Below are 68,557 nucleotides of genomic sequence, written 5' to 3' on the forward strand. Positions count from 1 at the left end.
GCTGTAGTTTCCTCTCAGAAATTGTAATCTATCGCCACCTGCTGGTCCCTCTGTCTGCGTGTCTGGAAGAGCAGGAATCAGGTTTAAGATTGACCCAAGATTTGTCCAGATACAAATCACTGTGTCCTCCTTGATTAATTTCTTTAATATTAGAATATTTTCATCTTTTGAATACCAAGGAGGAATGAACCACAAGACTGTAATTTCCGGAGTCCTCTCCAGCGCTCGGGCTGAAATCCTGACTCACCCCACCACCCTTTTAACCCTTTCTTGCCTCTCAGGAGCGAGTATGGTGTGATCTGTTGAGGTAGGGGTGTCGATTTAGCGATGGTCCCCAAAGAAAGTCCAGAATAATTTGAGAACTATCTTTAAAGTACACAAACACACCGAACAGGCTTTAGCCTCGACTTAAGAAAAGCCGAGTGCGAGGTTAACAACGCTTTCCACAGCCCTCGTCTCAGAGACAGACGTTTAAACGGTGAGCACTGCCATTTTTCCCCCCTTTTTTGGTCATAAATTAGGTACTTAAAATAGACCTTAAAGAGCCAGCTGAAATGAACCAACGCCGGGGTCCAAATTACCTTTCCTGGAAGCTAAAAACGCCAAATGCGTCAAAAAAAAAAAAAAAGTGACATTTCTTATTTACTCACCTTGACGTGGACCATATTTTACGCATAAAAATCTCCCCCGCAGCCTGTACGGGCCCCCTTCCACGCCTTACTCTCCTCCCACCCATTCCCTTTTTTCTTTCTCTGAAAGGCTCGGCTCCAAATCCAATTGGAGTATCTTTAAACATCCCTGGGAAAGGGCATTGTGGGCGGAGGGTCATGTTCCCAAGTCCCAGCCGTCGCTGACCTAAAGGAAGGTTGTTCTGGGTGGACAGGATCCAGTAGCTGGGGCTGCAGGCTCGGAAACCCCTAACACCCGGGAGGGACCGGAGGGCTAGTGCTCGCCCACTCCTTCCGCCTCTGGGCTCCGCGTTCCCATTTCTTCAAAGCTCTAAACCTTACATCAAACGCAAACGAAACAGCTGGGCGGACACCACTCCTTTCCGGACCACCCCTTACCACCGGTTCGAGTCCCTGTAGAGGATATCTATTTTCCACCCCCATTGTCCACGGCATCTCCTCCCCACACACCCAGGAGTAATAACAGATAAAAAGAATAGTGAAAACCAAACAAAAATATGAATTCCAAATGTTCTAAAGAGACAAAAGACAACCACAACCACCCTCACTACAAATTCTTACCGAGAAGGAGAGGACGAAATAGTCTATTCTCCCAGCCCCCACTCCAACACGGGAAAAACACAGCAGTTACAGTCGGGGGGGGGGGCGGGCTGGGTGTGTGGGGCGGGTTGGCTGAGAACTGGTGAGTGAGACCGACTAAGGGGAGGCATAAGGGACAGGACGGCGGGTGCTGTCCTTGGTACTGACAAAGCCTTGCCCTGTCTTCCAACTCAGTGTGCTGGAACTGGCTTAGTTTTTAACATCTCGCTGAGCCCAAGAGTCTAGATTGGAATGGGAGAGAATTGGAAATTAAACCAAAACCGTAAGTCCCCAAGTCTGTTACTTTCCCTGACTAACTGGAATGTTAACTCCACTAGTGCAGAGATAATATAACTTGCTGGAACAGTGTAAAACTCCCTGAGAACAGAGCCTGTCACATAGTAAGTGATTAATAAATATTCGTTTAATTACTTAATTTCTAATATTTAGTTAAACATTTTTAAATTAAGGATGAGACTTCACTCCCTCCCCCTCCATAAAGGAGAAAGGGAGGGATGTTCTCACAGTTGGACGAACTCAACTTTCATTTGTAATACCTGCTTTTTGTAGATTTCTTTTACCAACGGGATCATTTTCTCGGCTAAAACGTTGGGGTGAACATTTTGGACACAGGGGTCAGAAGAGGGAGTGGCTGGAAATTTCTCAGTCTCAAGCTACAGGTGAAAGTAAACGAATCTTCCTTTCCGGGGAATCTCAGGTCTTGGGAGAGGGTTGAAGAGACAGCGAGGAGGCATCATTCTGGAACAACGGACCCTGAGGGGCATCGGGATTTGTTGCCTCCTCCCGCCAGTCTCCTTGCTCCTTGCGTCTTCTATGATTTAGCACGGGCACTGGGCTCTCTGATTGGTGCAACCATCTCATTTAGGGAGGCTTGAGGAGGGGGCGTGGGTGGAATTCTGAGCCTTATTTCGGAGTAAACAGCACATTTCAAGCCTAGCGGTACAAGGTTTTGAAGGGATCTTTCCTTCTCGTGGAGTGGGCACGCCCACTTTGCCCAGCCTGGAGCTGTGGCGCCCAGAGCTGCTGTGACTACCCGCCCGGCCGTTCAGGATGCTTCTGTGTCCTTAAAAAGTGCCGAGCTTTTATTGTGAGGTGGAGAGAGGACGACAGTATTTTCTTTAGGATCAAGGGCAACGCGGTTATTTCAAACCTCAGAGCGCGAGTCCTCTTACTAATGGGACTGTATCTTCTCTGCGCGGAATCTTCTATCTTATTAGGGAATTTTCTGTTATTAGTAAGATTTTCTGCATCCCCTCAGTGCCGTGGTGAAAGGAGATAAGACATTCAGAAAGAAGGGACCGGCTTCGGTTGGACCAGCAAGGCCGCAGACGTGTCCATAAATAACCCCTGCCTGCTGCATCACAACAGGGGGAAAATCACTGGGAAACGACTGAAGGAATCACTGGTTACACGTTATCACCCAGCACACACAAAGATCAACTTTTTTTTCCCCCTAAAGAAAAAGAAACAGAGGAAAGAGGAGAACATTAGCGAGGAGGCTGGCTAAGGGATGGCTTGAAGAGGCGGGAGAGTAAGAGTCCAGACAGCCCTTCCAGGTGTTAGCTCCGGCGGGGAGACAAGACCCCGCCCGCACGGGGCCTCGCGGTCTCTGGGTGCCTGGCGCCCCCTGGTGGAAATTTTCCGGTGAACGCCTTCTTATTGTGAGGGGCTTTTCCCAACGCGGCAATTCCTTAAATATGATTAAATAACGCAAAGGGAGAATCCTTAAAAAGAGCAAAATCGTCGGGAGAGCGAGGAGAGAGGGCAGGGCGGGAAAGGACGGTCCGCTGCCCACCCTCACCCCCGCCCCCTGGGGCCGCCTCTGTGCTCGGGTTTCCCGTTGGTTTGGAGCAGCACTCGTGCGTGTTATTAACCTTCAGCTGTGATCAATCAGGAGGACTTCTTCCCCCATTACCTCGGGGACCGAAGCTAGCGGGGAGTGCATAGTGGGCGGGAAACAGGACCTTTTCTCTGCGGGCGGCAGCGGGTAGCGGTACTCTGGTGAAGTACTTTGGGCAGGCTCTGAGCTGGATGAAGAAACTGACCTGAAAGGAGATGGGGTCTCTTCCGTGCCCCCTCCTCTCGGCCTCCTCGCTTTTACAACAATCCTGGCTCAGTAGAGAGCCAGCGAGGACACAACGCCAGAGCTCGGTTTTACTCGGGAAAGAGTCGCGGGGTGGTAGATCTGGGGGAATCGCAAGGAAAGGAATTGAGGCAAAGCCACTGTTCTAGTCTTCTCGAAGATATGGGAGGGGAAGGGGGGAGAGATGAAGAAGAAGCAGTCAACGAGGCAGAACTCCTCATAGGAATTATCTTTTCCCTCGTCTTATCCGCACCCTCTATTAAAAAAAAAAAAAAGAGCACGTTGAGTACGTTCTGGATTACTCATAGGGCCTTTTTTTTCTCCGGGCCCCAAAGCGTGATCTGGATTTATAATCGCCCTTTAAAGCTCCAGAGGCGATCAGGCACCTGCAAAGGAGCCCCACCGCTCTGCCAACGAGCTGCCCCCGCGAGAAACGGCCTCGTGATTCCCCCGCGGAGCCGTCCCCGCCTCCCCACCCCGCCCCCGCCTCCCCCGAAGCCTACCAGCTGCCTCTCCCCACCGCTCTCTTCTCCTCCCGGCGCTCGCGTGCGGGACGGTGCTGGCGAGGGCCGGGCGGCAGCTGGAGGTGACGCCGGGAAGATTACGCCTGTGGCAGGGCCGGGGCCGAGCGGATCTCTGCGCGCTGCGCAGACGAGCGGCAAGAGCGCCGGCTTGCTGTTGCCTAGCCCAGGTGGGTAATCGCGCGGTCGCCTGGACTTTCCAGTGCCCGGCTTCAGCTGTTCAGCTGGGTCCTCCTCTTCACCGGCGGTTTCCTGGCCAAGCCCCACTCCCAGCGACCGCCATCTACCCTCCCTAGCAGAACGCGTCCCGCCTGCCCGACTCCCAGCTCTCCCTTGGTGCGGGGCGCAGCGACCCCCGACCTCGCCGCCATCCTACACCCACCAGGGAAATTCACGCCTAGGGATGCCCAGAGGCTGACACCCGCGCTGTAGTGGCGAGAGGATTTTCCCCATCCCTTCCCGACTGAGAGCGCCTGCCTCATCAGAGGGCTCCTGAGCAGCAGAAGCCAAAGGCGCGACTCCGAGCAGTAACCTGTTACTTCCCCAGAAGCTGCGGTCTACCGTGGTCCGAGTTACAGCAGAAGTGCGCGTGCAGGGCTAGGTGTGGGATCCCAGGGTGCGTGTGAAGGTGGTGGCAAGCAGGTGCTACTCTGCGGCGTCTTAGATCTTCCTAGATCCGCCGGCACCTCTGTCCTGGGGCCTTCGGTAGCCATCGCGCCAGCGCCGAGCGCAGTACAGCGGCGTCGCGCAGGGATCCTAGTCTGCCGCCTTCCGAGAGCAGAGGCCAAGTTCGTTTCCCCCAGTAATGATTCCCCTTTCTTGCCTCACTCAACCTCTTCGGCTTTGTACAGCGAAAAATCCGGGGACCTCAGAGAGTTGGGTGGAGAGGGAGCACAAACCCGGACCGAGCCTCGTCCTAGGCTTCCAGACAGCTCAAAACAGGGTGGGACAAGAGGGAGACAAGGTTCCGACCCGCCGCTTTCTGGATGTCTAGAGTGCAAGGTGACTGTAGTTTTTCCCCGACCAAATCCGAGAGAGAACGTAAAGATATGGACCTTTTTTTCCTCTCACCTTGCCTCACCAAAGTCCCCGGTCCTCGGAGCAGTTAGCCTCCTTCTTTCCAGGGAATTAACCAGACACAACAACGGGAACCAGACACCGAACCAGACGTGCCCGCCCCGTGCGCACTCCCCCCGCCTGCCCGCCCTCGGGCTGCTGAGAGCCCAATGGGGCTTGTCGAGGCTCGGCTGGAAAATCGCGCACTGAGCCTCCCTTGCCCTGCCAGCCCTATCCCCCGCACCCCTGCGTCCTGAACCGGCCTTGGGCTCCCCTACTCTCTGCGCTGCACTCCAGGTCACCCCGCTCAGCCGCCAGACTGGAGAGCAGCCCGGGGCTACGTTCCCCGCGCCGGAGTCCCAGAGCTCGCGCTCACGTCTCCTCCTCCCCTCGGCGCACCCCGACTCAGCTTGTTAGGTGCCCTTCCTCCCGCCTCTCTGTCCCAAGCCCAGACTTCTAAGGGGAGCGTCGGTGCCCCCGACCGCTCAGTCGCCTCCCGCGCGGGACCCCGGAAGCTCTCCCCGCACTGCTCTCGCTTCTCTTCGCAGCCTGTTCCTGCGCCCGACTCGCCGAGGACCCCGGACAGCGGAGGCCCCGGGACAACCAAGCTGATGGCGTCTTCGACCCCTTCTTCGTCCGCAACCTCCTCGAATGCGGGAGCGGACCCCAATACTACCAACCTGCGCCCCACAAGTAGGTTCTGCCCCAGTTTCCTATCAAATGGACTGCGGGGAAGATGGGGGCGCTGGGACGTGAGGAGGCTGCGCTGGTGAAAAGGGAAGGGGGAGCGCGGAGACGATGGAGGCTGGAAAGAAATGGGGCCCTGACCTGGGTCTCGGCCAGAGGTCGTTTGACTGACAGAAATGCCAGGCGATTCTGGGGCGCTGGGAAGTGGGAGCCACACAAGGTTTGAGCAGTGGCGATCCTTGGGGGCTTCGCTTTGGGGGAGACCGAGACGGGAGAGTGTTGTTTTTGTTGTGTGTGATTTCTTTGGCTTGTGGGACGACGGGGGTCAGGGCAGAGGGCGGTGTGAGGAGACTGTAGTCTCTGCGGGAATAGAGAGTTTTCTGTCTCTTGCTCTCGTTGAGCCGAGATCTGACCCCCTCCTTTACCCCTGCGCTGTGCTCGAAGTCTATAATCAGCGGAAATTGCGACGTTAATTGCAGCTTTTAGAAAACTCGGGGTCCCTAATTGCTCCAAATTTGCGTCGAGCTATTGACGATTGAGGGAGAAGCCAGGGGCGAGAAAGGTGCATAAAACGGTTTGAGACTGAGCCTCGACATTTCAGACAATTAATTACATCTCAGACAAAAAGAAAAAGAAAAAGAAAAGAAAGAAAAAGGAGCGGGCAACAACCTGAGTGGAGAGAGGTTGGGAGCCAGGAAGCGACAAGAAGCTTTGCCAGGGCGGGAGGAGAGAGCACCCTTCTCTTTTCTCCAGGGTAGGAGATCTGTCAGCAATTGACAGGTCCGCAAAAGAGAAGAAAAGGGGAGCCAGATAAAAGGAGGGAAGAGGGCTCTATGCTTCCCCACCTCTAGCTCAGTGTGCTCTTCAGCCCATTTCCAGAATCTGTCTTTAATTCAGATTTATTTCCTACCCTTCCTGTAGAAGCCTGGCAATGAAGGAATTATTTTTCTTTTTTTCCAACTTGGATTGAAATGAGTCCCCTCCCCTCAATCTATCAGCTCCAGTAGTAACAGCCCCAGATTTTCTGTATAAGAAGGGCTTAGGAATGGCAGTGTGGTTAGGAGGGCTTATTGCTATGCTTTTATGGCACTTTCTGTGGGCTTGAGAAAATGTCAATTGTTCACATCAACGAAGATGGGAGAATGTCATCCTGTGAGTCCCCTCTCCTTGGCGCTGCCACAGGATCCCCGGTCCGGAGGCCTTGTCTTAAATCCTGAGGTTGCGTTTCAGTTCCCTTTGCAGCTCCCTCTCCCCGCCCCCCAGGCGAACTACAATTACCCACACAACAAAGAGGGGCTCGGGAGAGCAGCCAGCCCTGGTGGCACTTGAGCCGGGCACTGGCTGCCGAGGTGGCCTGATCAGGCCGGGAGGAACGCGAGGCCTGCCCGCCTTTGTCTGTTGCTCTGGCCTTGATGGATTTCTTTTCCAGCTGCCGACATTTCCCATCCCCTTTTTGCCCCGAGAGGGCAGAGAGACCGCTGTGTTCACCCACCTCAGAGTCCTGCCCCCATACCACCCCACCCAGGTTAACCGCGGCAGCGCGTGGTAGAGCACAGACGCCTAACATCTGTTCTGAGAACCAATGAAGGCGCTGACCTGAGTTTGCACATGGCCTGACGCGCACGGAGGGCACCGAGGCAGAGGTCGAGGACCCTGCCTGGGAAGAGCGTGCGGCACCCGTCCCGAGAACGCCGCCGTCTGCCCTCAGCAGCCCAGCTGTATGTTGGGGACTCTAACCTGTAAGCGCACGCGGGCTCTCTACCGCTCTTGTCCTCCCTTGCAGACACCCAGCGGGCTCCGCTTTCTCACCCTTCAAGGTCTCCTGGGCGGTGGCCTTGATCAATCCACACAACCTTAATTAGCCTCTTCCTCCAGCGACCCCTTCTCCCTGCCCTACTGTAACCCCCAACTCTGAAAGGCGGTGCATTGGGTCTGAACCCCAATGCCCCAGCTGAGTAACCTTGGAAAGATCGCGTAACCTCTCTGAATCTCTATGTTCTTATTTGTAAAATGAGTCTTAGGTGAACACTCTTCTTGTTTCATAGGGTTGTTCTGTGGATTAGCTGAGATGGCGTTTAAGGGGAAAGCACTTTATTGAGTGGAAATAACTCTTTACCTGCCAGGTATTATTACAAGGGTTTTGCTTTCGCACCGATTTCCTGTCTGTGGCAGGAACTCCATCCGTGACACGCTGTCTCGCTAACGTCGGTCTATTTCTTCTCCCCGCTGGGGCTCTGTTGTGCTTCGGGTTTAATGGATGTCACTCTCCTTATCGCTGCCAACATTCGCGCGGAGCTGAAAGCTCGGACCCGGGCGGGGTGGGGGATGGGAGAGATGGGAAGCGCCTTGCTTTGAGAGATACGAAGGGAATTTCATGCTGGTCCCTCCGCACCAGCGCGCGCGGGTCCCACAGGCACCCCGGTGCTCCTTCCTGCAAGCCGAATCCCGAGGGCAGGATAGACCCATAGGAGTCTAAGAACAGTCTGGTAAAGAAGGAAAATACAACGGCTCCTAGTCTGTCATTCGGACCGGGAGGAAAGGCTCCTGATTGCCTTTGCCTTCGCCTGCTCCAGACCCGAGAAATCCGAGGGAAGGGTTAATGAGGGGCAGGTTGGGAAGAGGGGATCCCGGATGAGGACCGGAGGTGCACTATTGTTTCCCAGCTCTGGGTCCGACTGAAGAGCAGCCATGCGAGCCCGATCATCTACTCAAATACTATTTTTCACCCAATTAATTCCTGAACTCTTCCGCGACCCCATTTCATGCCAGTTTATTTTAAGCTGCCACGCGGCTGGAGACCCGCCAAGAAATTATGAGACGTTTTGGTCCCAGATGCCTCTGTGTTCCCTTTCCGGGCTGCTGTGGTCGCCCTTCGAGGTGGCAGAGCGGAGATCAGGGGACGGGGCGGGCGGATGGGTGCTGGGTAACGCGGCCTAGCCCGGTCTTTGGTACTTGATCCACCCGGATCTCGTCTCTCCAGCTCCCCCGCCGGGGTTGCTTGGAGGTCTGGGGGCCGCGTGAGTGCTTGGCCTTTCAGAGACACCATTCTAGACCTGAAAGTGGGAGCAGGAAGGGAGTGTCATGGGCACTCGAAGGGCACAAGTCTGCCCGTCGGCCCACGCATCTGGCTTCTTGCTCCTTTTAGGAAGGAGTTTTTCTCGAGGAGCACTGGCGAAAGATCTGCCTTCTCCCCAGAATACCTTTGCCCTCGACCCGGTCCCCCACGCTCCGAACCTCACTGATCGCACCTCTTTTGCTTTCTAGCGTATGACACCTGGTGCGGCGTGGCCCATGGATGCACCAGAAAGCTGGGGCTCAAGATCTGCGGTGAGTGGAAGCCCCCCTGGGGCCCAGCAGGGCGGCGCAGCTCTGGGGCTTTGAGGGTTTGGGACAGTGGGGTGCCAGAGGAAGGAGATCCCGGCTCTTGGGTTTGGCTTTCTAAAGTACCTACAGCCCGGACGCCTGGCGAGACGCCCTTATACAAGTCTTAACCTCCTCCGCCTTCCCTTGACCCGGCTGGGGGGTGCATTTTCCGCGGGAGTCCCGGGCTACCGGGAGACAGCTGGGCTTCCCTGGTCTAGGCGCGAGAACGCGAGCATAGCGCCCCCACGCGGCAGCCCCGCTCCTCTTGCCGGCTTCGGGGCCGATCCTAAGTGTGCGCTCTATCCGCGTGGGAAAGGTCTGGTTCAGACGAGCACTGGTCTGGTTTTCCTGGAGAGCAGGCCTAAGGCACGGTTTCCGCCTGAGGCGCCGGCTGGCACGTCGCCTACCCACTACCCGCCAGCATACGTGGCCTCCCCAGCTCGAGAATGTGCCCCGAGATGTCATAACGATTCAGATTTCCTTCTTTCATTCTTTGCCGGCAGCCCACAGTGGCCTGCCTGGGGGAGGTGCGACGCGCGGGCCAGAGGGTTTGCCCAGCTTGCCCTTGAAGGAGGGGGAAGGAAAAGGGGGCAGGCGGGGGCGTGGGGCCGCCAGAGGAGGAAGGGGGTGTAGGGCAGGATTTGCCGCGGAGAGGAAGACAAATAGATCTGCGAGCTGGAGAGGAAAAAGAACCGTGCTCCGGAGACGCGAGGGTCTGAAATGAAAACGCCCAAGGGATGTCATTTTTTTTAAAAGCAAAAAAGGAGATTTGTTCGAAGGGACACAGCTGAGTGGCTCCGGCTGAACAATGAGCACTTGCTTTCCTTGCTACATTTCACCGTCTAAAATCTCTAGCCTTATCGGGCCAGAAAATACGGACGTCCCGGGCAGGGGGTGGAGGGGCGGGGGAAGATTAACGAGGGGCTTATTAAAGAGCCATCAGTCAGCGGCTGCTCGCGGGAGATAGCGGCAGAGGGGTAGCGGGGCTTGCCCGCCCCCTCCCCGAGCGCCCCGCGCCAGCCGGCCGCTCCGCGTTCCCGGGCCTGCTCCTTCCAGCTTCTCTGCGCCGGGGACCGGAGGAAGGCGGCGGCCAGGGCCGGGGTCGGAGTGGACGGGAGTGGGGGGAGTGGGGGGAGTGGGGGGGGGGTGGGGGGGTGGGGGGGATTTAGCGTCTCCTGGGAACCAGACTCCCTTCCTGGCTTTGCCGAGAGGCGCCCTCGCTAGGCTTCTGGGGCTCTGTTCCCTTGATCCACGGTGAGGAATCGCTGCTCAGCTCCTCGACGCAGCCATCCCCCAGGGAGAGCCCAGCCCGCCGCAGGGCGGCCCGGGTTTGGCGCTTTCCCCGGCACGCGAGGCCCGCGGGGCTAGGCCGGGGCCGCGGCAGCGTCTGCCCGCAGCTGGCTGCAGCGGAGCTTTGTTCTATAAATAGCCCCCTCCCCCAGCCGCCATTCCCGGCTTAATGGCCCGTTTGGCGCCGGGTCCCTTCAGCGGCCACGGCGCTAGGCTTCTGCAGCCGTCATTGTCATGCGGGCGGGCAAGCAGAACTGAGCGAGCCCAAGGCGCCTGCCGCTGTCCCCGGCAGGGTGGGGTTGACTTGGGGTGAGGGCTGCCTTCCCCGCGGTGCACCCCTGCCTGGCGGGCAACCTTCGTCCGCCCCGCACTCCCTGGGCCCCGCCTCGTGCCGCGGGCCATGTCCCCCCAGGCCCCCTTCAGAGTTAGGGGAAGAAAAGATCTACTGCCTCCTCTGAAAACACGTCCTAAGTGCCCCCAAAGGGTAAACGGGCAAGAAAGAGTTGAGCTTCATTGGGTCTGGAAATAGGGGTCCCGAGTTTGCATCAACTTATTATGAGGGGGAGCTCTTGAACATCTGGGGGCTTCAATCCTCAGAGTTTCTTCCCTGTTTGTAAACACCATCCCCCCGCCCCCCCCCCCCAATTTCAGGGGTCTCCACTCATTTCAGGAAAGCCTCGACCCGTTGACAGGAGGAAGGGCTGATAGTCTGTTGAGGGGGAAATTGCCTTCCACTAAAATGCAAGATTTGGGGACCACAGATTAGGAGGCTTCACATTAGGCTTGATTCTGAAAGGAAACAAAAACACCAGGCGGATTTACTTTCCGCCCTGGACCTTGGGGGAACTCTGGCTTTCCAAAGTGCAGTCTTTGGTTTAGACCTGAATCCATCGGCTGTCCCCCTCCTCCACACATGGACATCCCAACTCCCTTCATCCCAGACATTCAGGAGCCTGGATGATGCCTTCTCCACACTCTCCAGGTTGGTTTGAGCTTTCACATTAAGACACCGATGGAATTAATTGTCCTCTTCTCACCTCCAAATCCATTGCCCTGGGTGACCACCATAAACATTTTCAGTGCCTTGCCACAATTCAATTCCCAGCCCCTCTCCTACCTCCCTTTTCTAGAAGCCAGGGAAGAAAGCTGCAAAGAAGGCTCTGGGTCTCACCAGTGGTACTCTTTGCTTGGGAGGCAGAATCCCCTGGGAAAATAATCAGGTAGAAAAAACCCAGGGTTTGCCAAGAGGTAGAGTGGGGTAGCTACAAGCATGGTGCATGACTTAAATAGAAGGAGATGCAGGGGCCCTGGGTTCTGCTAACTTCCCAGTGTGTCCTTGGTCCTCTGTCGCTTATACATGCAGAGATCCCAAACTGGCTGCCAGCCACAGCCTATGAGCTGTTTTATTTAGCCCATGCAGTGTGTATGTGCGTGTGTGCCTGTGTGTGTTTAATGATGTGTCAGTTGTGGTATAACTTTCAAACAGAGAAAGACTTCAAATATTCTGTATTTCTGGTTTCTCTTGAAATAAGAAGTTGGGGTGGGTATGGGGGAGATCTGGCAAGGTATTTTCAGCACATAAAAATCAGGAAAAAAAGTTCCTTCCTCTAGGAAGATGCAATTCCATTCTACTTCTTGCTGAGCAAGAGCAGGGGTGATGAGCTTCAGCCCCCGCCTCCCCCCTTGGCCATGTGCCCCTCTGCCACGCACAGCTCATAAACCTGCTCAAGAGAAGTGCTCCTGAGTTCCCTACACTCCTCCCTACTCACTGGGACCCCAGGCCTTTGAGTTTGGGAGCAGGGGTGAGGAGCCAGCTTCAGGATCTCCCCTCTGCCCAGAGGAGCAGTCATGACAGGGTTTGCCTCCTGTTCTCCCCTTAAAGCTAGCTGGGGTGCGACAAGCTGACCAAAGTCAGGTGCAGCTTTGGCTTCCCTCTGCTTTTCCTTTTGCCTCTTGGGAATGTTGAGTTATGCTCAACATATGCTGGGTTACCAGTCACTCGTTGTGGAAACTAGGTCCTCACAGGTGGCATGCAGAGCAGGAGAAAATACAGTCTGCTTCAGTCTCAGAGACCCGTGCTTCCAGGACCACTGGCTAGCCAGGGAAGTTGTTCAAAGCACGAACTTCAATGTCATCCACCACCTGGTCATCCTTGGAGAAGCATACATTTCTTTCCAGAGCCTCTCAGAGCCTGGAGAGACCTTGGTCATTTACCTTTTTTTGAGGGGTCCAATATTTTCGAAAACAAATACCTTCCAAGATATGGTTATTCTGATAATAATATGCATTAAGTGTTTATATTAACAAATTAATGGTTTGGAACACAAATTATAATGCAACGTAAGTATGCTTTTCAAAAGGTAAATATAGGATTTATAGGAAATACAGATTCCTAGTGCACCCCAAGCAGTGTGGTCCAGGGATGAGATGCAGATTTAAAGTTGGGTCATAATTGTTATCTCTCAATCCTATCAGGACACCTCTGGGACTGCCTGTGTCAGATTGGAAGCTAATATCCAAAGCCAGGTCATAGGTCATAGGTCCTGCCGCTCCCCAGAGGAAAGGCATTCTAAGGGGTTTCACACTAGAGACTCAAGGCTTTCCCAAGAAATGAGACAGAGCCAACCAGAGGTCACACCTGAAGAGTAGGAGTTCAGCAGGCAGGACCCCACCTCCATTAGGCCCCATGAATTTGGTCTTTTCAGCCTGGCAAATTCCATAGCTCAGTGTTCCAGGAACCAGGGAGCAGTCCTGGAGTTCAGGAGCCGAGCGCTCCTACGTGCCTCTGGCAAATGAGGGCTGGCTCCTGGTTTGGGACTCTGGGGTTTGTATGGGAAATTCAGAAAGCAGGGGGAAAGGTGAGGCCAGGATACAAGCCCCCACTTTTACCGCCAAGTGCAGAGACTCTATTACAGTGTCTTACCCCCTCCCGCTGTCCTTGGGGGCTTCAACGATAAGTTTACAAGGCACTGGGAACAATGAAAGGCCTGGTGCCTCTACCTTTCTTCCTTCCAAAAATAGACCCTGCTCCTGTGCGTGGGAGGAGTCCAATCACTGCAGCCTTCCCCCTGCATCCCTCCTTCCTCCACCCCTTGCCGCTGAATTGCAGTCCTGGGGAAGTAAAGCTGAATTCCCCAGATTAACTTGCCTCTCCTTGAACCTCCTGGGACTTTTCTCCAAGCCTGTCTTGTGATGTGCATGACTCCCCAAGGATCTTGGTATCTACAAAGACAGCTTTGGGGTCACTAAGAAGCTTAGAACTTTCTTCTTCTTTTCAGTGTGTTGCATTTTGGGCTACTTGAGGCATAATTGGAAGAGATGCTGAGAGAAGGAGTGGGTCAGCAGGTCCTGAGCCCCAGACGGAATGGGTGTAGGTACTAGGGGAAGGAGTGTGCTCCTCGTTGGCAGAGTCTCCAGCCTTTTTGCCTCAACCTGCTTCTCTGTTTGCCACCAGTGGTGTTTGTGTTGCTCACCTCAGGCAGGAGAGATTTCTACTCCTTCTGAGGAGCAGAGGTGAGGTGCTTTGTACCCCGCCCTGGGTTCCGAGTTCAGCTCTGTGGGGTTCTGGGAGGCTTTCTGGCTTTGTTACAACACTGGTTCCCATCTGCCGAACTGTTAAGTTCCTGGAGGGTAGAAGATCTGTCTCATTTATCTTCATCTGCCCCTGTCCTAGATGTTTAGCAAAGTGGTTTTCCACACTAGGTGCTCAGTAAGTATTTCCAGGATGAAATGTCACCACACATGAGGTTGTAGGCTTCCTTGTCTCTTTCCCCAACACCTTTATGCAAGGAGAGGGGGGTGGTGTGGAAACAACTTCACTTCAGGCATGGGTCAGAAAAATCACACTTACATTCAACCCTGCATGTGTTACTTGGTACCCGAGGAAAGCATCTTCCCTAACCCCCAGTGCTGGTCCTCACAGCCTCCTCCCTCTGCTGGTCCTCGCCCCCTCCTTCCTCCGGCTGCACAGCCCATAAACCCAGTGCCAGCAGAGTCCTCTCCAATTGTGTCCTTCCCCTTAAAGCCCCATCCTGGGGCTGGTTACTGGAGTGGAAGCTGTCCAATTGACTTAATTCTGAGTTCAGAGTCATGGTCAGAGAGGGGAATGGGCTTTGCTTACTGTTTTTCTCTCTTGCATGACTGGGTCTGTGCCACTGATGACACTTGGCACTGCCCCTTCCCCGCCTGAAGGCCAGCAGTGCCAAAGCCCTTATGTGTAAAATGCAGACACTCAGCTTCTTCTCAGGAAGCAAGAATGCTGCTTGAATAGTGGACCTGGCCTGGCAGCTAACCCTCCGAGCCTGGGAATTCAGTGCATTCTCTCTGACCTAGCTTCTTGTGCTCTAGGCTTCTTGCAAAGGACCAATAGCCTGGAAGAGAAGAGCCGGCTTGTGAGCGCCTTCAAGGAGAGGCAGTCCTCCAAGAACCTGCTTTCCTGTGAAAACAGTGACAGGGATGGCCGTTTCCGGCGCACGGAGACCGACTTCTCCAACCTGTTTGCTCGAGGTAGTCCCTACCTCCTACTCTCCCCACCCCCTTACTTTCCCCTCACCCCCCAACCTTCCTCTGTCCTGTCCAGTACTATCCAGTAAGTTTCTTATCTGGCTTTCTTGACTTTTTCCTGAAATTTACTTCTTTGACCAAAACTATCATTATTCATCTGAGCTGTCATGAAACTGTTTTTCTAGTATTTAAATGTAATATCCTCCTTCCTTCCATATGACCCAGGACGTCATCATTTTGGAAGCTGGATGAGGGCAGTCAGTAAAAACAGTCAACTCGGGACACTTGCAGGGACAAATATGGTTTCATAGACTCTCAGAATTCGAAGGAATCTCACATATAAGGAAAATCCAGTGATTCTCATATTAGCATTTATCTTCCAAGGTCAGCAACAATGACAAAATCATTCTGGGGGAAGCTGTGTGCCTGGGCCCAATGACCTAGTGTTGTTCTGAAACTCGTTTTCCTTTTGGAGATCTTTCATTATTACTGCTGTCCCCACAACTCTGATCTGAGGAGGAGAGCTTTCTTTCCTCATCTCTCCTGAACAGCTTGAAAATAAATCCCTTTTTGCCTCCTTCCATTAACTCCCTATAGGCCAGGCCCAAACAGTCAGTCAGACTTCATTAATCCTCAGAGATAATCCAGGGAAGCTACACAGAGCATCATGTAAAGCCAATCTGCTCTTGAGTTAGGGCCGAAAGCTTCAGTCGTTCCCCCTCTGGGTTTCCTCCCTGGTTAACCCAGCCCGACTATCTCTACCAGAGGCTGGAACCCAAAATCACCCCTGGACATCCCAAAGCCCAAGCCCAAAGGATGAGGTCGAGAGAGAGAGAGATGTGGGAGTTCCCTCTCCCACCTTTCTGAGGCCCACCTTTGAGTTCTTATTTTCTAAAGACACTACAGAGGACCACTCTGCAAGGGGGATCTCAGCCTCTACCATCAATGATCAAGTGTATTATAATGGTCAACCAGAAGGCCAGCACATGAATCAGATGTAGTGAGACACACCTGGTCGCAGGGGAGCAGGGCAGAGGCCTCCATCACACTCCTGACAGGTGCCCAGTCATTCTGAAGTAGACGATAGCTGTGACTGGCTGCTCATGGCTTCTCAAAGCTCTCCATGTGTGGGCAACCTAACTACCAGAAAGTCTGTCAACCTTCAGAAAGTGTATGCAAAACCTCTGTGTGCCGGCATATGTGTATTTTTCTGGGGAGATGGTATGTCAGATTACCCATGTGTATACATAACCTGGAGTAAATTAGGTCTGTAGAGATACCGTGCCTGGTATTTGGGATTTCTGGGCTGAGGAAACCTAGACAGGAGCCAGGCGATAACCACTTGTTGGCTCCCACCCCCCGCCCCTACTCAGATCTGCTTCCGGCTAAGAACGGGGAGGAGCAAACTGTGCAGTTCCTATTGGAAGTGGTAGACATACTCCTCAACTATGTCCGTAAGACATTTGACCGCTCCACCAAGGTGCTGGACTTCCATCACCCACACCAGCTGCTGGAAGGCATGGAGGGCTTCAACTTGGAGCTGTCGGACCACCCCGAGTCCCTGGAGCAGATCTTGGTTGACTGCAGAGACACCCTGAAGTATGGGGTCCGTACAGGTAAGGGTGAGAGCCAGAGGGACATGTGGGAGGAGCCTTGCCCTCCATCACACCCTTGCGGGTCAACTAGGGGAAACCCGCGTGGAAGGTGAAATTCAAACGGCGGTGAGGGAAGGCAGCAGTGAGTTCAGTGACCACAGAACAACCTTGGGCAGTGTCCGGGGATGGAGGGCCCAAACTGGGGAGGAGTTCATCATCATTTTTTTGTTGTAAACATACATTTAAAAAAATACAAACACCCGGGGCTGTGTCAAGTTCTGTATAAAGAGTTTTCATTCTTTGGATTTATTCACAACCTAAAAAGAGCAGAATGACCTGCCCCCTATTTCTTTTCTCTCCTCTGTTTCATGCCTGTTTCATTCTGATAAATCCTACACTTGTCTGTCCCTAACACTGGGGAGAATTGGGCCCAGTGCCTTCCCTTTCTATGTTAGTTTTCTAGGGCTGCTGCAACAAAGTACCAAACACTGGGGGACTCAAAACAACGGAAATGTATTCTCTCACAGTTCTGGAGGCTGGAATTTTGAAATTTAGGTGCACCGGGCCATACTGTCTCTGAAGACTCTTGGGGAAGGTCTGTCCTTGCCTGTCCCTGCGTCTGGTGGTTGAGGTCATTCCTTGGCTTGCACATGCATCACTCTAATCCCTGCCTTCACCTTCCCTTGGCCTCCTGTGATTGTGTCCAAAGTTTTCTCTTCCCATGAGTACACCAATCTTTGGATTAGGCCTGCTGCATTCAGTTATGGCCTCACCCTAACTTGATGACATCTGCAAAGGCCCTCTTTCCAAATAAGGTCACACTCACAGGAATCAGGGGTTAGGACTTGAACATATCTTTCTGAGGGATACAGTGCAACCCACCGCACCTTCTGCTGGCTAGGCAAAAGCGTCACATACGTATACACCATTTGCATCCTACTCCAGTTTCTGGAGTTCAGACTCTCCGAGTCATATCTTTAACAGGGGGCCCTTGAGGAAGCCCCCTTGCCTCCTTTTCATGTTACAGGAACCCTCTGTGATCAGTGGTCCTGGCCAAAGTGCTTACTTCCCAGGTGCCTCAGGTGAAGTGGCTCAGGTTCAAGGACTTTCTAGGTCTCTATCCAGCTATTTCTAAACCTAGGAGGGAAACAGTGCTTTCTTCTCACTGCTGTCTTTCCCCAGAAGCAGCCTGGCTTCCCTGAGCCCTTGGGCACACAGTGCTGCAGGAACCCGCAGGGCATGGCCAAGTTGCCCCCACAGGGGAGCCCCTGGTAGCCCCTTATTCTTTTTTCTTCTTTCTCCCTCTCCTCTGTGATTCCTTTCATGTGAATACAGATTTAAGGCTGAGACTAGGGAGCTTGGTGGTGACAGAGCTGGGTAAGACTCTCGGGTGTCAAATACAAAGTGTTGTAATGAAATAAAGAGGCTGGTCAAAGAGGCATTTTTAAATAAGGAATCCCAGACTGCTTTTGAGGTCTGCCAAGACCACGGAAATAAGTGTAGCTTCCTTGATTAACTGCAGAATGGACAAGGCTTAATTATGTTATAAGGTCTGTGTTTGATTTTTAAAGAAAAGCACGCGCATTGATTTAGTTACGGCTCACCTTGGCCTGATGGCTAACCTATTCCTGGTGGAGATCAAGTAGTATTACACAGCTAGATCAAAGAAGGGTCCCGATTCTCCCTGGATGTCATAGCTGGGCTTGCTTTAGTCCAGTGGCTTTTGTTTTGTTTTGTCAGGCCTCTCTGTGTGCACTTTCTCAAAGAGATGAGACCATGTACTTGGATCATTAAAGCTCAGAACAGTGTTGTCTTTCAAAGGAAAACACGGGGGTTTGTCATAACTAGTAGCTCCTATTGCCTACGAAACGGAAGCATCACATGGTCATGGGCGCATGGGCCCTGTAGGTCCTGCGTGGGACTCCACTTAGATAGTTAGCCTGCAGCCGATCATCCCTGCCCTTCAGCACGGCTTCTGGGAGCAGGTACTTCCATTCACAGAGTTCATGACCTCCCAGGCCCTGTGAAACCTTCTGCTGCATCTCAGGGTGTTGACCCCGGGAAAGCAGACTCTTGCTGCCCCAGGAGAACACAGCTCCTGGTTGCCGAGCCAAAATTTAGATGTAGATCAGGGCAAACCCCGCAAGGAGTTACACAAAGTGGAAGGTAGGTTGTTTTGTTTTGTTTTGTTTTTTAAGGATATTACCACTTAGCCAGAATAATGAATTGGGCTTTAATAGCGAAAACATACTGAGCAGGGCACAGTGTGTGAAGAGAGGATGATGGTATTTGGAAATTTCCAAACAAAGGAACCAGAATTGTATAGATTCTTCATGACCTGACACGGACACTGGTGAGCCCTCTGTCACAGCAGCTGAACAAACTTCCTTAGTTTTTCTTTTTTTTTTTTTTACCCTTTTTTTAATGGAAAAATTTAAACTTGTACAGAAGTAGAATAGTATAATGAACCCTATGTAGCCAACACTCAGCTTCAAGTCTTACCAGCTCCTGACAAATTGGTTTCACTTCGACCCCTCCCCCTCTTCTCTCTTATGTGGAAGCAAATCTCAGATATACTATTTCATCCATAAATATTCTTCATTCTCAAAACCTTTTTTTTTTTAAGAGGGGGCCAGGGGCAGAAGCAGAGGGAGAGAGAGAATCTCAAACACTGAGTGTGGAGCTCGCTTCAGGCTCGATCTCATGACTCTGAGATCATGATCTGAGCTGAAATCAAGAGTCGAGCCACCCAGATGCCTCTTCAAGAACTCTTTAAAAAATAAATAACCACTTGGGGCACCTGGATGGCTTAGTCAGTCAGTCAACTCTTGGCTTCGGCTCAGATCATGATCTCAGGGTCATGAGATCGAGCCTGGGGCAGGCTCAGCACTCAGTGGGGAGTCTGCTTGAGATTCTCTTTCTCTTTCTGTCTCTGCCCCTTCCCCCACCACTCATGCATGTGCTCTCTCTCTCAAATAAAAAAATATATCTTTAAAAGTAAATAAATAACCACAATATCGTTGTTAGATCAAAAAATCCAAAATTTACTATTCCTTAATATCAAATATTCAGTCAGTGCTCAAATTCCCAATGGTCTCATGAATGTTACGATTCATTTGATTCTGGATCCAAGCAAGTTTTCCACATTGTAATTGCTTAGTATCCCTTCGTAGATTTCCCCTCCATTTTTTTCCTTGAAGTTTATTTGTTGAAAAAGTTAACTTTGAACAGTAACTCTTTCTCCCCCTACCTGACTTACTAGCACCTCTATCATCTGTTATTTCATCGAATATAGCAAATTGAAATTTAAATTTAAAAGAGGTCATTTTGTTACTTGATAGAAATTCTGGTGTAAGATTTTGGGGGGCATAATGCTGTAGTTGTAAGATAAAGGCAAGGTTTGAGACAACTTCGTTTCCTTTATGTATTCAATGGACAAAGAGATACTGTTTCATGTTTATTTGAGGGCATTTTTGTCAGTCTGTCTGTCTGTCTTTGTCCATCTTTTGTCTCTGCCCTATTGAGTGGCTTTGATACATTGTCAAATAGTGTGATTCCTTTTATTTATGATAAATATATATATATATATATTTAGTCTTGTCTTGAGATGTTTATTGTTAAGGGGTGCCTGGGTGGCTCAGTCAGTTGAACGTCTGTCTTCGGCTCAGGTCATGATCCTAGGGTCCTGGGATTGAGCCCCACATTGGGCTCTTGCTCATCAGGGAGCCTGCTTCTCCCTCTCCTCCCTGCGTATGCTCTGTTTGGCTCTCTCTGTCTCTGTCTCTGTCTCTGTCTATCTCAAATAAATAAAATCTTCTAAAAATATATTTATTGTTAAAATTTTTCAAAAGGATGTTGTGTATTTTTTAACAGACAGCAACTAAATTTGTCATGTTGCAGGAGATCTCATAGATTGTGTTGGCACTGAGTGAAGTAGAATAAAGGGAACTAGTCTAAGCGATTGAGAGTAATCCACACGAATGTCTGGAATCTGGGCCCCTAATTACACTAAACTTACTGTTTATGCTTCTTTCACTTTTTTCCCTGAAGATCAGTATTATGTTTTGAGTACTCTTGAGATATAGTGATTAGTATATTCTGATATAAGAAGTCGTAGTCTGGACGTTCTAAATGAGTCTCCATTACATATGGAAGAGCAGACATTTTCGGAGAGCAGGCTCAGACCAGGACCATTCAAACAGTAGCTCTCGGACAGTCATTTCAGAGGCAAAAGTAATTTCTACTGGAAACAGAGCAGTCAGCATATCTCTCTAACACCAGTTCTCTGTCACACACCCCTAGATAATCTATTGCATTGACACCTTCGTGACAGCCTAGCCAAGCCTGCTGATGTGGGATCGAGTTTTCCTGTGAACGCCAAGTTGGCCAATACTTGGCAATAATCCTGAATTTGCTGAGAACAAAGCCCATTAAAGCATACTCTGTGTTGCAAAGGCTTTTAGAGTTATAAAATAGTAACAATTATTTTACCAACAACTTGATGCGTAAAGGAGACTATATTTGCCTCTGTTTCACAGAGGAAGTGCCGGGTCATCTCAGCAATAAATTTAGTTTAATGATCACCTGACTAGGGGCAAAAGATGCCAATGCTTGACATTATATCTGAGTGACACGGAGATCCAGAGATGGCATGCCCCCAGCATCAGCGACAGTCTGGCACTGTCTGCAGGCTTGATTTGGTCCACAGAGCCATAGGCCCTCTCTGAGAGCCTGCAGGCTCTCCTCCATCAGTTAATGTTGACCCTCTTGATCTTGAATCCTTGAAATGTTAAATTACAAGTTGAAATATTTATAGATAAAACTAGGAACACCACATCCTGATTTGTAATTTCAAAAATTATTATGACAGAGAAGTTCATCTGAAAATCAACAAATTAGATACCGGAAAGATTATTAGTGTCATGACATAGGATTTTTTTTTTTAACTTAAAAAGCATTCTGTTTCAGAAACATAAGTTTGGGGACCCTCAGTAATGCTAAAGGTTAGTATAGCGTGGGTCAACCTGCCCTTCCTTCTGTTAGACTCTTGGGATGGAGACATGATCTATATGGCCAGACTTTTGCTTTGGAGACAGCTTGAAAAATTGGGGGTTTGCCTTGATGCTTGCCTCTTATTCATCTCCCCAGGTCATCCTCGATTTTTCAACCAGCTCTCCACTGGATTGGATATCATTGGTTTAGCTGGCGAATGGCTGACATCAACTGCTAATACTAATATGTAAGTTCCACATATTATCTTCATATAAGCAACCATGATGTGTGATTATGGCTTGTTGCTTTAAAAGTCCACTTCCAATGGTTCTATAAAAATTTTATTACAATTGTGTTAGTCCTCTTTTCTCTTAAAATCTTTCGGTTTATCACAGTTCTGATTTAATAGTAAATACTCAATAAGCTATTTTTAATGAGTAATGCAATTAATAAGCGCACAGTTGTAAGAAAGAATAATTCTAGCTTTCAGAATTTAGTGTGAATTTCATGTTAAAAGATTCCATGTCTTAATGATGGATAAAGAGGTCACCTTTTGGAATATGATCTTGGTCTGTTTTCCTTCTAAGCACATTTGTCCTCATCGTTTAGGGCGTATTTCCTTCACAGTTAAAGCTGCCAGAGAGCCACAAACTAATTTGATCAACCTGATCAACCTATTGCTTACCTAAATTCTAAAACAAAATTCAGCTGGTAGTGATACATACTCCTTTCAAGGGAACTCATTGTTTTTCTGAATTTAAATTTTTTTCCATACTTGTTTGAGTCAGCAAAGCCTTCATTTATTTCCAATTTCTTACAAATTTATATGAAAGTGACTCTAAGGCCCTGGGGTACAAGTACTTCTTGGGTAGTCTTGTGATAGCCCCACAGTTTCCTCTATACACACATGCCCTATTTGGAGACAAGGACAGGTTACAAGTTGATGTAGGGTCATTATAGCCTACTGAGTACTGTCTTTTCTCTCGACACTGTGTTAATGTTTTAGCACTACCTACACACCCAGCTCATGGAACCACATTCTACTAAAGTATTCAGGGGAAAATAATCGAACAAGTTTCTGACAATAATTTTTTAAATAGCTACATAAGAATTATATGGGTTGTAGTTACTGTGGAAATACTTAGAAAATAATCATCCACTTTTTAAGTTCATGGTAAAGTAGATTTGAAAAATGAATTTAGGTGAAAGGGTGTATTGCTTAAAATGAGAAATTCCATTTGACATCAAGATTGAATGTAAGTTATTAAGGTTCCAGGTATTCTATTTTTCTTAAACAAACTGCTACCAGCCACAAAACCTGAAAAGTCACTTTAATATTATGCATTGGGTTGCCTGGGTCACACATTTGAGGAAGCATCCAACTCTTGGTGTCGACTCAGGTTGTGATCTCAGGGTCGTGAGATCAAGCCCCAAGATTCTGTCTCCCTCTCTCTCTACCGTCTACCTCCCCCTCCCGTGCTCTCCTTCCCTCTCTCAAATAAATAAATACATCTTTTTTAAAAATTATACATTGATACGTGTGTGTGCTATTTTAAAAAAAGCTATTTAATGCTGTGACTCAAAATATCTAACTTCATTCAGAAAAGTTTCCATTGGGGCATCTGGGTGGCTCAGTTGGTTAAGCATCTGCCTTTGGCTGAGGTCCTGATCCCAGGGTCCTGGAATTGAGCCTTGCCTCCTGGAATTGAACTGGTGTCCAGCTCCCTGCTCAGTGGGGTGCCTCCCTCTCCCTCTCCCTCTGCCCCCCTCCACTTGTGCTCTTTCTCTCATTCTTTCTCTCTACCTGAAATAAATACATAAAATCTTAGAAAGAAAGAAAGGAAGGAAGGAAGGAAGAAAGGAAGAAAGAAAGAAAGAAAGAAAGGTTGGTTTCTATTCCTGCTTTGTTTGCTAATTTAAAACAACAGTGACAAATTTTTAAAAAGCAAACGTGACAAGTGAAGCCTTTAGTGCTAGAAGACACAAAAGATTAAATTGATGGAAAACAAAAATGATTTTCATGCTCCCTGTTTGCTAGTCATGGTTAACTTCACGGAGTGTCTGTGTGGGAGCACTGAGGTTATGAGGAGCCAAGAGGAATTGGGGTCAAAGATGCAATTGCTTATATGGTCTCCTCTAACAAAAAAAGAACTTGCCTTTGCAACCTTCACTCTGGTATGATTTGTGAGATAAAAATATATCAGCAAGCCCAGACTCATAATGTACTAATTATAACCTGAAAAAAAGACACTGATGCTTAATTGGAACATCTCACACTAAGAAACAATTTTAAATTGGGAAGTACAACTTTTGAAAAACTTAGCTGCTTGGAAAGTAAATGAAAAAAATAGAGTGAAAGGTGTATATCCACTAAAGCCCAAGTACTCCTATTAACACAGGCTCGGAATTCACCCCACATCTGTGAGTGTGTTTTCTGTGGGATTCTCAGCTGCAATTCCCTAGTACACGTCGCCCAATCTCAAGGTAAATGAAAGGAATCCACTCTTTTGAACTGTTCCTGACCAGACATTCTCCTAAAAGGCTTTTCTTCAATCAGAGAGATCTCACAAATTCTCCTTTTGTGTGTGTTCATAAAATCAAGTCCCTTACTCTCTCTTTACCTCAGCTCAGCCATGAAACACTAAAATATGTCCCAGCCATCTGAGGTCAAGGCCAGTCCAACTAAATGGCACATAGTAATTGCAGCTGTACTGAACACAGTGGATATTTATAAAATATGACCTGATTCCCGCAGATCGATAGAGAAGGTTATTTAAAATAGTGAAATAGTTTCTGGCAGTTCTAGAGACAAGGCACCGTCTGAAGAAGTAATAACTATTATCTAGAAATTGTTCTAAGTCCGTTCCCCCGGAGCATCATGAAATGTGGAGGCACTGTCAGAAGCTGATGCAGAAATTTGCTTCCTTGGGAAAGTTCCCTCTCCGACTGTGTTGGTGTTAAAAATAAACCTGGGAAAGAATGACAAAAGGAGGAGGAGTGAATGAGCAATATACTCCTGTTGATGACCTGCACTGTTGTTGCATTTCGGTGCTCTGGTAATAGTAAGAACTACAGTCCTCAGTATAGTCTTTCAAAAAAGAATGACCCCCCTCTCCCAATTCAAGTGGCAAAGTTATAAGGGATGGGACAGCTAACAGAAAATAGAAGAACGGTGGTGTTCATGCTTTCACACCTGCCTGTGCATGTAGCTTTGAAGTCTGTTCTTCCAGGCGAGGACCCTGTGAAGACCCAAAGAGGGCCTCACAGATCTGTAGTTTCCTGTGGCATGCCCAGCTCTTCTCTTCCAAAACGGGGCTCCCGAGCACACCATGCAGGCTGAACAGCACCCAAGTGCGAACAACAGCCTTCCCTCCAGCACCTGATGACAATACATAATCTTAATGGCAAGATCTAGCACAGCCCTTTGTTATGAGGTTATGGTTTCAAGTATCCCACGCTTTATTTTCATAGAAATTACACAGGAGAAATTTTCTGTGGGAGTCATCAGTCACTTTGTACTGGTAGGCAGGTTGTTAGAGAGGAATCTGGAGCAAACGGTCTCGTTTGTCACAGAAAAGCAGCTGGGAGGTAAAAAGGCTCAGAATTCTGACTCTGAAACATACTGAGATCTTAAAGCTGATCGCTGGATTCCTTTGAGCCTCAGTTCCTTCTTCAGAAAATGGGAGATAATAATATCCATCCTACAGAGTGGCTCTGAAGACTGGTGAAGGTGCCAGTCTTAAGCGCCCAGTGTATGCAAGGAGCAGCGAACATACCTAAGAGAGGCAGCCACTGCATAGGTCACTGTCACTGTTTGCGATGGCTCCCAGCTCTTTTGTTTCTGTCTCTCATCATCTCTGGACACCAGAGGGGCTCACTAAGTTTCCCCTCAGATATGTTATCTTTTAAGGGGAAGATGGGCCATCTGCCACATCTGTAAGAAGGAGAAATCTAGGAAGAGTGTAAAGTTAGAGTCCACATAGAAAATTGTTTATTTCTCTCATTAAAGAAGTTCCCAGTTTGACAGTCACCAGGGACCCAGGTTCCTTGTGACTTTCTAATCCATATTGTAGCACGTGGCTCTCTCATATTCAGAATCACCTCATGGTGCAGACTGGCTGCTAGAGCTCTAGCCATTACTTATGTGTTCCAGAATTAGGACTGAGAGAGAGAAAGGAAGAGAGGGAGGGAGGAAGGGGAGAGAGGGAGATGGAAGAAAGAAAAAAGAGGAGAGAGGGAGGGCAAGCAGTCAAAAGGGGAACACACTCTTGCCTTCTAAGAAACATTTTCAGAAGCTCCACATAACATTTCCCATAGCATTTCTCTAGCCAGAACTTAGTCCCATGACCATACCTAAGGAGGCTAGAAAATGTAGTCTTTGAGCTAGGTGAATTGCAACCCTGAATAAATTTTAATGAAGTAGGGGAAAATTGATACTGGTTAGCAATGAGCAGACTCTGCCACAAAAGAAATAGAGTTTCTTTTTTTTTTTTTTAAGATTTTATTTATTTGACAGACAGAGATCACAAGTAGGCAGAGAGGCAGGCAGAGAGAGAACAGGAAGCAGGCTCCCCGCTGAGCAGAGAGCCTGATGTGGGACTCGATCCCAGGACCCTGAGATCATGACTGAGCCAAAGGCAGAGGCTTTAACCCACTGAGCCACCCAGGCACCTGAGAAATAGACCTTCTTAACAGTTTGCTTTAGTTTGAAGTAAATCCCACTAAGAAGTGGAACTGAACCACTGCAAAGGGGCAGATTCACTACTCTGCGCAGAACAGGGGAAGTCTCGGAACTCTCCTTTTGTGTCCCTCATGATCTTCACCATCCTGTTTTGAACGCTTACTTCCAATCCCATGTTCTTAATTTCACCCCACAGCCTTTTGCAGTTTTAGCTTCTTGTTCTCTAATTCTGAAATGGCATCTTGTACTCTGACTTTAGCATCTAACCTGCTTCTTTCGAATCCATATTTGACCTTTGATCTCTTGGCTTTATTTGCTTTTATCTGTCATTTAGGGAAGGGGTACCTAACTTGGAAACCATGCTGCAAGAGGAGAATCTCCTATAATACAAAAATGATGTCCTTATCCTCATTTTCTTCCTGGAGAGAGGGACAGTAGCTTTCCTAGGATTTCTAGTGGCTTCCATGACCCCAGTTAAGAACCACTGCTCTAGGGTAAACTTCACGCGTTGGGTATAGGCAGACTCCCTGTTGTTAACATGGTCCAGGATGGGAAGGCAAGATCAGAGAAGTGTCAGGAACAGGAAACACTATGTTAGTCCATTTATCAGGCTTGGCTGAGGATCAGAAGCCCTAGACCATTCTATCAGCTTCCAGAAGAGGATGTCAGGACTAAAGTTGTGAATCAGGATAAGCTTGGTGTTAGCTGTGGGATAACTGGTCCTTCAGGTCCCAGGAGGGACTGTCAAAAAGGATACAGCAAGGCCAAGAAACAGATGCTGGATTCATCCTAGTAAGCTTCCTCCTCAAGGTTGGGAATGATGTCTTATAACATCTTTGTCTCCTCAGTGTGTAAGATGCTACCCAGCAGAGAATAACTACTCGATATGTATTTATTGAACAAAACTGAAAGATGAGTTTAGGAACTGGGTACCTGGCACAGAAAAGGAAACTGGAACAGATGAGATCAACTGGTCTCATGATCAAACTCTCTAGACTCTTCCTTCTAATCCTGAGAGTAATGGCCATGTTCCCAGTCCTTGGGTAGAATCACTAATTCATATAAACGTGGGACCTAAATTAATTTAAATCATGAAGTGGACCAACCCCTGGCCTTCAGTGCCGTCATTTCTCCCTTCTCCATGTGGTTCCTGCCTGGCCATCTAACACTGATTTGACTCCAGCTCAGTTTTCATCTAATCCTGGATAAGGTTCTGATATTATGGTATGTGATTCCATTTGTTCCTTGACTTTTGCCAGAAAGCCTTCTCACTTGGTATCATGAAATTCCAGCACACATACCGCTGCCAGTACCTCTCCACCACGCAAACATTTTTGCCATTCCAACATTTCCAAAAACCAGTGGCACTATTGATACCACATTTGTTCAAGAATGGTTGGAAGCACATCATGAGTTTTCCTCTTGGATACACTCAACAGCACAGGCTAAACCAGGAATCCTTCTCTTCTTCTTCCTTTATCAGGCCATCAGACATGAGGGAGTGTTGGTTGCTACGGTGATGGGGCTCAGAGCAGAACCAAAGCATGATTGTGACCTCCAGAGGTGATGGTAACTGAACACATGATTTCCAAGGGTCTTCCTCCTAAATTTCAAGGGTCCTCCCAAGGAAAATGGACATATTCTTTTTGGAAACAAAATTCTTCTACCAACAGATATATCCTGAGGGTCCTCCAGGATCTCTTTGTCCTCTTTTACCACCAAGTGATTAATTTGTTGCTTCCCCCCCATGATTAAAACTTAGTAGCTTCACCTGTGTCTTATTGTACAATTGTTATCTCATCCTTGCAAATAGCTTTTCTAAATCATTAAACCAGCAAGAATTCCCATTAGTCCTCAGGATTGGCATTCAGCCAAAGCCCCCTAATCAGTGATAAAGTCTCCACATATCACTTGGTTGAGTCAATCTAGGAGTCTCTCTTTAGCAGGCATGGTCTGAGCTGAGCCCACAGGCTCTAATGCTTAAGGAGACCAAGCAAAAAGCAGAAAGACAAAGAGCCTCAGGGTCAGTAAATATCTTTTTGTTTTCTGACTTAATTTTCTATGGATGGACCTTCTCTGATTCTCTTAATCCCTATCCTTGGTACCACAATCTTGTTTCAGTGACTAGTCTACTTGACTGTGCTTCCATTCTCAATTGCTTTGAGAAGAGTATGGCTTGCTACTTCCAAATTGGTTTGTTAGAAGACAAAGAAAGCTAGCCTACCAGGATATCTGAGAGCCTACAGTTAGCTGTGGATGCCAGTTGACTATCTTCTTATTATTTATAATTGATAATTAGAAAATCATCACTTATAATTATTCTTGACAGATATTGACTTCAATGAAATATAAAAACATAACTGTCCTTGGGGATTATCAGTAGAAAAACCATGTAGATAATTATATTGAGATCTTTAAAACCTGGGTCAATATTTCCAATTAGATTCACAGTTAGATTTCAGATGTTTACATTGTTTTTAAAAGATAGATTTTGGCTCTGAGTTTTATAGATTCTACATGTATGAAACTGGTCATCAGTTTCGGTCAATGGCAAACCAATTTTAAGCAGCACTTAGAATACATTTTTTTCAATTAGTATTTGCATCATCTTAGATCTTAGAGGTGAAGGAGACCCAGGAAAGTCATTTTCTTTCCTTCTATTTCTCTGGGTGGACCACATCTAAGACATTCCATTCAGATAAAAATCTATTTTGTTGATGAGAAAGCACAGAGCAGGGACTTCCACCACCTCTCTAGGTAACCCAAGCTGGTTTCTGATATTTTAGGATTGGTGCCTTACTGCATTTCCAGGAAATAAACATTTTAGAGGCTTTGAATACACCTTTTTTTAGAACCCAAGTACAAATACTAAACCAATCATCTGTGTTCTCCAAACAAGCGGTTTGACTTCGGTATGTTCATTTTTTTCTCACCACCTATCCAGGTTTACATATGAAATTGCACCAGTATTTGTCCTCATGGAGCAAATAACACTTAAGAAGATGAGAGAGATAATTGGGTGGTCAAGTAAAGACGGTGATGGGATATTTTCTCCTGGTATGTTTCTCTTCTCTTTCCCTGACTCTCCTCAAGATTTGTAGTATAGATCCTTGAGATCCTCAAGAACACTAAACATAAAGTGAGTTCGTGGAAGACCCATGACCTTAAAAAATATATTTTTTTCAATTTTCCTGCCTTATCTTTGTCAGGGTGAAGTCTAGCAAGAATGCTATGTTCTGTGTGTATTACCTAACAAAGCCTGTGCCTCACCTATAAAAACTGACAGAGAATGTGTTCAAATCATGCTAAACAACTCTAGTCTCTAGTCTGTCAACGGCAATTTGCTTATTCTGGGGAATCAGTGAATCAACATTATCAGTTGGCTAATTGATTTCAGCCAAAATAATATATTCTACTTTGAGTTTTTAGTTTAATGTAGATACAGTAAGAATCTTTAAAACAAGGACAAAGACTCTTGGAGGTTAAGAAGCATTGTGGGATGGTGTCAGGGACAGCGTGATTATATACAAGGGGAAGAGAAGAATAAGAATGACAATTGTCGGGGCAATTCAAGTTGGCCATAAATTTACCTGTTTAACTGTCAAGGAATTGATACAAAAGTGATTAGTTTGTATTGGCCAGACATACCTAGATAGTTACCTCCATTCTCCTTGTTTAAGTAATCTTTGTGTCTAAGTAATCTCCTTGTTTAAATAATCTTTATTTAAGTAAACACAAATTTAGTTTTATTTTAATAAAATTAGAGCTCTCCCAAATGACTCAATAACTCAGTTGAGCTATTCTTTGAGGAGAGTATCCAGGCAATGTCACTGTTTCCTTCTGTAGGCTCCATTACTCTTGCTTTTCCTGTCTTTCTAATTCAGAGAATAGATTCATCTTTGTTGAGGAAATAGATGGAGCAGAAAGTGAAAGCAGATAAGTTGTAACTCACCTGTCTCTTTGCAGCCACTGCTGTTGCCACCTCTTATATTTCTGTCTAGGCTTCAGGTGGAATGGGCATTGGAGTACATGAATCACCTCCAGCCAAATTGCCTAGATGGCTCTGGTAATGAGAGTGACTACTCGTATTCCCAAGGCAAAGGGACCAAAGGGAAGTCCTGGCAATAGGGAAGCCAGCAAAATCTAACAGGATATTGTCCCTCCCCTTTCTGCCTCCGTTGCCTCTTAAGACACTAGCTTAGTCTTTATTATTAGAAACAATAATAATGGAGCTTCATACCTCCCAGTGTATCTGCTTGCTTCTAGGGGGAGCCATCTCCAACATGTACAGCATCATGGCCGCTCGCTACAAGTTCTTCCCGGAAGTTAAGACAAAGGGCATGGCAGCTGTTCCCAGACTGGTCCTCTTCACCTCAGAACACGTGAGTTGGGTGTTCTTGCTTGTGGTTTATGGTGTTTTACAAGGGCCTGTCTCATCTCTAACCCCAACCCTCTGTTTGTTGCAGAGTCACTATTCCATCAAGAAGGCTGGAGCTGCACTTGGCTTTGGAACTGACAATGTGATTTTGATAAAATGCAATGAAAGGTAGGGAGGAGAGAGTAAGCATTAGGTTCCTGACGTATTGAATGTGTTCATCTGTTAAATCTGTTTTATTGTGTTAAGCACTGACTCAATACAGTATGCCAAGCTGCTAATGGTCTGTTGAAAATATCCGATTAAATTACTTTTTGCTGCCGCTTAAGTTTTTTTCATGTGCAATCTCATTGATTCTTCATTTTAATTTCTCTTCCCTTTTAATAATTACAGGGGGAAGATAATTCCAGCTGATCTAGAGGCAAAAATTCTTGATGCCAAGCAAAAGGTATGTACTCTGTGGTGCACCTAAACTCTGGTGAATACAAATTTTTTAAAAAATGTCTTCTTTCTGCCCTAGACAATAAAAGTCTCTGATAATATGAGAGAGAATTTTAATTGTGTTTCTTAAAATTATAATCTCAGATATTTTCTTATTTCCAATTTGAGAAGATTTCACTTCAAAGCTGTGTCTATACATTGTCTTTTTTTAAAAAAAATGAGAAATTCAGCCTTAATTAAGCCACTTGTCCTATCTTTACTTTGCCAAGTGATTAGTTTGATGTACTTCAATAAATCCACTACCCAAGCATCAAGAAAATACAGCCTAATTGAGCTTTTTATTTGCTCCTTATTAGGTATAATCTCATTTTAACAAATACCATTTGAGCTTAGGCTTCTGTTTAGCAGAGTGCTTCTATGCCTTGGCAGATGGCCCATGGTACTCGGTGAATCCAGCCTCAATAAATTCTATTAAACAAAACAAAACAAAACAACCTCATAGATGAGATGTATCCACTAGGCAGTCCCAAGTAGCTATCCGGCATTTACCAACTCGTTGTTTTGGTTACATCCTCAAACCTTATTCTCTAGCTTAACTGTTTGCTGGTTAGTAGAGGAGATGGATGGAAATATCACTAGGACCAAACAAGGGGCATGGGAGGAACTAAACTTGGAAAAAAACCTAGGACTCCTAGATTCCCCCAAGCCTGTCTTTGCCCTATTACTCTACTTACTCATGTGTTTCTTATTCACATGAACATTTTACTGTGTCCACTATTCGTGAATGCTCCAGCTTCCATCGTGTTTTAAATAAGCAAACAATGCTTCAGGATCATTATTACATCAATACACTTAGAGTAACACAGCTTCTAAAATGTATAGTACCCAGACAATGTTCAGAGCTCCCATCATTCCAAACACTTAGGATTCCTCTTTCCTGCTTGCCATAGAACTTACCGCCATCGAACGTACTGTGTATTTTGCTTCTTGAATTTTGTTTGTTGCCTGTCACTCCCCACTAGGATGTTAACTCCATGAGGACAGAAGTCTCCATCTATTGCTCTCACTGCTCTATTCCTCCACAGCTCTGAAACAGGGCCTGGCACGTAAATGTCACTCAAAAACTATGTGTTGAATGAATGAGTCGATGGACCAACAGAGAATTTTCCCAGATATCATACCTGACAGCACGGCCACCTTGCTGATCTCTGTTACAGAGGAAGGCTCCTGCCGTTCTTCTACTGCATGTGGACGGGGGAGGATGGAAAGTCTCATCTGCCCATCTCTCTTCCCTTGTAGGGGTTTATTCCTCTTTATGTCAATGCCACTGCCGGCACGACGGTGTACGGAGCTTTTGACCCCATACAGGAGATTGCGGATATATGTGAGAAATACAACCTATGGCTCCACGTCGACGTAAGTGCTGTAACTCACAGAATGGCCAGCGTGTTGGGGGGTGGAAACGCTCTGCTTTACCATTTGCCGCCAGCTCCTCCCCACGCCCCAGCCGGCCCTCTGTCCCCATCCCGGTCAGCTCGCCCTCCCTGGCCTTCAGCCCGCCATTCATGACGGCACACACCACAGGCCTGGACATCTTCTAGGACTCATCCCTCGTCTGCCACTGTCTTCTGTGGTCCTCGTGAGAGTTCGGTCCCCCTCACCCTCCAGGAAGCTTTTGTCTAGACAAATGGTTACAGAGGGGAGTGTAGCTGGTTTCAGAGGGAAAAATGTATAAGCTCCAATGTGTGGAGAGTCGCGGTGAATCTAGAAACTCAGCTGCCTGCTTTCCGTCCAGCCATCTATGACACTTTTCAAAAAACCCATGCGTCTGGTACATGTAGGAAAAATAGGCCCTATAAAGAAGGTGTTATCAACTGAGAGATTTAGTCCCCAGATTTCCCAGGAACATAAATGGTACATTTTCCACCTGGGAGATTGGGTGTATTTTCTCCTTTTTCTCTCTCCATTCTCTTATGGATATAAGTTCTCACAACCGGACGGGTGGGTAATGTGCCCGACTGTTGAGACCACGACCAACAAAGGCTGTTGTGTCATGTGGTGTCCCAAGCTGTTCCATAAACAGGCATCAAGATACCCACCAAAATGTCTTGCTGTTGGGGGACCTCCAAACCCGGCAGAGCTGTTGTTTTCTGAGTTTTTCCAGGAGCCCTTAGAACTCCACCCCAGGGAGAATCAGATGGCAGGCTCCAGTCCGTTGGGTCATTTCCAGAGCCATGGTGGCTCCCTTAACACAGGACTCTGGGCCTTTGGGTCTTGGCACCAGAGGCTCAGACCCAATTTACCCATATCATTCGCACAGCCCCTGTGAGGTTAACCTGGAGGGAGTTTTGAAGAAGAGACAAATGATAATTACAACTGCCACTGGCTGAACAATCAATGTGGGTTCCTTTTGTCAAACAAACTCATGCTTGTCACCATTCACGTTCTCTCTCATAGTTTATTAGCCGTGTGGAGTGATTGGTTTGCGATTCTTCAATGTCACTGTCCCCCTCCCCCTCCTGTCTCTGTCCTCACAGGCTGCCTGGGGCGGCGGGCTGCTCATGTCCAGGAAGCACTGCCACAAACTCAGTGGCATAGAAAGGTAAGGGCCCGAGCTCAGGGCCGCCCTCTGTCCAGGCCTTTCATCTGCGGCCACCCAGGCTGCCGCCCCATCCGCGGATGGCCCCTCCCTGAGTCCCAATGTCTTACATCCATCAGACTACAGCCACCTGATCAGTAGGCAGTTACTGAGGAATTACTGTGTGCTAGGCCCTGGGAAATCAAAAATGATTCCCGGTCAGATGAGTCCTCAGTGAGTTCACCATTGAGAAAGAGAGAAAGACAAGTGAACAGTGACAACAGGATGCAGTGAACACAATGACAGACGTGATTGCTGCGTGGTCGGCTGGTCAAGAAGAGAACATAAGCCGTGCAGGGATCTTGAGGATAAAGGAGGGTATTTGCCAAGGGCACAGAAAGGGGCTTGATTCAGTACGCTCTTCTCTCTCATTAAATTTACTGCTGAGAATGGAGTAGTTCTAACTAATTTCGTTGATCTAACTCAGTTGACCGGTTGATCTAACTAATTTATTTTCTTGCTCACCATTGAAGTTCAGTGGTGAGGGGAGGGGGTCCTACTTTTTATTTTTTCTTCCCCAGGAACTGAGCCATTTCTGCACAGGCTCCCAAACTGACCCTCCGACCCCCACCACCTTGTTCCCTGTTCTTCTCAGTCACTGAGTTTACTTGGTTGGTGGTCAAAGCCTTTGGCATGTTTGGATCTTGTACCCATTGCAAGTGGCAGTCCCCTCTTCTGTCGCGTACAGTGGCTAAAGAGGCAAAGAAGATTACCCAGAGGAGCACTGAGACATCAAAGCTCATCTGGGCTTTTCCCAATTCACTCATTGATGCCAGGACTTGCCCCCTCGGCCGAGGAGAACCAGGCCCCTACTCTGCCAGCTAGAATTAGAACCATTTCTTGTGTTCACTTGCTAACCTGGCACATTTTGTGTCAGGAACAGAAGCTTCTGCTCAGAGACAATGCAGTCATAAACCAAACATGATTTTAACCTGACTCCAACAATTTGATCCAAACTCACCTCAAGTCATGTATTCATTCAGCAAATATTTAGTGGGCACCTGTCATGAGCCAGGCAGGCATGGATGTGAATACTCGGTCACCCACCTTCAGTCCAGCCATCTGTGGCACTTTTCTTTAAAAAAATGGGTATCTGGGGCGCCTGGGTGGCTCAGTGGGTTAAAGCCTCTGCCTTCGGCTTGGGTCATGATCTCAGGGTCCTGGGATCGAGACCTGCATTGGGCTCTCTGCTCAACAGGGAGCCTGCTTCCCTTCCTCTCTCTCTGCCTGCCTCTCTGTCTACTTGTGATCTCTGTCTGTCAAATAAATAAATAAAATCTTTTAAAAAAATGGGTATCTGGTACACATAGGAAAAATAAGGCTGGATCTAGAACGTATTATCAACTGGGAGATTTACCTTCCTGAAGCTTATTGTCCAGTGAGCTAGATGTTCATAAATAAGGAGATATTTAGTCTGTCTCGTAGTAAAGAAAAATGAAGCAGGGTTAGGTAACGGTGAAGACAAAGGCATGCCATTTGAAATGGGGTAGTCAAAGGCCTTTTTTTTTCTCTTAAGAGTCTATATATTTATTTGAGAGAGACAGAGAGAGAGAGCATGACACAGGGCTGGTCACAGGGAGAAACAGTCTCCCCATTGAGCAGGGAGCCCCTGCGTGGGACTCGATCCTGGGACTCCGGGATTGCCACCTGAGCTGAATGCGGTTGCTCACCAGACTGAGCCACACAGGCGCCCGGTCAGAGGCCTTCCTGAGAATGTGACATTTCAGTGGATAAAGGGATAAAGAGAGACAGGAAGTGAGGATACTTAAAAGAGTATTCCAGATGGTGGAAGGGCAAGTACAAAGGCCCTGGGGTACTGTTCTTGGCAAGTTGGAGGACCATCCAAGAGGCCAGTGTGGCTGGAGCAAAGTAGAAAGAGGTGAGAGCAAACTGAGGTGGAGAGGTGAATGGGGAGAGGGGAAAACTACACAGCAGCTTCTCTCACAGCGAGGACTCCAGCTTGAGTTTCAGTTATCTCTACTATGCCTCTTCCCTTCTGGTTCAGTTCTGGAAGGCCAGTGTCAAGGTGAATGGGACTGACTTGAGTGGGACTGACTCTTTGAAGCATAATTACGTGACCCTATGACTTAGAAGATAATATACTCAATGTAGATGAGGCAATCCAACTGTACTTTAGATTTATCAGGCATTTTCCATTTTCCACCTTTGAATCCAGGAAAACCTGAAACATTTTGCACAGATTTTTCTAACATTTTAAAGCATATATGTCTTCTAAAAGAAATTGAATCCATATCATGTCTTGTTACTTTACCTTTGGAACAGCAAAGAACCCTTCACTTCAGACCTCTAAGGCATTCAAAAAACCATTTAAAACATTTTATGAGATCTAAATAAAGTTTCTTAATGACTCAGTGAATGATAGCTATGAGAAAATTCATTAAATCCACTACCTTTTAAAGATGGCCTGACACTGAGGACTAAACATTTAGTCACCTTTTTAAAAAAAGTTCCTCACAGGTCTCTTTCACAAAGGTTATTGTACTATGTCCAAAGGGGAAAAGTACTTCAGGACTTACTTCTCCTTGAAACACAGTACTCACCCTATTACCACCTAGACACTAAATTATTCTCCATCTAACGGACCTCAGCAAGATGAAGAGGTTAAACATTCACAGCAAGGATTTAGCTCTAGGGAGAACAGAGGCAGTATAATTCAGAGCCAGTTGCTGGGTCTGGGGAAAGCCTCCTTCTCAGGTATGAAAGTGCAGAGCCCAGTGCTGGGCCAGGCTGTTGGAAAGGAGTCTGTAAACCACTGAAGATTACCCCATTTCAGTCATCGGGCTCTCGACTCGTTGGTCTCTGTGATGGCTCAGCCAGTGTGCTGCTTAACCTGTCATTGTGTCCAAACGACTGATATGGTTGCTAGGAAACCATGCTTGTTCAGCCATCATGGCAGCCTACACGGGCAACATTGTGTTCATTTAGCTCATAAATAACAGTTGCTAAGGAGTCAAAATCTAGAGTTATCCAAATGAACCCTGCTTTTAGGGGTCGCTCTTTGCACCACCTCATAAGCAGGTAGGTCAGCATCACCAGCCCGTTTTATCAATAAGAAAAGGAAAGCAGAGGGAAGCCAGGGTCTGTCGCCTAGAGGGAGGCAGGCTGGCGGAAGGGTTATGAGCACTGGCTCGCAGTCTGGCTCCTGGACTTGACTCTCTGGACTTGACTCTCAGCTCAGGCACTGCCCAGCTATTTGACTTTGGTGATGCATTTAACCCTTTCATGCCTCAGTTTCTCCATGTAAAAGAGAGGGAGTGAGAGTCCCTACATCAGAGCATTGTTGTGAGAATTAGATATTCCAGGAATACCTATGAGTCTTTTGTATGTATCTACTCATTTATCCTTTATTAACCTCTGGGAAGTGGACACTATTGTCCCCATTTCACTGATGGGAACACTGAGGCACAGGGGAGTTAGGTTCCTTGCCCAGACTTGCAAATGTCAGAGCCAGGACTCAGTAAAGCTCTTGGAATAGTAGGACACGTAAAAAACACTCTTCCTATGAGAGCTATTCTTAACAGCAATTATTGAGAAGAGCCAGTCAGCAACATAAGGCCCTGAGACTGCCCACAAAATATTAGTTTACTATTTGGTTAGCCTACCCGGGGGGCAAGGCAGCGGCAGCGCATACGACTGCAGTTGCGATGGGTGGCGTTTTCCTCAAGAGGACAGGTGGCTCCTGCTGACTCCTGCACCTTCTCCTCAGAGTGTATCATGTGCTTCTTTCAGGGCCAACTCAGTCACCTGGAACCCTCACAAGATGATGGGCGTGCTCTTGCAGTGCTCTGCCATTCTTGTCAAGGAAAAGGTCTGTACCGCCTCCAAAGGGGAGCTGGCAGCCTCGGTGTCCTTTACGAGGCGTGAGAAGGGGAAAGTGTGGTTTTGTTTGGTTTGGGTTTTGTTTTGTTTTTCGTTTTTTAACTGTATTTGACAAACACACAAGATTGCCAGCCCTGTTGAAACGACAGGGCTGTTCTTCCCTGCCCTTGTGCTTCCATGAGAGCCGGTGCGTGCCTCCTCTTGGCTTTGCCCTTTACTGCCCTTCCTACTGCTCAGCGCTCAGGGCCCTGTCAACAATGGAAACTATAAGGGCATCATTTCGTGCCCATTCCTCCATGTTTGTATGAGCAAACGTGAGAGCCATTGGGTGAGTGACCCCCTCTCACTTTAGTGAGTAGAAGTGCTCCCCGGACCATACCACAAGTTCTTTGCATGAATCTGTGGTCCCAAGAGCTGAAATAAATTAGGCAGAACAACATCTGCAAATGTCAACTTAGGACAGCAAGGAATGTTGACTAAAAAGCGTCTGGAAATAAGTTAGTTCTTGAAGTATCTAATAATAGGACCCTGCTTTCAAAAGCGTTGTTGCGCCAGTAAAATGTGGGTACACTGAGGTGTTCCAAAAATTGATCTCCAGCTTGTAGGAGCCAGAACCTGCCCAGGCTCTTTACTACATTTCTAATAGTGTCTGTTAACATTACAGGAGATCCTGGAAAAGACTAGACTTTGGGGAGGGGGTCACTTGGGGGAGGAAAATTCTTTACAACATGAGACCGTTCCATCCACTGCAGGGAGTTCATATCTCCAACCCTTGTCCACTGAACATCACAGTATGTCCCAGTCTTGGAAACAAGACGAAACACCCCACACATTTCTAAATGTCCCCTAGAGGGGATGGCGGGTCCCTTCTTGTAAGCATCGGAGACTAAAGAAATCATTTTCTAATCAGAGGGAGAAAGGGGGCAAAAGTTTTTCCAAGGGTGGTTTTCAAGAAAGATACCAGAACAAACGCAAGGCCTTATGAAGACATTAGAAGAAAGATTGCATGGGATCCCAAGTCCCTCCTTCCCCTACCAGCCCCGTTTCAAAGCCATTCCCATCTCTGACCTGCGAATACAGATGCAAGTTTGTCTTGATTTTCATGATAGGGTATACTCCAAGGATGCAACCAGATGTGTGCCGGCTACCTTTTCCAGCCAGACAAGCAGTATGATGTCTCCTATGACACCGGGGACAAGGCGATCCAGTGTGGCCGCCACGTGGACATTTTTAAGTTCTGGCTGATGTGGAAAGCAAAGGTACGAAGGAGAGAATTCAGGATGTAGGACAGAAATGCAGTGTGCACAGGCTGGGCTGGCAGAAGGGAGACAAAGATATATCACAGATAATTTAATATGTGTGTAATCAATATCTAGGTAATTGAGTTAACTGTATGTTCTTTGTTTGCAAACGAAATCACTTTATCCCTTGTGTCAAAATCTCCCTTCTTTCATTCAGTCTTCTCAGTTGGAATTAACATGAAGTTTCCGTGTAATTTTCTCTTATAACAACTAAAAATTTTGCCAAGAAGAGGACTTTCTCCGTCGTCCTTAGGGATGCTAAAACTATTTAGTGCAGATATAAAGAAATTGCTGCATTATTCTATGCAGAACCCTGAAGTTCTTTATGAGGCCTTGAATCATGGGCTATATGGGACAATTTTTAGTTCTTTTTAAATAATGGCTTTCCCATCATTCGTACTTTATATGCTATTCTGGAAAACTGCATACTTTATTCTGAGAAATCCTACTGTTAGACAAAGTCATGCTGTGTCTGCATTCAGCAACCTTTTGGGTTACATTTCTGTGTCAAAAAAAAAAAAAACAACTAGTAGAATCCCCCCCTAAATATGGGTGAGGGAAAGTATTGCCATTTCGATTATTTGTTTCCAAAGTGTGTAATCAACTAAGGCGATTTGATTTCATAGCTTTATAGTGCAACCATTGTTTTTATTTACCAACTATAAATTAATTTTAATAATTTCCACACTTAAGATTGTGTCTACTAATACCAAAATGACAAAGTTTTCCAGCAAGACATCTAGTCAAGTATTTTTTCCGTAGGATGGATTTGATAGATTATTAGGTTTTTTCCTTCATTAAGTCATTTTGTCTTAATATAGAAATAGTCTGATTTCTACCACAAAGTAATCATAGGTATTTTAAGCATATAAGTAGCCATGAATTGCAACAAGAGAAAGAGCCTTATCTTTTAGAAATATAATGACCATGTGGCCTACATCAGTAATTTACGTCTTCATTTTGCCCAACAATAAACTCTTGAACCATCTTCCAGGAGTTTGGCTCAGAGTGAATTGGTGCTGAGGCTTCTTTCTCAAGTGGAAAGTGGGCTAACCAAGGGATGCCTGGGTGGCTCAGTCAGTTGAGCATCTGCCTTCTGCTCAGGTCATGATCCCAGGGTCCTGGGATCCAGCCCCGCATCGGGCTCCTTGCTCAGCAGGAGGTCTGCTTCTCCTCCTCCCCTTGCCCGCTGCTCCCCCTGCTTGTGCACATGCACACTCCTTTCTCTCTTTCTTTTTCTCTCTCTCTGTGTCTGACAAATAAATAAAATCTTTAAAAATAAGAAAAATAGAAAGTGGACTGGCCAAGGTATCACACTCAGCAGTAACTACTTGGGGAAGCTCATGCTTTGCCTGTGCTGGGCCCTGCCCAGGCCTACTGACGAGCCACAGGCCAGCCTTGCGCATCTGCTCGCCTTGTTGACACCAACCCACTCGACAGCCCCCATGCTGCTGTTATTAGTCAGCCTTGCTGGCTTTTGAAACTCATGCTCAACCAGTTTGCCAAGAGCTAGAGCTATTGCAATCTTAGGGCACGTACCGAGACCTGTGGCTTCCCCACCTGCCTGCCTGGCTGGCCCCAGAAAGTGATGATACTGTGTTCTGTGGAAGGTAGCCTGCTGGAGAGTATGGGGACATGCTTGGCCAGGACTTTGGGCCGGGGAAGGTGGGTTCTAAAGTAGTATTTCACCAGCTCCGCCATGAAGAACCAGTTGTTATTATTTTTTGACCTATCATGGACCAATACAGTAAATGATTAATTGGTAGAAAAATGAAGTAGAAAACTGTAAAGCTTAGATATCAATTTTTCAAACTAGAATCAGTAGACCTAAAATTACTGTCAGAATGCTGTTAGAATTTTTTACTGCTGAATCTCAATTTCTGTTCTTGTGTTTATATGTACCAGTTACAGCTTGTGGACAGCTAGCTACACTTTGAGTACTGCTATCCTAAGGCAAACGAACAACAGGCTTCAGGTCCAAGTTGTGAGTAACTGGAAGGGAGCTGAGAGACCAAGTGCCCAGAGACTAGAGTGTCTTCAAAAGAGAGTAGACATGCTTCCTTTTATTGTTTGTGATGCCGAGAAGAAACTGTACTCATTTAATTAGGTAGTTCTTCCTAACCCTCTCCAAGAATACTCCCATGTGGATTTCCAATAGACAAGATCAGCTTAGCTTTCTCAAATGCTCATCACAGGAACATGCAACCCATCGCTAACCAACATGACTTTTCTTTTTCTAAACCAGGGCACAGTGGGATTTGAAAATCAGATCAACAAATGCTTAGAACTGGCTGAATACCTCTATGCCAAGATTAAAAACAGAGAAGAATTTGAGATGGTTTTTGATGGGGAGGTAAGTTGTCATCATGGACTTGATGTATAGCATTTCCAAAAAATCTACTGAGGGATGCTCCTGAAGCCATATTTTCCCACATTGCCAGAAGGTGCTTCTGAATTTTTATTTTTATGTATGCTTAATTTAATTCCCTTTGTGTCTAGGAACTTCTCTTTCGATAGCATGGGGAAGACTTCTGCCCTTTGCCTTTTCTAAAATGGTACAACTCTTGACCAGCCCTTTGTAGATAAGAGGACTTTACCTGGCATGCTCCTGAGTTGGTTAAGCATATCCTACTCTTGATTTCCATTCAGGTCATGACCTCAGGATTTTGAGTCTGAGTCCTGCTTTGGGCTCATGCACTGGGCATGGAGCCTGGTTAACATTCTCTCTCTCCCTCTCCCCTTCCCCTCCCCCACTCTCAAAAAAACTTTTTTTTGTTTCTGCCCTGAGTTCATATGTACATTGCGCACAATAAGGTACTTGTCATACTAGTATTGACTGAATGCTTGCTGTGGGCTACATCCCATGTCATGAACGGAGTTGTATAGTAGTGACCAAAAGAATAGGAGCCAGTATTCAATAAAAGAAAATCCACTTATAAACCGTGTAACACCACCTACATCTTCTAGAAAATTGGTTAGAGGAAGCAGTTCTCTGGCCAGATATGACTGAATAAACTAGGCATTGTTCCCCCTGGTATAGAAGTAACATTGTCGGGGCGCCTGGGTGGCTCAGTGGGTTAAAGCCTCTGCCTTCGGCTCAGGTCATGATCTCAGGGTCCTGGGATCGAGCCCCGCATCGGGCTCTCTGCTCAGCAGGGAGCTTGCTTCCTCCTCTCTCTCTGCCTGCCTCTCTGCCTACTTATGATCTCTGTCTGTCAAATAGATAAATAAAATCTTAAAAAAAAAAAAAGAAGTAACATTGTCTTCAAGATAGACTTGAAGCCCCCCCCAATTTTTTAAATGATTTTATTTATTTATTTGACAGAGAGAGGAAGAGAGCACAAGCAGGGGGAGCAACAGAAGGAAAGGGAGATCCCAGGACCCTGGGGTTGTGACCTAAGCAGACAATTAACTGACTGAGTCACTTAGGTACCTCTTGAAGCCCTTTTTAGAAAAAAAAAATTTTTTTTTGGTCTGAGAGCCTTCTGCTGAAGGTACATAGAGCTTTGGGAACAGCTTTCTTTCAAGTTCTCATAATTTTCTGGTTTGTTTGTTTGTGAAAATTTCTGCAGCCTGAACATACAAACGTCTGTTTCTGGTATATTCCACAAAGCCTCAGGGGCATTCCGGATAGCCCTGAACGACGGGAAAAACTACACAGGGTACGGAATCTCTCCTTGTCTCATGTAACCCTATGCAATTTCTCTAACTGGTCAGAACATCCACACTTTAATGTGTCTTTCTAATGGGGAAGAAATAAAAAATAAAGACTTGGGGTGGTAGGAAGCCATCTTGTTACATTCTTTTTGAATCTGGATTGTCCCTTTGCGGGGTGGGGGGGTGGGATGCAGCCCTGTCGTAGGTTGCTCTATGCAGGGCAGTTGAATGATATACATATTTCTAGGAACTTCCACATTAAATTGTGTCTATTAAAATGTCTTTTACAAAGTTCAAGTCCACTCCAATGCTGATTCATTCTAGTTGTTGATTTCTGCATCCATTATAGTATTTGTAGTTGTTGGTATTTGTATTGAATTTATATAATATTTCATTCATCTAACAAATACTCATTGAGCATAGTCTATGTGCCAGGCGGATCCTGGGCTCTGGATTATTCAGAAGCCTTAATTTGTGTTGTAGCGTGTAAGAGTTTTTCGTTTTTGTTTTTTATTTTATCATTGTTCCAGGACTGACTTTCAAAAGCAGCCACACAGTAGTTTCTGAGGGTGGACTCAGTCATTGGAGAGTAACCACTGAAGAGACTCAGATACAAAGTGTTTGCCTTTATGCCGGTACAGATAGGGATAGTGAAAAGCAAATGGCTCTTTTTTTAACTAAGAAGTGGGTCGCATTGTTTTAAAGAGAGCGGTGTTAATACTGGTCTTGAGTTATGTTTTGTGTTTTCCATCACAAGGTGGCCCCCAAAATCAAAGCACTGATGATGGAGTCTGGCACGACCATGGTTGGCTACCAGCCTCAGGGGGACAAGGCCAACTTTTTCCGGATGGTCATCTCGAACCCAGCTGCAACGCAGTCTGATATTGACTTCCTCATTGAGGAGATAGAAAGACTGGGCCAGGATCTGTAACTGCCCTCCACAGAACACGAGTTTATGGGGATTCCCTTTCCCTCTGGCTTTCTAGAACCACCTCTGTAAATGGCTAAACCACATAGGCTATTTCACTGAGGGAAAAATATAATATCTCAAAAAATATTGTTTAAAACTCACTTAAGCTTGTTAGAGTTCGTAGGAAATACTGTTCTTTTTAAAAAGTTGCCCACTAGGAACACAGTATATATGTACAGTTATATATACCTCTCTATATATATGTATACGTATGTGTCGTGAGTGTGGCTTGTGACAGATCACAGCATGTCTCCCACTCCCAGAGAATTAACCTTCCCTTCAGCAGTTACCGATGGACCAAACATGCTGCAAACCAGCTTGCCCAAGAATCCCAGGAAAGGTGTTTTTCAAGATGTTGTGTCATAGGGACCAAGGGACATACTGTTGGTGAGAGTTGATCTCGTGATCAGTGTTTCTCCTACCTGAGGTGATGATGAATGAGACAAAGTACGAGTAGATGACAAGAGTCACACCCTCTCCATTAGTATCCTGGTTGGGGAAAATCGTAGCTGAGTCATTGTTACAGGTGTGCTGTTATTGTCTTTTTAAAGACTAATTTGTGTAGATTGTGTAGATTTCTGTTGTCTGACCTTTGGGGGGTAGGGGAAGAACACATGTAATGATTTCAATGAACTGTTTAAATTGTAGGTAAATGAGATAATTGCTTATTTATATTCAGAGATTTACCATGCTAAAGAGACGTCTTGTATTTTCTTCCCATTTGTAATGTATCTTATTTATATATCAATGCAGTAAGTTCAGGAAACTGTTTATGGTATTTTCGTGCATTTGTGAGCCAAAGAAAAAAAGATTAAAATTAGTGAGACTTGTATTTATATTAGAGTGCTCTTAAAATAATGATTGAAGCATAAGTTTGGGGCCTGTAAGAGAATTCTGATACTGTACCTAGAATCATCTATATGGAAACCCCATGACTTCAATAACATCCGCTCTTCTATTGTGCCCTCTGTCTGGCTCTATGTCTGGTGTTCTCAATGCTTTTCTAGTAACTGTTGGATAGTAACTAGATCTCCTATAATTTTGTAGTAGTTCATGACCAATCTCTGTGACTCGCTTAGCTCAAACCTAAGGCAACGTTTCCGAAGACCTTCTGAAGAGCTCCAACAAACTGACCAGGCTCACAACTGTTTCTGAGGAAAGAAGAATTCACACTGTGCGTTTTAGAGTATGCAAGAAGAATATAAATAAATAAAAACATTCTCCATGGAGAATTTGAGGAAATTTTTCTTTTAGTTTGTGTTTCCTACACAGAGCTTTCTAGTGACAGCTACATATCACCGCCCAGCCCATCCCCTTTCCACCAGCTGCTTTTAGGTGATGGTCACTACCATTCTTAAGCTTGGACTCAATGCACTGTCATAGGTGCCCAAATCCCTGACCTGTAAAATCATTCTGACTGCAGTTAAATGAGATTTGCAACTCAAGCCCAGAGAAAGAGAAGCCATCCCTGGTTCTCATTTTCCTATTTGCATCATGGCGTTCCATTCGTGCAGCCATTCAAAACCTGTTTTCTTCCTCTGTCCCAGGCACTGTTCTAGGCACTGGGATTACAGTGACGTGGATGGCAGACAAATATTCCTTCTAATGGGGATCTTAGAGCATTTGGCACCTGTAGTATCTGAATACCTCTAAGATCACGGACTCGTGCTTGCTGCTGCTCATGCTTGTACGGTGGGCCTGATTCACTTTTTCAGGAAATATGTCTTGGTGCTGGATCATTAGGACATAGGTCCTACTTTCTACATTCTATTAAGCTATAATAATACCATTTCACTCATTTGGGATACAAGGAGCTCTCTTATTCATCATGTGGAGGGATTAGATAAGAGTCCTTTGTAATTAGCATACCTACTACACGCAGGACTTGTGGTAAGACCAGGTTCCCCAGGGAGATGCTCATAAAGTCATTTTATTCTTTCTGCCCCTGTTCCTTCCAATCCCTTCTGTGGTATGATTCTTTCCACGCCCCTGTTTGAATTCAGGTCAATCCTATAGATTCCTGGCCTCTCAGTTACAAGAACAGTTTCATTTTAGCAATCAAATGTCCAGCTCAATGTAATAAGGGAAGACTTCAAATTTTTATACACCAGAGTTTCTCCCTTCCCTGGGTCTGGCGCTGTCTTCAGCTGCAATCCTATAGTGGTAGGGGGAGAGAGGCTGGTGGTGGGACAAGGTCAGCTTCTTTTTTAACTCTTCCAGCTCATCTCTGCTCCCTAGCCACCGCATTTCCCCTAGGGGCAGAGGGTTAAAGTAAGAAAGGCACCGTTTTAGGTAGCTGATAAATTCTCATCTAGCATGAGGGCCTCTGGTCCATGAGATTTTTTTTCTCATAGGGCCCTTTGGGAGTGGGCGTGGGGTGGCGATTTTTCTTTTATCAAGTTAAAGTGTAAGATACAACATAATTCATTCTTTATAATGTACTGTATACAGTATTCTGTGAGTTCTGATGAACCCATTCAGTCCTGTAACCACCATCACAATCAAGATCTAGAATAGTCCGTCACACCAATAAATGTCCCCCTGTCCCCTTATATGCAGCGCCTTTCCCAGTCCCTAACTCCTGGCTACTTCTGGTTTGTTTTCTGTCCCTAGAGTTGTGCCTTTCCTATCGTGTAAAAGGAATCATGTAACATGCAGCCTTTTGAGTCTGGTTTGTGTCACTTAACACAATGCCTTTGAAGTTCATCCTGCCATTGTCTGCATCAGTTGCTGGTTTCTTTTATCACATAGTGTTCCGTTCCTATGGAAAGTGTTTCTCCATTTCCTCACAGAGGGCAATTTGAGTTGTTTGCACTTTGGGGCAAGTAAAATTAAGCCACTGTAAATGTTTGTATGCAGACTTGTGTGTGAACATAGGTTTTCATTTAACCTGGATAAATACCTTGGTATAGAAATACTAAATCATACAGTATAGAGTGCGTTTAACTTTCCAAGAAACTGCTATACTGTTTTCCCAGGTGGTTGTACTATTTTGCATTCTCACCAGCAATGTACACATTTTCCAGTTGCTCCGTATTCTCACCGATTGTTGGTATTTTCAATTTTTAAAAAATTTTAACTTTTCTTTTTTTTTTTGTTATAGTTTTATTGAGATATAATTTACATGACCATATAATTCACCATTTAACATGTACAATTCCCTGGCCTGGAGTAGATTCACAGAGATGTATATCCATTACCACAATAAATTTTAGAACATTTCATCATCCTAAAATGAAACCTTATTCCTATTAGCAGTCTCTCTTCATTCCCACACAAACACTCCCTCTACCCCCTGGAGACCACTCATCTAGTTTCTGTCTATAGATCTGCGTTTTTCTAGACACTTCATATAAATGAAATCACATGATCTGTGGTTTTTTGTGACTGGTTTGTTTCACTGAGCATGTTTTCAAGGTTCATCCATGCTATAGCATTTATCAAAACCTCATTCCCTTTATTTCTGAATAATATTCCAGTTGGAGATAGACTACATTTTATTTGCCCATTCATCAGTTAGTGGACATTGGGGTTGTTTCCATTTTTTGGTTATTGTAAATAATACTACTATGAGCCTTTGTATACAAATTTTTGTATGAGCATGTTTTCATTCTAATAGTGGTATCTTGCTGTAATTTTAATTTGCTTTTTCATGAAACACTTTTAAAGCATCCCACTGATGCCCTCCCACCTCATCGCACATGAGGCCATCAGGATCTCTCCTCCTGTGACCACTTAGGACTCAGACCCTCGGCTCTGAGCCCCTTGGCAATCTACCCTGTCCTAACTTTTATTGGAAGCCCTTCTCCTCAGGCAGTACTCTTAGGTCCCTTTTATTTAAAATCATGACATGGAGTATATAAGGAGGGTATTTTTTTTAAACAGGCATGTAAAGGATAAAGAATGACAACATGATACTTGAGTACCCACTACTCAGCTAAAGAAATAGAATATTCTCAGTACCTAGAGATGTCCAACCCATCATGAACCCTTCCTAACAGGATGCTTCCCTTTTCCCAAGAAGTAATCACTATTCTGAATGTTGTGTTAATTACTCTCTTGTTTTCCTATATAGTTTTACAACAGATATATAAATCATTATTGTTTACTTTTACCTGGTTTCATACTATATAGAAATACAATAATACAGAATATATGTACTTCTGTCATTTGTCTTTCTATTAACCTTGTGATTTTGTAGGACCAGAGCTAACCTGTAGAAGGTCTTTGTGCAGTTAAAAAAATTAAAAGACCCTCCCCCTCCCTTCAGGGACAGGCATCCCTGTGCCAGTGTGTATAGCTTAGCACATGGAACATAGACTAGATTGCCGTGCCTACTGAACCCATTGCCACAGCCTGCAGTCACAGTGTTATGTGGTAGTCTCATGTTTTTGAGATTTACCTTTGATGATGATTCCAGCCAGGATGAATTCATTTTTGTGGCTGTTTCATTGCATAAATATACTTCAGCTGGTTTATCCATTTTATCAGGGGTGGATATATGGATTTTTTTCTAGTTTCCTACCTTTAGGGCCTGTGTCGCTATGAGCATTCTGTACTTGCTGGCAGGTGCATGTGTAAGAAATAGTTTTCTAAGGTTTATATCCAGAAATGGCTGGGTCATGTTGTTGAACTTCACTGAGTAAAGGAGAGTGGTCATACCAGGTTTCACATTAACCAGGGACACATTGTTCCATAACCTCACCATCACTTGGCCTAATAAATTTGCCAGTTTAGTGAATATGAAATGCTATCTCATTGTGGTTTTGTCTTACCCTGATTAAAAATGAGGCATCTTTTCACATTTTTATGAATCATTTGTGTTCTCTCTTCTAGGAAATGCCTAAATCATGCCTTTTGTCCAATTTTCAATTGAGTTGTTTGTCTTTTTCTTATGATATTTAGGAGTTCTTTATACATTCCAATTACTAATTCTTTTTGATTATAGGTTTGGCAAATATCTTCTCCTAATTTGGAGCTTGAATTTTTATCTGATTAATGCTCTTTTTTGAAAATGTAAGTTCTTAAATTTAATGTAGTGAAACATATCATTATTTATCGTTATATTTTCTACTTTTTTGTGTGTCTTAAGAAATTCTTCCCTATCCTAAAGTCATAAAGATATTTTTATATATATATTGGCTTCTAAGTTTTATGGTTTTATTCCTTTCACATTTAAGTCTCTATTTGTCTTGAATTGATTTTTTTTTTTAATATCTGGTTCTCCTTCAAGAGTGAGAGCTATTATTAGCTCTTGACTCTTCCATATAAATGTTCATATAATTTTAGAATCAATATGTCAAATTCCACAAAAAAATCCTACTGGAATTTTATTGAATCTGTGGGTTGGTTTGAAGAAAATCAGTATATTTTCAAATTGAATGTAAGTAATCATAATTATAGTACATATCTCCATTTAACTAGGTCATCTTCAATGTCTTTCAATAAAGTTTTACAATGGATACACACAATTTTTGATAGGTTTATTCCTAGGTGCTCTATATTGTTATTGGGCATTTTTTAAAAATTGAAGTATAATTAACATATGGTATTTTACTAGTTTCAGGTATACAATATATGGTTCAATAATTCTATACGTTACTCAGTGCTCATCGTGATGTGTACTCTTAATCCCCCCATATAGGGTGCTGGCATCATGCCAAGGTGAGGGGGACCCAGAAGACTGGGGGTGCAGGAGGAGAAACAGCAAATGGAGAAGGAGGTAGATTTCCTTATTGAAAAGCAGGACTCGTTTTGTTGATCAGGCTCTGTGCCTGTTCTTCCATCTCATAGTAGTCTTTCACATTCTCTTTCTGTTTCCTACCACTGCAGCGTGTCCTCCTCACAGATGGAGAATCGTGGGTGAGGAATGTGGCACAGCCATCACGTTAAAACCTAGACATGTTGCTCTGTAGGCCATTGGCCACTCTGTCCTGTGCCACCTGGAAATGACCTCCCTATCTTTTTGAGTCCATTTTTGCAAGTTACAATTTTCAGGAATTTTTACATATTTTTAAGTTTTCAGATTTATTGGCATAAAGGTGTCCATAATATCCTCTTCTTTTTTTAATCTGTTGCATCCATATTTAAAGTCTTCACTTTCTTCCTTATAAGGTAATTTGTGTCTGCTTTTTTTTTTTTTTAAAGATTTTATTTGTAAGTAATTGCTAAAGCCAACATGGGGCTTGAACTCACAACCTCAAGATCAAGAGTCACATGCTCTTCCAGCTGGGCCAGCCAGGCATCCTGCTTTTTTTTTTTTTTAAAGATTTTATTTATTTATTTGACAGAGAGAGATCACAAGTAGATAGAGAGGCAGGCAGAGAGAGAGAGAGGGAAGCAGGCTCCCTGCTGAGCAGAGAGCCCGATGCAGGACTCGATCCCAGGACCCCAAGATCATGACCTGAGCCGAAGGCAGTGGCTTAACCCACTGAGCCACCCAGGCGCCCTTTTTTTAATTAGTTAATATCAGCAGGGGCTTGACAGTTTCATTAAACTGTTCAGAGAATGTCTTGGTCAAAACTATTGTAGGATTACTTTTACCTCATTAATTTCTGCTTCTGTGTTTATGATTTCCTTTCCTCTACTTTTTTTTTTTAAAGTCTTATCTGTTGTAACTTTTTCTAAATTCTCAAATTCTATGCTTGGGTCATTAATTTTGAGCATTTCTTCTTTTCTAATGAAGTATCTAAGGATAAATAGTCCCCTCAAGCATCCATCCCTTTAGCTATATACCACAAGTTTTGACACACAATATTTTGTTGTCACTCAATTCTAAATGTGATGGATTTGTTGATTTTCCCTTGTAGTTTAATTTTTGCTGTTATTGGGTATAAACAAATTTATAATTGTCATATTTTTCTGGTCATTCATAACTTTTATCATTATATGCTGATTCACTTTTTTTGCCTTTTCTATTTTGTCTGTTATCAATACAGCTATACCACATTTCTTTAGTCTTTGCCTAATATATGTTTTTCCTCTTTGAATTATAATATTTACATATCCTTATGTTTTAGTTGTGTCCCATATAGCTACATTTTATTATCTTTTCCACCTTTGTCATTTAACTGAAGGATTTCATTTCTTGTGATTACTGTTATACTTGGATTAATTCTATTATGTTATTTTGTGCTATTTGTCCTTTCCTTTTATGTTTTCTTTCCTTTTCTTGTAAAAGATTTTAATTAATTGAGGTTTGTCTTTTGTTTCTGTTATTCTTGGGTTTTAACTTATGAGACTATAACTGCTCATAAGTTACTGTCTTTATGTCTATTTTTCATCGCTTACCCTAACTGTATTAGCACAAATACTACACCATCTCAAAAATTAATAATTTTACTTTCCTCATAAATCATCTAAGAACCTTAGATCACTTTGACTCTGACCATCATCCACCCAGTATACATGCCATTGTTATCCAGTATTTTAGGTCTCTCTTTTTTAACTGTATTATCTGTATATTATTAATAGTTTTATTCAATAGATTTTTGCCTAGTTATACCCACATATTTACCACTCTATTTATGTATCATATGTTCTCACATCTCAGACCTTCCATTTGAGTAATTTTCTTTTTCCTTGATCTGCATGTGTTTGAACTTTTCTTTACTGAAGCCTTTTAATAGCCACTCTCTGAGAATGGGCTCTCTAAATTTATTCCCGGGCATCATTTGTGTGATTTGCTGCCTTGAAGCTGGAAAGGGTAACTATTAGATAAGGTGACTTTGTTAAACAGGAAATGTTTCAGTCACATCAAGGGGCCCTGCTCCTAGGCATTATGGGGAATCTGTTATCCCTTACAGATAAAGGAAACCAAATACATGCATCAAATTTACCTTCAAGAATCTTAAAATCCTTTAATCTGACCAAATTATATAAAGCAACTTAGTAAAAGGCATCTTATTATATTGGGGCTGAAAACTGGAATTTTTTATAATACAAGGTTGCTTTAACATCTAATAAAACCACTTCCAAAATGTCTCCTCTTAATTCTCTTTACCTCCATAATAAACGTCTACGTTTTATGCCTGCCTGGCATCTAGTCTTCCCTTTTCTGATCATATTACTCTAATTTTCCTTTGACAGAATATCCTTTCTTTATTCTTGCCCAGTGTAATTTGAAGGGATGAGCCCACTCCCGGATACTAGAGATTGCCTGACTTGGGTATGGCAAATCAGGACATTCCATCCCCTGGACCATAGAGAATGGAGACTTGACCCTAGACAGGCTGAAGATACTCCTTAAGTGAGATCATAAAGCCATAGACAATAAGGATTCCATGAGTAAGGCAACACGAAAGAAGCCTAAGCAATCTTGGCTGTGATATAACAGATGGGACAGGGAAGGCGCCCTCCTTGGAAGCCTACACTGTGTTCACACTAAGATTCTTTAATAAGGGCTCAGTTTGTTCAAAGGGCTATATTAGTTTCCTGTTGCTGCTCTAACTACCACAAATTTAGTGGCTTAAAACAACATAAGTTTGTGTTCTTACAGTCCTGGAGACGGAGCTGAATTCCTTCCGGAGGCTCTAGGGGAGACTCTATTCCCTTGACTTTTCTAATTTCCAGAGGCTGTCTGGATTCCTTGGCTCATAGCTCTACTTTGCATCTTCATCTTTGACAGTCCTGCCCCCTTCTTTCCATTACAAAGACCCTTGTGATTACATTGGGCCTACTTAAGTAATACAGCATAATCTACCCAGCTCAAGATCCATAATCTAATCACAGCTGCAAACTTTTTTTTTTTTTAACCATGTAAGGTAACTTATTCATCAGTTCCGGTTGGGAATATAAGGCACAAAGACATCTTGGTGTGGGGGTGGGGGGCAGGAGTGCTAAGGGTAGGCTCCACCATGAGTTAAATTCGTGTTGGGGGCCAAGGTACCTCCCAAGCAAAACTTCATCTGAAGAAAAGAGACCATTAATGGTTTAAGGACAACGATTTGGTACGAACAAGAGTCTCTTTAAGTTCAGCAGGTAATGTCTTGTTGAGATTTTAATTTTTGAAGAGGCAGCCCGTGGATTATTCCCAAGAACTAGTGTCAGGAATCGAAGAGGAGGTGGTAAGAGAAGCTGTTTCACTACAAACTGTGAGGCACGCAGAACACAAGCTGGTATGGCTTTGTAGCCAGCCACCTAACAGAGCGGAATCCACATGGGGATTTTTGGGGAAAGGGCCATGCCTTATGTCTAGATCTCACATTATTGGATTAAATTTGGCTTGCAAAAAAGATTCTAATGATAATGGCTTCCAAGTGGTTAACTTTCCAGGGTATTTTTTTTCCCCCAGCCATAAATACATTTCAAGGTCTCAAGGGAAGAGAAAAGGGCAAAAGGGACAAAACTAGCCCACTGCCAGGAGTGCAGATGTTTCTGCTCCAGTGCCGGGACTCCTTGGCCATCAGGGTGCTCCTCAGGTCACTCCAGCAGGCCTGAGTGGAGGAACAACAGGCAGACCCAGTGGCAGGAGGATGTGGCTTGGTGAGCTGTTTGATACTTTGCCTGTGCTCCTGGTCCTCAGAGCATGTGTGTATGAGGGAATGGGGGCCTGAGGGATGGTTTTGAACTCCATAGTATGCGTCTGAGTGAGGTTTTTCTGTTTGTCCCCAAACTGGTGCTTAGATCCAATTAGGGAATCAAAAAGCAGTAAGACCACATTCTAAAGAGAACTAACCACCATTAAGCTGCTCTCCTGGCTCACAGCTTACTTCGAGGTGGTAGAACTGGCCCTTCCAACCCTAGTTGTGGCCTCAAACCAGACTTCCAACCTCACCTCCTCCCCAGAGAGAACAGAAGCGCTTGGTTAGGACTGTGAGTTGGGGCCAAACACCCCAGAGTCACTGGACCCTGGCAGTCAAGGTGGAGGAGGCATCCCAGAGAAGCCAGAGCCCCCTCCACCAGAGGATGGCCCCAGCTCACCCTTCACCTCTTCAACCTCAGATCCCTGGAGGTACAAAGGCAGGACAGATGAGGAAACGGACTGAAGAGCTGGACCTCGACAGAGGTCCTGCGTCCCAAGGCTGGGAGGTGAAGGAATCTGGGCATGAGGAGTGTGAAGGGACCGGGCTTTCTGACCACCTCAGGTCTGGCCTCGGGGACTGGGGACACGGGAGAGCCACTGTTGGGCAGCGACCTGACAACCTGACAGACGGCCGCAGCGAACCCATGTGGAAGGTTCTGGAAGATGTCACAGAGTGTGTGCGGATGGTGGGATGGCGCACAGGGCGGCCCACACCTGGCGTGAGAACACGTGCATTCCCGCCCCATCTCACTCTCAGGAGCAGCTCTGGATGTCGGTTGGAGTGTGCGGTGTGTAGAGAGGTGGGAAGGTCACTGAAGTCATGAGGCCTGCTGTGGATTAAATGTGAGTTTTAAAACTGCCTGGGCACCTGGGTGGCTCAGTCCGTTAAGCCTCTGCCTTCAGCTCAGGTCATGATCCCAGAGTCCTGGGATCGGGTCCCATGATGGGCTCCCTGCTCTGCCAGGAGTCTGCTTCTCCCTCTACCCCTCCCCCCACTCATGCTCTCAATCTCTCTCTCAAATAAATAAAATCTTTAAAAATAAATAAATAAAAATAAAACGGACTTTGCCTCTTAGTGGTAAGCCCTGGTTGAAAATACATCACCGTGTAAAATAAAGTCTCTGGGGGAAAATATGCCAAATTGTAAACAGTGGTTATTTTTAGATGACATTTAAAAGTGACCTTTTTAGTGCTTAAAAAAAAAGGACAGTCATTTACTAATCAAGAGTGATAAGGCCGTTGGGGCCTATGGCAGCATAAGGCGTATAAGCTGCCGCTGAAGTGTTTACTGCATAGTGAGAAAAAGAGGTTCAACATTTGGGACCAGAGACTAGAAGATAAAACAGTTTCATGTTTTACTCCACACAATCAGAATTGTTCAAGAATGCTTACAATGAATTTATAGTAATAACAGATTAAGCGGCGCCAAAGATCTTCCGCTCTGCTCACAGCAGGCAAGCTGCCCGACCCTTTCCTAGAGGGTAGAAACCACCTGGAGAGACGACTATCTTCCCAAACGAAGACAGAGAAAGGGGGAAAGAAGAAAAGAGAAGAAAACGAAACCCTTGGCAAAGCTTGGTTGTGGGCTTTGGAGAAAACCAGCCGAAAGGAAGGAATGGGAGGAGGTAAGGCTCCTGGCGCTCAGCAGGCTCCGGTTACCCCTCAGTGGCAAAACTAGTTTGGCGATCATGGCGGACTTGAGGTAAAAGCAGCCCCTTCTTGCGTTACTGCAGTCAGGGGAGTCTGAGAGAAGCTGGAATCCTTCAGGGAGGAAGTAGAAAGGCGCCTTGTTTTACTGTTACTTTTCGGTTTGGAGGCAGTGCGGTGGGGATGGCGGTGAGTGGAATAAATGGAAAGGAAGACGAGAAGCGAAGGAACACCTCCTTTGTGCTTCTTTGTCAACAGACTCGCTTTCTCTCTTCAGGCTCGGTGGGCGCCACCTAGTGGGCAAACACCGGCTCCGCCCCGCCGCAGCTGCGGCCCGCCCAAGTCTGACCTTTCTTATTCGCTTCGCTTCACCTGCCCAAGGCAGGCGTGTGGATGGTGTTTTAGTCCCACCGAGGCAGCCATCACGTCGAGGTAGAGGCAGCAGATAACTTCCGTGGGTGGAAAGTGGCCAGGAGGGCCAGGGACCGCTGAGAGCCGGGCTAGACCGCGGGAACTCAGCAGCCGCCGGACTTAGGAATCTCGAACCAAAGAGGTAGAAGACTGGGGGGTGGCCTACGGCGACCGGTGGTTAGCAAGAAGCAGAGGGCCTGGAACGGGGGGCATCTGATCTGATAAGGCGGGTTGGAATTCTGGCCCTCAAGACCAAAGTCTGACATTTACAAGGGCAGAAACACCGTGGTGAGATTCCTCCTAGGCAGAGACCGTCTGTCCTCTGACCATTCTGTGTTTTATTCCACTGCGGATGCATTCTGGTCCTGGAGAAGATTTGGGGGGACCACAGGAGTCTGAGTATAAGGAATATTTCAGTCTGAATTTTTTTTAAGTTGCGGTATCATTGTAACATGTTAGTTTCAGACGGAGCACATGATTTGGTATTTGTATATGTTGCAGACAACGCAGTAAGTCTAGTTAAACGTTGTAGCCATATACGGTAACAGATGTTTTCTTGCGGTAAGAACTTTTAAGATTTATTCTCTCAGCCATCTTCAAATATGCAATGCAGTATTATTAACTATAGTCACCATACTGTACCTTACATTCCAAGACTGATTTATTTTATACCTGGAAACTCATACCTTATGAACACCTTTACCCATTTTTCCCACCTCCCGGCCCACTACCGTTGACAGCCACCAGTCTGCTCTATTTATGAGCTTGGGTCTCATTTTTATTTTAAGATTCCACATACAGTATCTTTCTCTGAATTACTTCACTTAGCATAATGACCTCAAGGTCCTTTCATGCCATTGCAAATGCAAGACTATCTCTTTTTTATGGCTGAATAAAATTTGGTTGTGTATGTATACTACAGTTTCTTTATCCATTCATCCACTGATGGACACTTGCATGTTGTAGGTTGCTTCTTTGTCCTGGCTGTTGTTAATAATACTGCAGTGACCATGGGAATGCATATAGGTATATGCATTTGCGTTAGTGTTTTCATTTTCTTTGTATAAATATCTAGAAGTTGGAATTGCTGGGTCATATAGTAGTTATACTCTTAATTTTTTTTTTTTTTGAGGCACCTCAATACTGTTTTCGTAGTGGCTGTTCCAATTTACATTTCCACCAGCAGTGCACAAGGTTTCCCTTTTCTCTATATACTTGCCAACCCTTGTTATTTCTTGTCTTTTTGATAATAGCCATGCTGACAGGTGTGATGTGATCTCTTGGTTTTGGTTTGCATTTCCCTCATGATGAGTGATGTTGAGCATCTTTTCATATACCTGTTGGCCACCTGTATGTGTTCTTTGGGAAAACATCTTTTTAGGTCTTCCACCTTTTTTTTTTAAGTTTTATTTATTTATTTTAGAGAGCAAGCACGCAAGTGGTGGGGGAACAGCAGAGGGAGAGGGAAAGAAAAGATGAGAAGTAGACTCCCACCAAGCAGGGAGCCCAATGCAGGGCTCAATCTGATGACCCTGAGATCATGACCTGAGCTAAAATCAAAAGAGTCAGACACTCAACAGGCTGAGCCGCCCAGGTACCCCTCTTCTGCATAGTTTTAAATCTGGTTGTGTGTTTTGTTTTGTTTTGTTTTGTTTTTTGCTATTGTGATGTATGAGTTATTTATATATTTTGTATATTAACCCCTTTTCAAATATATGATTTGCAAATATTTTCTCCCATTTGGTAGGTTGCCTTTTCATTTTGTTGTTGGTTTCCTTCGCAGAGCAGGAGCTTCTCAGTTTGATGCAGTCCTGCTTTGTTTTTGCTTTTGTCGCCTTTGCTTTTGATGTCAAATCTAAAAACTCATTGCCAAGACTTACATAAAAGAGCTTACTGCCTGTATTTTTTTCTAGGAGTTTTATGGTTTCAGCTCTCACATTCAAACCTTCAATTCATTTTCAGTTAATTTTTGTGTATGGTGTAAGAGATTGGGCCAGTGTTATTTGGACTGAGTTGGACATTTACAATCAAAAGAATCCTAAATAATACAGTTGCTCAACCTATTGCAAAGGATTATGGGAAGGGCCAGTGGTCAGAAATAGTGGCAGTAAGGCAATAAACATGATCACTCTACCTACATGCCTGTAGCCCCTTCTAAGGGACTGTCCTGTCTAGAACATCCTGATGAAGGTGTGGATCTAAGAATGTTATTCCAACCTAAAACTGGGCTGAGAACAGATGCTGGCCCCCAAGATAGTCAGGATAGGTTAGGTTATGTTGCCTTAACAAGTAACACCCTCAGTATTAGTGGCTTAGAAGAATATGGTGGGGAGAGGGGTGATGAACATGGGGTTATTGTCCATGACAAGCCAGGTCGCGTTCCTCTTCTGTCTTCAATTCCAGATGGCTTAAAGGGGCACCTGCCTACTGGGGATTGCTGGTCACTACAGCAGAGGAACAAAATGGCCAAGATAATACAAAAGGTTGAATTGTCAAATTCAGATTCACAGGGATCATAGATCTTATCCGGTGCTAAAATGTATTAATAATTCAAAAGATACAGGCAATCCCAAGATACAAATGAAACATGAGAAACTTGTGACCACCAGTGTGGTTCTCCCTTTCTCATTAGAACACATTCTTGTTCAGATTTAAAATTTTAAGGAAGGCTTCACTTAGAAAAAGGGAGTTTTGGTTATGAAATATCTACAGTTAATAGTTACATAGCCAACTGACAGTTTTCCAGTGGGCCATGCCCCATAAATGTGTAAATTTCAGATTTGTTTACCTTCAGCAGCCTAGATAAACCTCCTGCTGAAAGCATTCCCTAGGCGATGATTCTCTATTATCTGTCACCAGGAGGCCTACTTAGCACATTTACAAAGAATAATTTCTTTCTTTTAATCCCACCTACTACCTGTTTGTATCAGAAGGAGAAGGAAAACTGGTTGCAGGCCAGTTGTTAACCTCTTCTTTTCCAGTGATAACTCATCCTTTGGCTTTTGAAGGCTTCTATATGAAAATTAAGCATATCACTTCTATTCAGATTCCACTGGCTAACACAAGTCACATGGCCAAACCTGGGATCAGGATGATGGGGAATATAATCCTTCCTCAGGGAGGGAAACCAGAAATTACTCAACAGTTAGACAGTTGACCACAGGCAGCCAATCCACAATCAGACAGGAGGACCCTGAAATACAGATTTGCCCTGTATTAGGGTAATGTTAATTCCTGAAACAGAAAAAGCTCTCACTTTCAGGTGTTTACACACAAAATGCTTATTTCTTTTTCACCTTATAATTCAACATATTTGGCAAGTAGCTTTCTACATGGCAATTCAGGATCCTAGTCTCCTTCCATATAATTACTCCACTAGTCCTTATGGCCTTCGAATTCTCTTCCAGCTGGCTAATGGAGAAAGAGAAGATGGAGACCTGAGAACAGGTGCTTCTGAAGAACTTTGGTTCATAAATGAGACACACAGTTTCACCTACCTGTGAGGCTGACTGTATTCCTAGAGCATACAACTACTTCCCAAGCACGACTCTACGCTGGAAAGGGAACAAAACCTCTGGTGGAAGGCAGCCATCTTGGCTGTAAGCATTAAAAAATGAGGCTAGAAAGATCTTTCTCTTGGATAATTTCAGCTAGCAAATACTAAAGGAGTTTTCCAATTTGTGATGGAGCTGTAGCTAAAAGAATATCTGTTAGGATCGGGGTGAGTTGTGAATGGGAGAAGGAGATAGCAACTTCAAAAAAAAATTTTTTTTAATATAAAAGCCCAAAAATCAGAATCCCAGGGCAAGTATTGTGGCTTGCTGCATAAAGATCTCAGGGATCAAGGCTCCTTCTATCCTGTTTTAGATAGCATGGCTTCCATTCCCAAGGAATGCCTTCTTCCTGAGCCCCAGTGACGATCCCATGTCCAGCTATCTGTGTACAACCAACAAGACAAGACAAAGAAGAGGATAAAGTGTTCATACCCCCATGTCATTTTCCTTGAATGATTCCTGGAAATCACCTAAGGTACTTATGTTTTATATTCCGCTGGCCAGAACATAGTCATATGGCCAAATCTAGATTCAAGAGAGCTGGAAAATGTGGTCTTTATTCTTGTAGGCCAGGCAGTTGACAGGTTAAGTGGTAGAAAACGAACTGCTCTTGTGTTTGTTTGTTTTAAGGAAAGCCTAATGAATGGGATTGGTCATGAACATCTAGGCTCCTTGCAGATTAACCTTGATGAGAAAGAGTTAAAAAGCATTCATAGCTTCACAGTAAAATCAGAGAAAATTTGAATTTTTTCCTGTTCTGCAAAAGAGCATGATACTGGGAATACAGGACAAAAAGAGAAAGGTCTTGATGGAGTAGGTATCTGGATACAATGGAGCATTGGTTTCTTAGGACTGCTGTAACAAAGTGCGACAAACTGAGGGGCTTGAACAACAGAAATGTGTTGTCTCCCAGTTCTAGAGGCTCAAAATCCAAGATCAAGGTGTAGGCAGGGTTGGTTCCTCCCCAAGGCTCTGAGGGAAGGATCTGTTTCGGGCCTATCTCTCTGGCTTACAGATGGCTTTCTTTGCCTGTGTCTCTTCTTATCATCTTCCCTCCACACATGTCTGTCTCTGTGTCCAAATGTCTCCTTTCTTGGAAGGATTGTGTCACATTAGATTAAGGCTTATCCTGGTGACCTCATTTTAACTTGATTTCTTCTGTATAGACATTATCTTTAAATTAGATTACATTCTGAGGTACTGGAAATTAGGATTTCAACATATTTTGGGTGGGGGGGCATAGTTCAACCCATAGCAAATGGTGAGGGGAGGGATGGCAAGGGCACTGATGAATAGCAATGTTTACTATTCGGTTTAAATGTTCATTTAGAATGAATGTGTTCATTTAGATGTAAGCCCCCTCTGTTACTCCAGATCTTCAGCTGAAAGTCTGCCACATATGTTAGGGGCACTCTGGAGAATGTGATTCTCTGTCTGAGGAAGCACCCTTGGCTGCTTATCCAATCTGTGCACTCTCAAAGCAAGCCTAGAGTGTAAATGCCCCTGAAGCATCCCTCAGCCATTTCCAGATGATGACATGTGGGTAGATAAATACAACTTCCTTGCCCCCTGGTTGGGACAGCTCTGAAGTGTGCCCCTCATGTCGTCTTCAGATGCCCCACGAGCATCGACCACCAGCTGCCCACAGTGGTAATGCATGCCCTTATTTATTGGCTTCCTTCCCCTCCCAACCTTGCATCTCCAGTCCCTCACTGGTGTTTCTTGGGGTCACCACTTGTGATCAAACCCTAGCTTGAGGGTTTGCTGCTAGACATTCCTAAACTTAGAAAATGACCACAAATCTGACACCAAACTGAAATCCAAGAGCTTTCTCCATATGCTTGGGAAAAATAACTCAATATTCTTAATTAATGCCTTTTAATGCCTTTGATAACCCCTTACGGTGAAGAATAATCTGTGTCAAAGTCTTGTTTCACCCATGGGCTTTTGGCATGAAGTTTGAAAAGATGGAAACACCAAATAATTGTATGTTCAAAGTTCATTTTTTTTTCCTTGCTCCCTGCTAGCACCTTAAAAACAGATGGTATCCATTCAAATGAAAATGAGGTATAAAAGTGATTTTTATTAAAATTAACATTCAGTTTAAGTTTTGCTTTATTATGTACACCGCACAGAACTGTGAGTTCCCCGTAAATAGGTTGTATATATGACATAATTCATAGTTATTTGTGCTCTACCAATTACATTGAAATTATGACTGGAGTTACCACAGAACCTCAATAATCATTACTATGTAATTTGCAGTTTTCCGGATTGGGGAGCTCTTTGGAAGCTGCAAGTAACTAGTCAATTGTTTTTAGAGAGTACAGTAATGACTGTTATTACTGAGGAGTTGAATGAAGCTCCTTTCTATGCCCTGAAGATTACTTGATAATTACACTTGACGCAATCATTAAAAAAAAAAAGTCAGCGACAGATAAACAGACAGCAAACTAACTATAATGGCAGTCCAATAATGTGGGCCAATATTGTTGGCTGTGAAAATTAGCACAATCTGCCATTGATTTTTATTTCTCTAATGGGAACACCTGCGTATACAAGTACACTTAATTAGATGGATTGCCTTGCCTCAGGAATGGCATTAGAAGAACAATAAGTGAAATTAAAGGGAAGATTTCTGAGATTTTGTTTATCACGTGAAGGTACAATAGGCCACAAAGATGACTCAAAAGAAGGCAGCCCCCCTCACCTCACCCACAACAAACCTAGCTCCATCTTTCCTTCAAAGTGTTCCTTGAATATGGTGCTCTGATCATCCCAACATCTCCTTCCAGTAACCTGAAACTAGACCCTGGAGCAGAAGATATTACTGTAGCCCCACTTCTCAGAATCTTTATTTTCTATGGATGGATCCCATTAAAAGATTTCTTGTAAGTGCTTGAAAACAGTATTTCCTCTATACTTTCTTTTTCCCTTTTAAACTAGGCCACAGTAATCTTTTCCCAGACACATTTTTTATGCAGGGAGCCACTTCTCCTAAGAACGGACCCCAGGCTGAAGTGTCAGGGATTCCAAGTTTGCTTTCGGTCCCATTAACCTCTTCCCTTTCTCCTCCTCTCACCTTTAGACATTCAAAACGTGTCTGAGCAAAGCTTATTTTTATGATGGGATTTGGGCCATCCCTGGGTTACCTTTCCCAGTGATGATTGCTCTGTAATATTACCTCTAGTGAGTGAATGAAAGGTTTTCTCCACATCTTAAATACCTCAGTCAGGGCAAAGGCCCAGGGCTTCTGAAGTCTGATGTCGTAGGCTGTACCTTGTCAAGTTACCTTTCCGCAGCTGTGGGTATAAGCCAGAGAAAGTGCCCACCGCCCCGACTGCCCTGTTGGTAGGATGGAAGTCCCTGCGTGAAAACAGGCACAATGACAGCTTCAAGACAGCCTTTGACATGCTCGTTTGTGCTGCAGCTCTTCCAAAGTAATAGCTCCGTGCCTTTCCCTGGTAGGTTGCCCTGGGAACCACTGAATGGAAGTCTATTAAGATCTTTGTTCATATTTTGTCTTGCTGCTAGTATTGGCTCCTAGTGCTCATTTTAACAAGACTTCTACCAGCTGGCTCATTGAAATGGCCCTCTTATATTTTTATTCAACTGATAAACTCCCAACTGCTTTATGACACAACCATCTTATTTAATGGTCTCCAAAAGCACCCCATAAAATGCTTCATGAGTCCTTTCTTGGGGCCATTGTAGCAAGACCTACTAGACTTTCAAAATTCCCATGGCCAGAGTCTCCTGTACTTCTGGTGGACTCCAGGTGGGAAATACTGCCTGTAGAAACTCTGTGAGCTGGATGGATGAAATGACAGACCGACACTATGGGTAGAAAGTCCAAGTAGACCCACAGCCATACTGCCCAGCTGTCCCTCTCTCAGGAAACTTCCTTCCTCACACTTTTCCAGAGTTAGGCCACTGATAGCTGGATTAGTTCTAGTCCACCATCCGTCTGGCCTCAGTGGTTGGTGCAGAAATGGATCTGTGACCCCCAGAGAACTCTCTAGAGTCTTTCTGTGATGGCTAGAGCATGTTAAACTAGCGAGCCCTGAGGCTGCCAGGGGCCCTCTTCCCATGGCCTGACAAAGCCTGTGGGCAACCTGAGGAACGAGAGGACCTATAGAACAGAGTGGGGGAGAGGAGTGCCTGGGTGGCTCAGTGGGTTAAGCCTCTGCCTACGGCTCAGGTCATGATCTCAGGGTCCTGGGATCAAGCCCCCCATCAGGCTCTCTGCTCGGCAGGGAGCCTGCTTCCCGCCCTCCCCGTCCCCGCCCTGCCTGCCTCTCTATCTACTTGTGATCTCTGTCAAATAAATAAATAAAATATTTAAAAAAAAACAGTGGGGGAGAAAGAGAGAATGAGAGAGTACCTTGATAATGTAGTTTGACCTCCTGGATGTAACTGTGCCCAAAGAAGCCCATACATGTCTTTTTTTTTTTTTTCTTAAACTAATTTGAGTGTGTTTCCTGTCACATGCCAATCCCAGAATTCGAGCTAATAATCCCATTCATTTTAACAGATGAGGAGCCCAGGAGTCCAAGAAGTTAACTGACTTACCCGAGTCCACTCATCTAGTTAGTAATGTGGCTAGTCGGAAAGCAGGCTTTAAAAGACTGTGACATAAACCATCTCTTCTTGCTGGGCCAGAGAAGAACGCCCCGTTGAAAGCTATTTGGATGCTGATTCTGTCATCAGCTCTTCCAGTTCCATGCCAACCAGCTCTCCTTATGTCATCTGAGAATTTGATAAGTAACCAGAAAATGTCTAAGCCACTATTAATATTCGTAAAACAAAACTATAACCCAACTGCAGAAACCTTCCTCCAGAATGACACTCGCCCATTGACAAATCTTTTTTTTTTAGACTTATTTATTTGAGAGAGAGAGAAAGAGAGAGAGAGAGAGAACACAAGAGGCACAAGCAGGGGGAGGAGCAGAGGGAGAGAAACCCAAGTGGATTCTGCACTGAGCAGGGAGCCCGACACAGGGGCTTGATCCCACAACCCTGAGACCATGACATGGGCTGAAGCCAAGAGTCGGATGGATGCTCAACCAACTGAGCCACCCAGATGCCCCAATCTTCTTTTCATATAGTTGTTCAGTTGCTTACTAGCGCACCTCACTACTGTTATGCAGTCTGTACTCTTGCGCTCAAAGTGCGGCATGGGAGCTAGTGCAACACTGGGGAGCTCGTTGAAAGGCAGATTCTCAGGCCCCACTCCAGATCTACAGAAACCAGAATCTGCATTTTAACAAGATGCTCAGGGGAATCACTGCATAATAATGTTTGAGAAGCATGGATCTTGGCTCCGTACCTTAACACACACACAATTTTGCCACATATAGTAGTCCCCACTTACCTGAGAATTGGCTTTTTGTAGTTTCAGTTACTGGCAGTCAACTATGGTCCAGAAGCAGAGGACCCTCCTAATGACATATTGTCAGGTCAACAACAACCTAATGCCACATCACAAAGCCTACATCATTCATTCACTTCACTTCATCTCATCACACGGGCATTTTGTCAGCTCTCATCATCACAAGGGTGAGTACCGTACAGGAAGATATTTTGAGAGGGAGAGAGACCACATGCACATAACTTATATTATGGTATATTGCTATAATTGTTCTATTTTATTATTAGATATGTTAACCTTCTATTGCACCTAATTTATAAATTACTTTTTGTCATAGGTGTGGATGTATAGGAAAAAACATAGCATATATAGGATTTAGGACTATCCACAGTATTGGGTATCCCCGGGAGCCTTGGAACATTGCCCTGCAGATAAGGAAGACTACTGTACCTTTAATGAATTTATTCATTACCTGCCCCTTATCTAGAAGTCAGGTACTGCTGTTGAAATAAGGAATACAGTTAATTTGATGAACCTGTGCAAGCTCATATTGACTGCTACTGATAAACTGTATTTTAATAAAAAGAAATATTGCCCAGGCCTAATGCCAAGTTGCCAGAAACACAAATGAGAGCACTTTTTGGGGGTGGGGGAACTTTTTTGAAAATTGGAATCCTATTTGCCCATCTCGCGTCTTTCCAAAACCACCCCAAATATTCTTCCAACACCTTCTTCACAGTTCCATAAAGATGATGGAAGGGGTTCAGCGATTTCATTTGCAAGTGTTTTCAGCACTCTGGAGCTCATCGGGGTTAGGTCACTCGAACTAATTTAGAGCTTCTGGGTCACTGGATTTCAACCCTGGCTACACCTTAGAATCACCTGAATCATCAGAAGCACAGCCTCAACACTAGCAGAGCGTGGGTCCCTCCACAAGCTGACTGAATCAGCATCTCGGGGGAGGAGCGCGGCAGGGTGTTGCTTCAGGTGATTGTAAAGAGCCATTGAAGAGAGGGTTGAGGGTTTTAAAACCCTAATTCCCAGGGCCCACCGAATCAAAATCTCTGTGCTTCTGGAATCAGATAGTTGGATCAGGGATCAATAGTTGGAAGGCCCTGAGATGATACTTGGATGCAGCCGGCACACAGAACCACTGAGCTGGGTAAGCCCATAAACTCTTCTCCCCTCTTTGAGCTCGTTTCCTCGTGTCAGAACTTGTCCCATCCTTCTTTTCCCTGTCTGAAGGGAATTCTCCTTGACAAAGAAATTCTGAACGAAAGAAGTTCCTGAGGCCTTTCACAGAGTTTTACAGTTTTGTCTTGGCTTTTCTTTCTTTCCCTCTCACTACAGTTTGAAATCTTTTTTTAAAAAAGATTTATTTATAAGAGAGAGAGAGAGAGAGAGAGAGAGTGTGTGTGTGTGTGTGTGTGTGTGTGTGTCCGCGCGTGCGTGTGTGCACCTGCACCAGTTGGGGGAGGAGCAGAAGGAGGGAAACTCAAGCAGACCCCCTGCTGAGCTCCGAGCTGACTCAGGGACTCGATCCTATGACCCTGAGATCATGACCTGAGCAGAAACTAAGATTCAGAAGCTCAACAAACTGAGCAACCAGGTGCCCAACAACTGAAATCTTGATTGACCAGCTTATCCCTTAAAAAAAAAAACTGTCAAGTCCTCACGAAGCCTACCATGTCCCTAGTTTTCAAATCTAGAAACATTGATGGAGTAAGCAATTTACAGTCCATCAGCTTAGTGCAATATCCTTCCCAGACTTTCCTCTACCCGCTAACCTGCCCCCGCCCCAACCCCGGCCTGCAGGACAGCTGTGATTGACTCCATTAGGCAGATGAAGAAACTGAGGCTCAGAAAAACTAAGTGACTTATTCAGAACTATATAGCCATTAAGTGACAGAACTATGATTTGAATCCAGGTTTCCTTGGCTCTATAGATCATACTCTTTTTAATATGGCATGGTTCCTCTCAAGTTTTTTTCTGAAAATTTTCAGAATTTTATTTTTAATTAAAATCTTGAATTTACAAAGGGTTGCTGCAGGTATTGAGAAATTTCCCAGTATACTAAATTCTTACCACAAATAAATAAGACCAAGCATGGAATATCTGTCACTGATTCCTAGATGAGATATATTAGCATGACTTGTAGAAAGGGATAAACTAATCCCTTTCTACTAAGGGATTAGTAGGTAAACTAGGGACTAGTTTATCCCTTTCTACAAGTCATAGTCACAATATTGGACCTTCGTACCTTCAAATGTGTGCATGAGTTTTTGAGCCCTGAAAGTATAATGCTTATAGACCACTGTATTTCCAAAGTATTTTCTAGCTTATTAAATAATATTTTTAAAATGCTACAGTTCCTGGGGCACCTGAGTGGCTCATTTGGTTAAGAGTCTGTCTTCTTCTCAGGTCATGATCTCTGAGTCCAGCGATCCAGTCCAGTATCGGGCTCCCTGCTCGGCAGGAAGTCTGCTTCTCACTCTCATTCTCCCTCTGTGAGCTCTCTCTCTCTCAAATAAAATCTTTTTTAAAAATGCTATAATTCCTTGCCATCCTCTCCCCCCAAAATAGAAATCTAAATAAATCCACCATATCTTACCTGTTAACTAAAGTCTTCTCTTATTTCTAAGATTCAGGTATAATACAAACCATAGAAATGATCCCTGAAAGTATAGTCTTTTTTTTTTTTTAGATTTTATTTATTTATTTGACAAACAGAAATCAGAAGTAGGCAGAGAGGCAGGCAGAGAGAGAGAGGAGGAAGCAGGCTCCCTACCGAGCAGAAAGCCCAATGCGGGGTTCGATCCCAGGAACCCTGGGACCATGACCTGAGCCGAAGGCAGAGGCTTTAACCCACTGAGCCACCCAGGTGCCCCGAAAGTATAGTCTTAGATTTAGGCATAATACAGCTAATTGGTCTCCATTTCCGAAGAAGGTAAAACATAGAATGGGTTTGAGTTATATTTGAGGCACTTAGATTAAATATAAGGAAGTTCTTTATAATGTTAAGTATGGGGGAAAAGCAGTTACCTGCCCATCTCTAAGAGGCTTGATCAGTAAAGTCAGGACCTAGAAGTGGAGAGAGGAGGAACGACATGCTGCTTCTTCAGGCATCATTTATTTTGCACTGGCAGGTCCGGGCTGTTTGAGATGCATTAGGACAAGTTGGAGGAATCCTGGCCTGGAACCTAGAGAGAGGCCAAGGGAGATCATTCACTGTAAGATAATCCTGGTTATAATAGTTTAGGACTATAATAAGGTGCCAGACATGGAAAGTGAGGGAAAGGCCTGCCTTTTAAAAGTTAAAATGCCAGAGAAATGCATTCTGGGTCAGAGTACGTGGGATCACAGTCACCTCAAGCAGACAATGCCTCCCAGGCTGGCGAGACTCGTTAGAACCTGTTGTCATGTCACTTCTGCTCTTCACCCTTTCGCTGCCTAGAATGGGTCGAAATGGCTGGAACCCTCAGTTATATTGGATCATGAGAGATGGCATTGAGAATAGAAGCCACTTTGGTGAATATAGCAAATAAAAAATAGGAGGCTGAGACTCTGAGGACACAGAAAGCGGCTCTAACACCACACCTAGGGGGTTCACTTCCAGACCAGAAACTTCTTCAGGTTAGCCTGATGTTACGCATTCTTCTGAACCTAATCCCTGCTAATGGAAGTGGGGTTCACATTTTGATAAGCTCTTGAGCCGTCCTAGCCCAGGATCCCCTGGAAAGCAAAGAGAAATGACCAATTCAAGGAAAAGGTACCGAAGACCAGTTCAGGAAAAATACATAGCTGCTTGAGGGTGTTACCAAACAGAAAACACTCTGCTAACCAGCTCAAAGGTGATAATATGGCCTTGGCCTGACCAGAAGAAAATGATTTTAAGTCTCACTGGATTTTGGTCCAAGTCCCTTGAATAAGGCTAAGGGAAGCTGGGCGAAGGGACAAGGGGAGCGAGCACTGTTGAAGAACTCCGTTGCACGCAGGCTAACTGCCTCCTCAGATAGATGTAGAGATGCGGGAATTAATCCAGAGTTACCCAGATCCCAAAACTGAGGAGGTGAGGCCTCTCAGTGTCACCTCAAGAACTAACCCTGTGGCAAAGGCAGCACACACGAGTAAGAATCTCTAATTACATTTATTTTTTATTGATCTCAGCCAATCTGGTCATCTGGTACAACCTACCCGAATGGAGGCCCTGCATTAGTCTTCCTCTGGCTGTGGGGCTTGCTTTATTATTATCACCTCAGAACCTTCCTCATGAAAGATGTCATTCACACCTTGAGAAACAAGCTCTTTACCGTGTAGCACTTTCTGGAGAGGATTACACCGACCAAATGGGAAATTACAGCTTGTCAGGCAGATGGGTGGAACATTTTTCATGCTCTGAAAGTTTTCTTTCAGCTGTTCAGCCGGCCGTTCTCTGGACCATTTTCAAGTTCTACTGAGCACCAGTGACTGGCTGTGCCCACAGACTGGGCTGCCGTTCACCTCGGGTCCCCTTCAGAAGGACCGTGTTGCTTTAGAAAGCGCACTGAACTGTTGTTCTGGGTTCTGATTCTGACTCTGTCCCTCACTCAGAAGTGGCCCGGGGGGATACCTTTGGGCAAGTCAGCTAATCTCCCAGGGCCTCAGTCCACTTATTAGTAAAATAAGGGGTTAAAGTATTTGTTAAGAACGCTTTCAGCTTTAAATGTTGCAATTTTTAAAAAGATTTGATTTATTCATTTGAGAGAGAGCAGGAGCAGGGGGGAGAGGC

General features: G+C 45.2%; 1 protein-coding gene across 1 annotated transcript; it reads left to right on the top strand.

The window, feature by feature from the left end:
• The first annotated feature begins 3,885 nt into the window (after nucleotides 1-3,885).
• GAD1 (glutamate decarboxylase 1) lies at nucleotides 3,886-44,538 on the top strand. Its single transcript, XM_046017983.1, has 17 exons — nucleotides 3,886-4,063; nucleotides 5,498-5,642; nucleotides 8,901-8,963; nucleotides 14,637-14,795; nucleotides 16,166-16,408; nucleotides 21,536-21,626; nucleotides 29,005-29,117; nucleotides 30,327-30,442; nucleotides 30,527-30,606; nucleotides 30,829-30,883; nucleotides 32,176-32,292; nucleotides 33,414-33,478; nucleotides 37,265-37,343; nucleotides 38,464-38,613; nucleotides 40,901-41,008; nucleotides 42,228-42,317; nucleotides 43,070-44,538. Exons 2-17 carry the CDS (start codon nucleotides 5,561-5,563, stop codon nucleotides 43,241-43,243), a joined length of 1,785 nt encoding a protein of 594 aa, XP_045873939.1. The 5' UTR covers nucleotides 3,886-4,063; nucleotides 5,498-5,560; the 3' UTR covers nucleotides 43,244-44,538.
• Nucleotides 44,539-68,557: the final 24,019 nt, after the last annotated feature.

This window comes from Meles meles, chromosome 9 (genome assembly GCF_922984935.1).
Source record: "Meles meles chromosome 9, mMelMel3.1 paternal haplotype, whole genome shotgun sequence".
NCBI lineage: Eukaryota > Metazoa > Chordata > Mammalia > Carnivora > Mustelidae > Meles > Meles meles.

Coding starts and splice junctions, on each gene's coding strand:
- GAD1 (XM_046017983.1), top strand. CDS start 5,561: ATGGCGTCTTCGACCCCTTCTTCGTCCGCAACCTCCTCGAATGCGGGA. Junction 14,796..16,165: donor CTCCAACCTGTTTGCTCGAG/GTAGTCCCTACC, acceptor GCCCCTACTCAG/ATCTGCTTCCGGCTAAGAAC. Junction 21,627..29,004: donor TCAACTGCTAATACTAATAT/GTAAGTTCCACA, acceptor CCACCTATCCAG/GTTTACATATGAAATTGCAC.